Source organism: Dioscorea cayenensis, chromosome 2 (genome assembly GCF_009730915.1).
Source record: "Dioscorea cayenensis subsp. rotundata cultivar TDr96_F1 chromosome 2, TDr96_F1_v2_PseudoChromosome.rev07_lg8_w22 25.fasta, whole genome shotgun sequence".
Classification (NCBI taxonomy): domain Eukaryota; kingdom Viridiplantae; phylum Streptophyta; class Magnoliopsida; order Dioscoreales; family Dioscoreaceae; genus Dioscorea; species Dioscorea cayenensis.
Genome location: NC_052472.1, coordinates 71,174 through 131,445, shown reverse-complemented (window position 1 = coordinate 131,445; position 60,272 = coordinate 71,174). Strand labels below are relative to the sequence as shown.

At 32.7% G+C, this 60,272-nt stretch overlaps 8 protein-coding genes across 8 annotated transcripts; 6 read left to right on the top strand and 2 right to left on the bottom strand.

Moving 5' to 3' along the window:
- The first annotated feature begins 3,762 nt into the window (after positions 1-3,762).
- LOC120278992 (UDP-glucose flavonoid 3-O-glucosyltransferase 7-like) lies at positions 3,763-4,131 on the top strand. The gene has a single exon (XM_039285806.1). It carries the CDS (start codon positions 3,763-3,765, stop codon positions 4,129-4,131), a length of 369 nt encoding a protein of 122 aa, XP_039141740.1.
- Positions 4,132-4,181: 50 nt separating this feature from the next.
- On the top strand, positions 4,182-5,250 carry LOC120275808 (UDP-glucose flavonoid 3-O-glucosyltransferase 7-like). Its single transcript, XM_039282517.1, has one exon. The coding sequence runs from the start codon at positions 4,349-4,351 to the stop codon at positions 5,171-5,173; it is 825 nt and encodes a 274-aa protein (XP_039138451.1). The 5' UTR covers positions 4,182-4,348; the 3' UTR covers positions 5,174-5,250.
- A 10,346-nt stretch (positions 5,251-15,596) lies between these two features.
- On the top strand, positions 15,597-29,321 carry LOC120275798 (UDP-glucose flavonoid 3-O-glucosyltransferase 7-like). The gene is made up of 2 exons (XM_039282507.1): positions 15,597-17,094; positions 29,241-29,321. The coding sequence occupies exon 1, from the start codon at positions 15,687-15,689 to the stop codon at positions 17,082-17,084; it is 1,398 nt and encodes a 465-aa protein (XP_039138441.1). The 5' UTR covers positions 15,597-15,686; the 3' UTR covers positions 17,085-17,094; positions 29,241-29,321.
- Positions 23,278-26,107, bottom strand: LOC120278983 (cytochrome P450 90B2-like). The gene is made up of 6 exons (XM_039285795.1): positions 26,033-26,107; positions 25,357-25,608; positions 25,139-25,231; positions 24,965-25,043; positions 24,755-24,861; positions 23,278-23,686 (listed from the first exon to the last, which is right to left on the bottom strand). The coding sequence occupies exons 1-6, from the start codon at positions 26,105-26,107 to the stop codon at positions 23,450-23,452; spliced, it is 843 nt and encodes a 280-aa protein (XP_039141729.1). The 3' UTR covers positions 23,278-23,449.
- Positions 27,824-29,230, top strand: LOC120278978 (UDP-glucose flavonoid 3-O-glucosyltransferase 7-like). The gene has a single exon (XM_039285781.1). The coding sequence runs from the start codon at positions 27,824-27,826 to the stop codon at positions 29,228-29,230; it is 1,407 nt and encodes a 468-aa protein (XP_039141715.1).
- Positions 29,322-32,173: 2,852 nt separating the features above from the next.
- LOC120275791 (UDP-glucose flavonoid 3-O-glucosyltransferase 7-like) lies at positions 32,174-33,736 on the top strand. The gene has a single exon (XM_039282497.1). It carries the CDS (start codon positions 32,261-32,263, stop codon positions 33,656-33,658), a length of 1,398 nt encoding a protein of 465 aa, XP_039138431.1. The 5' UTR covers positions 32,174-32,260; the 3' UTR covers positions 33,659-33,736.
- A 4,543-nt stretch (positions 33,737-38,279) lies between these two features.
- LOC120275784 (cytochrome P450 90B2-like) lies at positions 38,280-44,154 on the bottom strand. The gene is made up of 8 exons (XM_039282485.1): positions 43,893-44,154; positions 43,435-43,759; positions 41,524-41,676; positions 40,357-40,608; positions 40,141-40,233; positions 39,981-40,059; positions 39,771-39,877; positions 38,280-38,733 (listed from the first exon to the last, which is right to left on the bottom strand). The coding sequence occupies exons 1-8, from the start codon at positions 44,099-44,101 to the stop codon at positions 38,497-38,499; spliced, it is 1,455 nt and encodes a 484-aa protein (XP_039138419.1). The 5' UTR covers positions 44,102-44,154; the 3' UTR covers positions 38,280-38,496.
- Positions 44,155-53,561: 9,407 nt separating this feature from the next.
- Positions 53,562-55,234, top strand: LOC120269301 (cytochrome P450-like). Its single transcript, XM_039276636.1, has 2 exons — positions 53,562-54,155; positions 54,255-55,234. The coding sequence occupies exon 2, from the start codon at positions 54,378-54,380 to the stop codon at positions 55,227-55,229; it is 852 nt and encodes a 283-aa protein (XP_039132570.1). The 5' UTR covers positions 53,562-54,155; positions 54,255-54,377; the 3' UTR covers positions 55,230-55,234.
- The last annotated feature ends 5,038 nt before the right edge of the window (positions 55,235-60,272 follow it).

Here is a 60,272-nt window from a genome sequence, read left to right as displayed (position 1 = left end):
CTCGAAGGGATCACAATGAAGACAAGCTCAATCTTAAGGGCTTGCTTGGGAGGGGGTAAATAAAAGTTTTGTAAGAGAAGGTTATGAACCAACCCTTGTTTGGATCCAAAGTTGTATGCAAGGTAAGGTATTTGGGGGTTAAATGGAGGGTTGAAAAACCTCCATGACCCTTTTTTCAACCCTCCAAATCGAAGGGCTTTGGAGGCTTGAATATTGTCCATGACGGAAACACCGCTCCTAAAATTAGATAATTATATGCATGCCCCATAAAAAAATTATATATTGGAATTAAATAGTAAACTATTGTAAATTATCAAATAAGAACATTTAATTTGCAAAAATAATATTGTATGTGTAAAATAAACATAAAATACAATTTATAGCTTTAAAGGTATTTTAATAATTCTCATATAAAACCTTACCTTCTATTACACTCAATCCAAACACTACAAGGTTTGATAACCTCTATTTACCTTATCTTCAATCCAAACAAACTTTACCTTGTTTTACCCTACTCTAACTTACTTTACAAAACCTTCTTTCACCTCATCCAAAAGCCCTAAAACCAGATCTTTTGTTGGTTTGATCTTCTCTTTTATTTTTTTCTATTTATTCTTTCCTCCTTCATCTTCTTAATCTCCCTCTTCTTCTTCTTCTTCTTCTTCTTCTTCTCTACGATGCAATGTTGGCCGGAACTGGAGAACAAGGTAGAGAGATTCACCAGCCTCGGAAGGATTGCAATGACGACAAGCTCATGGTTGCTTTGATATTTTTTCTTTTTTATTTTTCTATTTGATCTTAAACCTAAAAATTGAATTTTTTTTCTTCTTTTATTTTCCTATTTTCCTTGAACAATAATGTTTTTTTTTAGGAGGGTTTTGTCACAACATTTCTATTAATAAAGAAAAAGATCTCATGTTTCTCTTGCCAGCAATGGACCATGGTTGTCTGAGAATGGATAGTGTGCTGCTGAGGAGGTTCTGGTCTTCAATGAGTCCTCTACTACTCCCAAGGCGTGGTTTTTCTTTTCTTGAAGCTCCACGCTTTCCTTCTTCCTGTGTCTTGCCAAGAAGAGTGATTCTCCCTATGGCCAATCAGTTCTCAAACAAAGCATTGTGGACGATGTGGATGGATCTGAAGATTTGGATGATGGTAAGATCTCTAATTTTACTAATTTTACTATTGTTTCACTACTAATGCTAAATAAACAACCTCACATCCAAAAAGGAACTAAAAATCCATAGCAACCTCATAATCTCAGTAAACAAAAAGTCCAACTAATTACACATAACAACCTCAACATTAAACAACTTTACATTGGATAACTTATTACTCCAAATACTAGAACAAGTAAAATTGTCTCCATTAACTCAGTTAAAAAAAACCACATGATGGCTGCATTATATACACATGAAAAAGTTCCAAAACATTCAACCATGAGTAAAAAAAAGACCAACCAATTACACAAAACAACCTCATAATTAAACAACTTCAAAATTGATAACTTATTATTTCAACTGCTAGAATAAGTGAAAGTGCCTCCATTAACTCAAGTAATAAAAAACCACATGATAACCTCATTATATACGCATAGAAAAAATCCAAAATAGTCAACAATGACAGAGGGTTATTAATTTCACCACTAACACAAAATAAACAACCTCACGTCCATGAAAGTAACTAAAAAATTTCATAACAACCTCACAATCTCATAACTAAACAAAAGGAACAAACCAATTTCAGAGAAAAAGAACCCCATCATTAAATTAATCTTCCACCACTCATGCGAAGGGGGCTAGAAGAGGGCACTTTTACTTAGGGGCTTCATTCCACTCATGTCGTATCTCCCAGTTTACGGCCATCTACACTAATATCAGCTTCCTCTACTTTTTCGGCAGCAACGACATTTTAGACTAGGTGGAGAAGAAGCATGTCTCTTGTCTCCTTCTACCTTTCTAGACGTAGGGACCTCGATAACACGTGTCCGTGGCTTTTTTTCCGTAACACGCTACCTCCGACTAACGAGGAATGTTGAGTTGTCTCCATTGGCTGACTCGAATGACACCTTTAATGTAGTTTGTCCAACGTGGCATAAAGCACAAGTTTTGAATGCTGACTGTGTAAATATGGCTGCCACATCAGCTTAGGTTCGTCGAATTAGCTAGGGTGGCCTGTCGGAGTAACACAAACCAAACCTGAGCATCCTCACTGATGCAAATTAAAACTGGGTTACGCGAAAGAAACAAGGGCAAACCTGGGTAACCCCAAAAAATATTTACTCCAAACAGATCATTTATTTATTTATTTATATTTTCTCCTTTTTTTTACTCCTATGAATTTAATATTACCTACTGCTTATATTCATTTAAACCCTTGACAAGCATATATTAATTAGACATGTGATCTTCCACCATTTAGAAATCTTATCATATTCTATAATTTAATACTCCTTCCCTTTCTTTTTACTTATCACCTCCTTTCGTTCTTTTTTATTTATCATGATTTAGAGATCTTCTTTGTTTTTTTAACGTGTTACATTAGAAATTTTGTGCAGTTTTTCAAATTTACCCTTTAATTCAATGTACTTATATAATTTTCAATAAATCACAATCAACTAAGTATTGAATTATATACTCTACTAGTAGAGTTTTAAATAGAGGTAATTTTGAAAAATAATAAAAATTTTTATAAAATATAGGTGGTCAACTCATTTTAATCAATTTTTTTTAATTGGTACGAATTAAATAAATGTGACAAGTAAAAACGGAATGAGTAATAAATAAAAAACACAATGTTATTTAAAATTTTAATTATATATATATATTAATTTTTAAAATATCTTAAGTATAAATTTAATATGTAAAATTTTAGTTTTATATGATTTTAAAAAATATAAAATATTAAAAAAAAAAATCCTAATGATAATCCTCTCACACTAGGTTGGGACTCACCAAAAAATTACAAAAAATAAATCACTTCCATGGGGATTCACAAAAAAGTGAATTCTCTCTTACTTCTCTCCCTCATTTCTTATCTTCCTTCTTCCCCGCTGTTTTTTCTCACCGCTGTACCGAATACCCGTTAGATTTGCCAAATCAATCAGTAGATTTTGAGTAAATCAGCAAGATCACTCAGCTTTTTAATCAGATTATTTTAAAGTCGAGTCAAAAAGTGATCAGTAATTAAACCGTCATCCTGGTTTCTGATTTTTTTTTTTTTAAAAAAAACTAATCAGATTAATCCGAGTTATTTCAAATTTAACAATATTGACAGAAATCCTAAAGATTAATCTTATGGTCGTTGGACAAAGACGTGTCTAGTTGATGTATGCTACCACAAATAAAAATTAAAAAAAAAATCTGCCTCACAAAAAATTACTACCGAGCAATTAAAAAATACTAATTTTTTTAACAAAAGATCTGATGAATCTGGTGTAGAAGAATCCAACCTTCCACCTCCTCTCACCAATATGCCACGGTGCTAGTTTGTATCTAGCTTTTTTGGAAAACAAACAAAATAAAATTAATTATGTTCAAATTAAAAAAAAAAAATTCAAGTCCCAATAAAGATGAGGGCAGCACGTGACAGAAAACCTAATAATAAAATAAACACTAATAAAAACTTTTTTATTTCATTGTTAGATTTCATTTCTTCCAAGTAGAATACTAATATTTTTGTAAAACCCAAAACTTTTCCTTTCACCATTAGATTTCTTTTTCTTCTACTCTCAAGTTGTCACACAGCTGCGAGCTCAAGCCCACCATGGATTCCGGCGAACCACTGCACGTCCTCTTCTTCCCCTTCTTAACACGTAGCCACATGATCCCAATGCTTGAAACCGCCCGTCTCTTCTCCGAAAACGGCATCAAGACCTCCATTGTCACCACCCCGGCCAACGCCGACCCTCATCAAACCTCTACTTCACCACCATCCCTCCATCTCCCTCCATCTCATCCCCCTTTCCTTCGACCACCTTCAACCTCCCTTCCGGCTGCGAAAAATCTCACCGCCGTCCCTGTCCACCTCACCACCGACTTCTTCTCCGCCGCCTTCAACCTCCGTGACCCTTTCTCCCACCTTCTCTCCTCTCTCCGCCCTGACGCCATCATCTCCGACGCTATCTACACTTGACAACTGAACTCGCCGGCGAGTTCCACATCCCTCGGGTTATTTTTCCAGGTCACCGGTCTTTTTCCCTCTCTCCGCCACCAATGATCTCGACCTCCACCTCCACCACCCGTCGTACAAGTCCATCTCCGACGACTCTGAGCTTTTCTCGATCCCCGGCTTTCCCCACACCGTCCACTTGACCCGTTCTCAACTCCCGGAAGTCTTCGCCTTCCCTCCCATGCTCGGCTGGCAACGAGAAGCCGAGCTTTCCAGCCATGCAGTCATCGTCAACTCCTTCTCCGCTCTTGAGCCTGACTACGGCGTTCACTACTCCAACGTCGCTCCACGTGAAGTCTTCCTCCTCGGCCCCGTCGCCATCGCCGGCCAGCCGGAGAAGAACGAGAAGAAAGCAGAGCCATGCTTGGAATGGTTAGACGAGAAGGATGATGGTTCAGTGGTGTACGTTGGGTTCGGGACGTTGAGCCGGTTCACGGCGGAGCAGATAAAGGAACTGGCTTTCGGGTTGGAGAACTCCGGCGAGGGGTTTGTTTGGGCGGTCGGGTCCGGCGAGGCGGTGGAGTGGATTCCGGATGGGTTTGAGAAGAGAGTTCAGGGACGAGGGTTGGTGGTGAAAGGGTGGGCACCGCAAACGGAGATCTTGAACCACCGTGCTGTCGGTGGGTTTATTTGTCACTGTGGATGGAACTCGGTCATGGAGGCGGTGGTCGCCGGCTTGCCGGTGATCACTTGGCCGTTGTATTATGAGCAGTTTTTGGTTGAGAAGTGGATTTGTGAAGTGGTGAAGATGGGGATTCCGGCGTGGGAAGGGTTTAAGAGTGTGAAGGATGAGGAGAAGGTGGTGTTTCCGGCGACGGCGGTGGCTACGGCGGTCAAGAGGTTGATGGGTTCCGGCGAGGAGGTGGCGGAGATGAGGAAGCGGGTGGCGGAGCTGGCGAAGCTTGCAAGGATGGCAGTGGCGGAGGGAGGCACGTCGAATGAGGATCTCAGCCGTTTGATTGATGGGCTTGTTGCATGGCGTGATAACCGCCGTTCGATCAAATAGAGATGTTTATTTGTGTAAGGGACGTTGGCCTCCTATTTATCGAATTAAATAAAATCCATTGAGGATTATTTCTTTTATGTTAATAAGTGTGGGCTCCTTTCTTTCCTGACCTTAGACTAGTTAAAAAGCATGGATCACAAATTAAATTTAATTTTTTATAATTTTAAGGGATTATGGGTCCATGACTTCCATTAGGGCAAGCCTTTTAATGTTAATTACCCTAAAACTTGTGTCTTGGACATTTTGCATTTTTGGATTTGTTTCGTATGACTTCTCCTTGTTAATTAACCATAGATTTGATTTTGACTTTTCAAAAGCTTTGGCTTTTATGCTTATGAAGCTCCCTATGTAATACCCTGAACCTGTGATTAACTGTTGGAAAATATATTCAGGAGATACTATAGTCTAGATAAGATTTTTTTCTACGTAGTAATATTGTTGAAACCCCAGTGGATGAGCAAGCGACTTAAGTGTAGAAAAGTTTTATAAAAGATTTTTGGGTTAAAGAAAGAGTAATAGAAAAAGGATTGATATAAAAATATTTATGAAACCAAGGACTGAAAGGTAAGTTGAAGGGATCATATGGAAATATTGTGTTATACTTCAAGGACCATTGGATAATTTGAAAGGATCTTTTGAGAATACTATTTTATAATTCAGGGACCATTTGTGAGTTTTTCAGAGACTGTTTTGTAAGGAATTATGTTTTGAGGGACTAAAATGTAAATTTCGGCTGAAAGTTAAATTTGGAGAAAAAAATCTGAGAGCTTGAGTGTTGTTCATCTTCTTTCCCACCATTTTCACTACAGAACTCGAGGGTTAAATGAAGAAATGGGAAGAAATTTGAGGTTTTAAGGAGAGGGACTTGGAGATCGTCGGAGTGAAATTTCATGGGAGGGATGACTTAGCTTTTGGTAAGAAGCTTCCTCGTATTGTTTTTTGGCATGTGTATGTATGCATGTATATATATGTATTTATAGTTGGATTTGATGAAAATGTTGATGAATTTGAAGAAATATTAATGAGATCGATGAGGGTGTTGTTTTCGAGATGAAATTTGTGTCGAAAAACCTCAGTATTTGTGATGAAATTGCTTGGATTGGTGGAGTTGCTTCACGGATTCTCAGTAGCGTTACATGTAGCATCGAGATTAAAAATTTGGTTTAGTTAATTAAATTGATGATTATGATGATTAAGGTGTTAATGATGATTGTTGGATTGAAATGGGTTGAGTTAGTCCAATTGATTTGATTAGATTAAACCAAGTTGGAATTGATTTGGTTGAGTTGGAGCTTGATCAAATCAAGTTGAGATGGACTTAGGGTTTGAATGAGAAATTGGTGTGGTTGGGTTTAATTGAATTAATTTGGTCTAGGTTTGATCAAATCAAATTGAGTGTGGTTGGAATTGAATTGTTTGGTTAATTTGAGTTGGTTGAGATTGATTTGGAGCTTGGTTTTGGATGTTGGGCTAAGGATTTTGGCTGAACCAATTCAAGAAAATTTGGGTTCAGTTGAACCAAGTTGGTCCAGGAAATTTTGTATAAGAATTGGGTTGGTTCAATCTGGTTCAGTGAAATTGAGTTTGGTTCAGTGCAATTAAACTTGGTTCAGTGGAATTGATCTTGGTTCAAATTGGTTCAGCAGTGTTTAGCCTAAATTAAGTTAATTTAAGTGCAATTGGAGACCGATTTAACTATTCAAGGCCGAGTTTTAACCGATTGGAATAAGTGGGCCCCAATTAGAGTCAATTCTTGGTTTTTGTATTTTCTTTTGGGTTTTCAATGTGATATTTATTTTTATTATATTATTACAGTAGGTGTTGTTCGAGCAGGAGGGAGTCCAGTGCAGGAATTGAACCCAAGGACACCGAGTGAGTTGGTAGTGGCTATTATTTTTAAATAATTGATTAATTATTATTATTTTGAAATAATTGTTTAATGGCTAGTATTTTGGAAATAATTGTTTAATTATTTCATTTTATAATGTTTAATTTGCATATAATATTGAAATATCATGATATTTACTTGCCGTTGATGTTCCCGACAATCGTATTGATACATCGGTTTTTGTATAATTATACGATTTGTGAATAGTGGAAATACATGTATATGTGATTTAATTATTCAATTCATGTATTTATTTTTGATGGTTATATATGCTTTGATTTGGAATGATTTGTGAAAATCATGTGTGCGTATTAAAATGTTTTACCAACAATATTTGTGGAATTGGTTTTCATTCCCGGCGATAGGAATGGTATTTTGTATTTGGATTTTCTACTGATATTATGCATCGTATCGATCGCTGGAATGTCACGGATAAGGACCATGTGATATGATTTATCGAGTTTATTATTGTTCGCATCTACATGTTGGTTTTGGATGGTGACGGGCTAAGGCCCGACTCACTCGCATGAGTGGGTTCCCAGCGGGCCCCCTTTCTAGAGTGGCGTGAGTGGACCGATTGCTGATTGGTCGAGATCAGGGTGGGAGCGTAGAGCCTCGATTGGATGATACATCGGGATCCCGGGTCACTTTCACACGGGACCGATGGGCCAACGCTCGAGAATGCGAAGACCTTAGCGGCTCCCAAACCTAGTCGCGACGGCGGCTAAGTCGGGGAGAGTTTTTCGAGCTATGGATTTGAGAATGGTTTTATATTATCAATTATTTTGACATTGATTTATGATGAATTTATGTTTCAAAAGTTCTTTAAAAATGTATTTTGCTAGAATTCTAGTATTTTTGGAAAAGTTGGAAAAATTATTTAAGCGAGTTTGGTATTTATATACTTTATATACTGATCGTATTTTAGTATTTGAAATTATTAAGCCACTCTGACCAGACTGAATGTCTTTGTAGGCTGCAGGGAGCATGACCCTAGATCACTGATCGAGTATAGAGCTAGTCGGGGGTTGAGTCCGAGGACTCGAGTGGAGTCCCTCATTTCTTTCTTTCTTCTTATTGGTGTCATGATCTCTGTAGCGAGTTGTACTCACAAATTAAAGTAATTATATTTATCGTATTTATGTATTTGAACCCTGCACTTGGTGAAAAAAATTGTAAATCGTGATTTGTAGAGTCTCGCTTTTGTTTAAAAGCAGGGTGTCGGTTCTCGAGTAAAAAGGGAATTTTAGCGATGGGTCGCCACATTTACCTCGGTAGAAGGGGTGGGTGTGACATCTTTTTAGTATCGTGATCAGTAGGGTTGAGATATCCCCGGTTGGTAGAGATTACGGGTTGTGATCTGAGCCTAAGTTTAGAAGTCATGTCTAGACTTAGAGGTTTAGTAGTGATTAGACAGAAAGTTAAGGGCCCAGTAGAAGTATTAAGACTCTCCAATCAGGTTAAAACCTAAGTTGCATATTTGGAATGAGAGCTGATAGTAGGTTTTGACATTTGAGGCGTAGAGTCTGGCAAACAGGCCGTGATTAGGGTCACGGGTTGAGATAATTATTGGAATTGGTTTTTATCTAAAATAAGTTTACTTAAAAGTTGCGAAAGAAGGGTATTTGGCATTCTCTTTGATCGTAGCACACGGTGATTTGCGATTGTGATTTGAAAGATACTTTGGACATACCTGTGTTTAAGATATGAGGGATTTAGCCCGTGAGTAACCAGTCTTCTTTATCACCTTTTACATTGATTCTTAAAAGGTGTGTCACGACGTGACATTGATTCGAGCTTGATTTATGCAATTTGGATGAATTATAGCGCTCCTCACGAGTGTGGTTTAATTGTGTTTAAATAGAGAGAAGATCATACTTGCGTTTTCATCGATTGGGATTTTTGAGTGTCTTAAGGATTTTTTTGAGTAATGGAACCAAGGCGTTTGAGGCGAGGCGGGGCGAGGACCTCCTCCAAGGTATAATAGAGAAGAGTAGAGATATTTCTCGGAAGAGCAGCAGAGAGAGGAAGAAGAACATAGAAGAGAGTGGAGGAGAGAGAAGGAGGAGAGGAGGAGCGAAAGAGGGAAGAAGAGATGGAAACCAATAATCTTTGCTCAAGTACCCTCTAGCTCTACTCTTGCTGCCTCGGCATCTTCTAGTTACTGTTACTACACGGTAATCAAGAGCAAGCGATGAGCGATGTTTATGTCCCATGAAGCTCGTTATGTGGTAACTATGAATACGGAGATTTTAGCTCTATAGTTGCTTCGGTGAGGAATATCTACATGGAACGTTTTCACCTAGACGAGAGTCATATGCCAGAATTGAGAAGGAGGTATGGAGTTTCGAGGAGTTTCGCACCAGTATGATGATGCCCATGCGGTCCTTAACTATGGTGCGTGCAGTTGAGCGATGGGCACGGGAAAGGTTGAACCGCGAGAAACCGCTGAGACAAGGATGAGGTTCGATGAGTTATATGAGACTTGTGAATAGTGGAATAACTTTCGTTTGTACTACCACTTGTGTGCTTGAGATGTTTGTATTCCACTTGTGTATCTCCCAGTATGATGTATTCCTACTTGTAAATAAGAAGTTGCTTTTCTTCTAGATTGTGGAAAATACAAGATTATTTTATTGTATGAGTTTTGGAAGTGAGGAAGCCGAGTAACACATCGGAAAGAGTGTTGTATACCATGTATAACACGTGTATAGAAGGAATCGGGTGTTCACTTTGATCATCGTGCAGATACTTGGACATCCTTTTCACGATTGTTATTTACTATTGAGCATATTTGGAACAAGAGAAACAGATTCGAACAAGTAAGTGAAATTCAGTGATATCAGATTGATGTATGTTAAGGAAATTTCGAGGACGAAATTTTCTTAAGGGGGAAGGATTGTAATACCGAACCCCGTGATTAAGCTGTTGGAAAAATATATTCGAGGGTATTACTATAGTTGCAGTGAAGATTTTTTTCTACGAGTAATATTGTTGAGAAACCCCAAGTGGATGAACAAGGACTTAAGTGTAAAAGTTTATAAAAGATTTTTGGGTTAAAAGAGTAATAGAAAAAGGATTGATATAAAATATTTATGGAAACCAAGGACTGAAAGGTAAGTTGAAGGGATCATATGGAAATATTGTGTTATACTTCAAGGACCATTGGATAATTTGAAAGGATCTTTTTGAGAATACTATTTTTATAATTCAGGGACCATTTGTGAGTTTTTTTCAGAGACTGTTTTGTAAGGAATTATGTTTTGAGGGACTAAATGTAAATTTCGGCTGAAAGTTAAATTTGGAGAAAAAAATCTAGAGCTTGAGTGTTGTTCATCTTCTTCTCCACCATTTTGCTACAGAGAACCCTGAGGGTTAAAATGAAGAAATGGGAAGAAATTTGAGGGTTTTAAGGAGAGGGACTTGGAGATCGTCGGAGTGAGTCCTGGGAGGGATGACTTGGCTTGGTAAGAAGCTTTCCTTGTATTGTTTTTGCATGTGTATGTATGCATGTATATATATGTATTTATGGTTGGATTTGATGAAAATGTTGATGAATTTGAAGAAATATTAATGAGGATCGATGAGGGTGTTGTTTTGAGATGAAATTTGTGTCGAAAAACCTCAGTATTTGTGATGAAATTGCTTGGATTAGGTGGAGTTCTGTCACGGATTCTAGTAAGCGTTCTATGTAGCACCCGAGATTAAAATTTGGTTTAGTTAATTAAATTGATGATTATGATGATTAAGGTGTTAATGATGATTGTTGGATTGAAATGGGTTGAGTTAGTCCAATTGATTTGATTAGATTAAACCAAGTTGGAATTGATTTGGTTGAGTTGGGCTTGATCAAATCAAGTTGAGATGGACTTGGGTTTGAATGAGAATTGGTGTGGTTGGGTTTAATTGAATTAATTTGGTCTAGGTTTGATCAAATCAAATTGAGTGTGGTTGGAATTGAATTGTTTGGTTAATTTGAGTTGGTTGAGATTGATTTGGGCTTGGTTTGGATGTTGGGCTAAGGATTTTGGCTGAACCAATTCAAGAAAATTTGGGTTCGGTTGAACCAAGTTGGTCCAGGAAATTTTGTATAAGAATTGGGTTGGTTCAATCTGGTTCAGTGAAATTGAGTTTGGTTCAGTGCAATTAAACTTGGTTCAGTGGAATTGATCTTGGTTCAAATTGGTTCAGCAGTGTTTAGCCTAAATTAAGTTAATTTAAGTGCAATTGGAGACCGATTTAACTATTCAAGGCCGAGTTTTAACCGATTGGAATAAGTGGGCCCAATTAGAGAGTCAATTACTGGTTTTTGTATTTTTCTTTTTGGGTTTCAATGTGATATTTATTTTTTTATTATATTATTACATTAGGGTGTTGTTCGAGGGCTTAGGGAGGGAGTTCCAGTGTCGGGAATTAACCCAAGGACACCGGGTGAGTTGGTAGTGGCTATTATTTTTAAATAATTGATTAATTATTATTATTTTGAAATAATTGTTTAATGGCTAGTATTTTTTGGAAATAATTGTTTAATTATTTCATTTTTATAATGTTTAATTTGCATATAATATTGAAAATATACGTATATTTACTTGCCGTTGATGTTCACGACAATCGTATTGATACATCGCTTTTGTATAATTATACGTGATTTGTGAATAGTGGAAATACATGTATATGTGATTTAATTATTCAATTCATGTATTTATTTTTTTGATGGTTATATATGCTTTTGATTTGGAATGATTTGTGAAATCATGTGAGCATTTTAAAATGTTTTACCAACAATATTTGTGGAATTGGTTTTCATTCCTGGCATAGGAATGGTATTTTGTATTTGGATTTTACTGATATTATGCATGTATCGTACTGTGAATGTCCTGGATAAGGACCATGTGATATGATTTATACAGTTTGTATTGTTGCTGCATCTACATGTTGGTTTGGATGGTGACGGTGCTAGGCCCGACTATCTGCGATAGTGGGTTCCCACGGGCCGACCTTTAGAGGTGGCGTGGTGGACCGATTGTTGATTGGTCCGAGATCGGTGGGAGGCGTAGAGCCCCGATTGGATGATACATCGGGATCCCGGGAGTCACCACACGGACCGATGGGGCCAACGTCAAGGGTGCGAAGACCTTGCGGCTCCCAACCCTAGTCCTGACGGCAGCTAAGTCGGGGAGAGTTTTTGCGCTATGGATTTGAGAATGGTTTTATATTATCGATTATTTTGACATTGATTTATGATGAATTTATGTTTCAAAAAGTTCTTTAAAAAAATGTATTTTTGCTAGAATTCTAGTATTTTTGGAAAAAGTTGGAAAAATTATTTAAGCGGTTGGTATTTATATACTTTATATACAATCTGTATTTTTAGTATTTGAAATTATTAAGCCACTACCGAGCCAACTCGAATGTCTCTGTAGCTGCAGGAGCATGACCCTAGATTGCCTGATCGAGTATAGAGCTAGTCGGGGGTTGAGTCCGGGAGCTGCAGTGGGTCCCTCATTTCTTTCTTTCTTCTTATTGGTGTCGTGATCTTGTAGCGGTTGTACCCGCATAATTAGATAATTATATTTATTGTATTTATGTATTTGAACCCCGTACTTGGTGAAAAAAATTGTAAATTATGATTTGTAGAGTCCGCTTTTTGTTTTAAAAGCAGGGGTGTCGGGTTTCGATTAAAAGGGAATTTTTAGCGATGGGTGCCACATTCTACCTCGGTAGAAGGGGTGGGTGTGACACCCTACTTGACTTGTGAAACTTTTTCGGTCTTTAACTTTCGATGTCTTAAGTCTTGAAACCTCTGAGTACAATTGTCTATTTTTTTATATAGATTTTCAAATATTGACTTGTGAAACTCTTTGTGTTTTTGACTTCTGGTGTTTTAAGATCGCTGAGCTCAATTGTCGATTTATATGGATTTTTAAGTCTTGACTTTTCATAATTTGTCGCTGCACGTGCGTCATCATCACGTTGCATGTCTGATTACTGTCTTGAAATATCTCACGACAACCTTAAAATTTATATATTTTTATAATTAATTTTTTTTCGTTGTCTCGAGATGAATAAGTTACCATTGTCTGTGTCTTATCACCGTGTTGCATACTTTGCTACCATTTTAATGTATATATATATATATATATTTTTTTTTTTTATTGCTGCCTTGAAACAAATTTAGTCACCATCTCAAGATAAAGACCCTTGTTGATAAAGACCCTTGTTGCTGCTTCGAGATTAGCAGTTATTATTTTATTTATTTATTTATTTATTTTTGGTTGCCCCAGGATAAGTTTTCTCCATGCATACAGTGCATGTTTCCTCTGCTATCCATTTGCTGGCATATCATTTTCAGATTTTTTTATTTATTTATTTTATTCCACACTTATCATAGTGGGTTCTATTTATTTATTTATTTTTAGAGGGCATATGAGTATATAGCATGCACACTTCTAATTTTCCATTTCATTCATAATATTTATTTTTATTTTTAATTTTATTTTATTTTTATTTTTATTTTTATATTTTTATCATACCCGTATGCATGCTTTCTCAACTTTATCTTGCATGTATATAATGAATTTCTATTTTTTTTTTTTTTAATATCATGCCCATATACATGCATGACATGCTCCTCATTTTTTTATTATGTTTCTCATTTTTTTTATTATCATCATTTTTTTATTCATGCATATAATAATAATTTTTTGATCTTCCCATATATATTTCTTCATAGTGGGCCCTACTCTTTTAAAATCAAATGATACAGGATATGTTCTTTTGATTTTATATATATATATAAATATATATTTTCTGTCAAGCTATGTGTGCATGCTTTTTTTTATTATTTTTTTATTTTTTGTATGTCATGAATGCTCTAATTTTTTTCTATTATTTTTTTTAAATCATTTGGTGATTGGCATACGTGTCTCTTTCATGGTGTGGGACCCCCTTTTATTATTATTATTATTTTTTAAATTTTAAACATGCACGTGAATATGTATGCCTCTCATTTTTTTTCTTTTATATCATGCACATATACATGCATGCATGCATGACTTTAAAGAAAAAGAGAATGAAAAAGGAGTACATCTTTGAAATTCAGCAGCGTTTAGATTGGAAGATTCTGCAGTTGGTGATGTTCCTTTTTGAGTATGCAACAAATATAATCCTTTGTATTCCTTACCAAGTACTAGTGGCCTCTTCATTGAAGGGGCATGTAAAATGCAATATTCAGATGAAAAAGAAATTCTACAGCTTAACTGTTGAATTAATTTTCGAATGGACAACAAATTATATTGGAATTTTGGCACAAAAAGAACTTCAGTTATTATAAGGTTATCTGCTAACAAGACAGTACCAATATGAGACACAGTAACCTCAAAACCAGTGGGCAAACTGATTTGAAAGGGTGTTGGCAATAAATGAATGGTTTTGAAAAAATGTTTTGTTATGGCACGTATGGTCAGAAACTCAAGAATCAATAATCCAGATATTAAAAACAGGTTTTTGCTTGCAATTACTACTAAAAATATAAGAACCTTTAGGATCATAGAAGAAATTATTACCTGCCATAGCAACTGAAGCAGAATTAAAACTTGCAAGTGTTGCTTCATTTAGAATTCCTGAATTCTGTTGTGTAATAGAAACATTAGAACTTAGAAGTACTCTGATTCAGAAAATCCATGAGTTTACTGTATTGAGCAGTTGTCAGTTCAGGTATATGCCCAACTTCTGTGGAGAAAGAGTCAATAGTAGTTCCTGCGGCAATTCTCTTCCCTTTATTATTTTTGTTTGGAAATCCATGTAGCTCAAAGCATCTTTCCTTTGTGCGACCTGTTCTTTTGCAAAAATCACATAACAATTTCTTATAGTCAACCTTGTTCTTAAAGGATCCTTGAGATTGAATCCTATTGAATTGACTGATTGAAGAGTTTGGATCCCCTACATTCATGGAGGATGCTTCTGGAACATATGATATACCTGAACCAATCTCCCTTTCTTTTTCCTCTTGAACTAGCAAAGCATATGCCTCTCTAACTGTGGGCAATGACCTCATCATAAGAATGTGCCCTCTTACAGCAATATAACATTCATTCAAACCCATCAGTAACTGCATTAGCTTATGACTTTCATCAAACCAATTATTAATTTTTATTGCTCAAATATTCTATGAATTATATAAAAAAAAAATTGTATTATTTCTCTGAATTATGTATATTATAATAATTATTATGGATGAATTGTGTAGTATATTAATTATTTTTATCATTAGAATAGTTTTAGAACACTTGATTACCTCATTTAAAGAGTAAAGTATTGAAAGAGCTTAAATTAAAATAGTAAAATTAAAAGAATAAAATAAAATAATTATATGGATTAACATGAATATCCTATTTTTTTAACAGTAAAATGAAAAAAAAAATCAGTAATTTATTAAAAAAAAAAAGCAGTGAACAAGACAGAGTATTGATGTGATGGCTGAAACCTTGACAAGGTGTTGATGTTGTGATGGGCCTGATGGCACAAGTTGTTTTTACTACAATAATATTTTTGTAAAACCCAAAACTTTTTTCCTTTCACCATTAGGTTTCTCTTTTCTTCTACTCTCAAGTTGTCACACCCACCATGGATTCCGGCGAACCACTGCACGTCCTCTTCTTCCCCTTCTTAGCACGCAGCCACATGATCCCAATGCTTGAAACTGCCCGTCTCTTCTCCGACAACGGCATCAAGACCTCCATCGTCACCACCCCGGCCAACGCCGACCTCATCAAACCTCTACTTCACCACCATCCCTCCATCTCCCTCCATCTCATCCCCTTCCCTTCCACCACCTTCAACCTCCCTTCCGGCTGCGAAAACCTCACCGTCCTCCCTCTCCACCTCGCCAACAACTTCTTCTCCGCCGTCTTCTCCCTCCGTGACCCTCTCTCCCACCTTCTCTCCTCTCTCCACCCAGACGCCATCATCTCCGACGCTCTCTACACTTGGACAACTGAACTCGCCGGCGAGTTTCACATCCCTCGGGTTATTTTCCAGGTCACCGGTCTTTTCCCTCTCTCCGCCGCCAATGATCTCGACCTCCACCGCCCGTACAACTCCATCTCCAACGACTCTGAGCTTTTCTCGATCCCCGGCTTTCCCCACACCGTCCACTTGACCCGTTCTCAACTCCCGGAAGTCTTCAGCTTCCCTCCCATGCTCGGCTGGCTCCGAGAAGCCGAGCTTTCCAGCCATGCAGTCATCGTCAACTCTTTCTCCGCTCTTGAGCCTGACTACGCCGTTCACTACTCCAACGTCGCTCCACGTGAAGTCTTCCTCCTTGGCCCCGTCGCCATCGCCGGCCAGCCGGAGAAGAAGGAGAAGAAAGCAGAGCCATGCTTGGAATGGTTAGACGAGAAGGATGATGGTTCAGTGGTGTACGTTGGATTCGGGACGTTGAGCCGGTTCACGGCGGAGCAGATAAAGGAACTTGCTTTCGGGTTGGAGAACTCCGGCGAAGGGTTTGTTTGGGCGGTCGGGTCCGGCGAGGTGGTGGAATGGATTCCGGAGGGGTTTGAGAAGAGAGTTCAGGGACGAGGATTGGTGCTGAAAGGGTGGGTACCGCAAACGGAGATCTTGAATCACCGTGCTATCGGTGGGTTTGTTTGTCACTGTGGATGGAACTCGGTCATGGAGGCGGTGGTCGCCGGCGTGCCGGTGATCACTTGGCCGTTGCATTCTGAGCAGTTTGTGATTGAGAAGTGGATTTGTGAAGTGGTGAAGATGGGGATTCCGGCGTGGGAAGGGTTTAAGAGTGTGAAGGATGAGGAGAAGGTGGTGTTTCCGGCGACGGCGGTGGCGGCGGCGGTCAAGAAGTTGATGGGTTCCGGCGAGGAGGTGGTGGAGATAAGGAAGAGGGTGGCGGAGCTTGCGAAGCTTGCAAGCATTGCAGTGGCAGAGGGGGGCACGTCGAAGGAGGATCTCAGCCGTTTGATTGATGGGCTTGTTGCATGGCGTGATAACCGCCGTCCGATCAAATAGAGATGTTTATTTGTGTTAGGGACGTTCGTCTCCTATTTATCGAATTAAATAAAATCCATTGAATATTATTTTCTTTTATGTTAATAAATATTTTAAAAAATTAAATATTTTAAGTAAAAATAAACTTTAAATAAAAGAAACATGGGTAATAATAGATAAGGAAATTGATAAATAAAATTCACAATACATGGATTTTTATTAGTGCACTTCAGCCATGCATTGGATTGGAAGGAGTGTGCATGTGAATCAAATGTTTTAACCACAGTTGAGATAATTAATGAAATTTGTTGATTTAAAAGTCATTTAGTACCATGAAATAATAGTTTTTTTTTTTTTAAAAAAAAAATCCCCTCATTACCCAAATAACACTAAATATAATATAAGAATCCCTTCGGTTTCTTATCTATAGATATAAATTAAACTTAGATGATTAAAATAATAAAAATGACTATAGTATACTAGTACTGATCCAAAAAAATTACCCTAAAATCATATAGCTGTCCAACAAAGAAAAATTAGAAAGATAAATAGTGAATAATGAGACTAAGAAAAAAATATATAATGTAGTTCTAACAAAAATTAATCAAAAAAATTGATAATTTAGATATTATTACTTTCGTCCCATGTTCATCTTAACTATTTCACAAAGAGTAAGAAAAATAATTAAAATTAAAAAAGTTTAGAATATTTACCTTATCTTTCTATTTCATTAATTTTTTGCTAACTTATAAATTGAATGATAAAGTTAAATTTAAAAATTATCATAGAAACTAATTAAGTGAATAGATAATTAACAAAAAAAATTAACTTGATATTTCACCTTTTACCTCATTACAAGTGTTCACCTTAACTAATGTACAAAAGATAAGAAGGATAGTTAGAATTAAAAACTTTATAAATATTTAACTAAAATTATGCATTTAATGGTAAAGTTAAACCTAAAAATTAACACAAAAATTAGTTATATAAATATTAATTTTCTTTTTTACTTAATTAAAAATAAATTTCTTCCCAAAAAAAATATGAAATTCACTGCTAATCCTTCCAGTGGACATGACTATTTATTTTGATTAAAAAAAAAAGAAATAACAAAATAATCTATGATAATATGGTTTTATTATGACATTTAATATAAAGCTTTGTATATTATTTTTAAAAATATATAATATTTTTTTTTAAAAATTAACATTATTATTTACGTGAAAATTATTATTTTTTGACCGACGGTGGTTTGGTTCAGATAAAAAATTTACGCAAAACGAGAATAAATATTATTGAGTTTGTAAGTGCATTTTATATATGTTTAAATAGGAGTGCATATCAAAAAGTATTAAAAAAATTATTATTTTTTTGGATACGCTGTAATGCGGTAAAGCTAACCGTATCGTGATCCGTAATGAAAAAAAATATTTAATAGATCTATCCACTAGTATTAATTTTATAATTTTTTCCTTGGTTTTTATTTATTATTTAATATTTAAATATTTAAATATCATTTTTATTTTTTAATTATAATTCTCGAAGTTTGTAGCCAATGTCATTTTCTGTGCGTTGTAAGTTTTAAAGTCGATGGATCTGAATCCAGACATTGTGCATGTGAATGTCTTAATGAAGAACTAATTAAATATTTTGCATTTGCACCCTTGCCAGATTTCAAATTTACAACATCAATTATTTTAAATCCATAACAAAAAGGCAAGTATTAACAATTCTGATCACATATGGCAAACCTTGCCAAAAAAAAAAACTCACTCTGGTTTTTTTTAATACTTGTTAAATTTTGGAACTCTTCTATATATATTTTTAATTTATTACATTAGAAATTTTATGCGGTATTAAATAATTTTTTTTTTCAAATTTACCCTTTAATTTAATTTACTTATACAATTTTTAATAAATCACAATCAACTAAACATTAAATCATATACTCCACTTTGTGTGGTTTTAAATAAGAGTAGTTTTGAAAACTAATAAATTTTTTTATAAAATATAGGTAATCAACTAATTTTTCTTAATCGGTGTAAATTAAGTATATGTGACAAGTAAAAATGAATGGAGGGAGCAATATAATATTTTGAGTTATCGCTTAATTGTTTGAATTTTTGTTTATTATTTGGCTTCTCCGTCTGAAGTACTAATTACAAAGCATACAACACCCCATTCAACAATTCATTTCAGCTAACAAATGAAAAGAACAGATATTGATGGTAAGATAAACCTTCAAGAATTGCCTCATAAATTACACCCCAAATTCTAATTCTGCCATATTGTTCTTGATTCCAATCTATATTAATAGACAAATATGATGGATTTAATGGGTATAAACCCTAGTTCAAACCCTGGATCTTCTTGTTTGGAGATTGCTTAGGAACAAAAAAAGTGGCGGAAGCGTACCTGATCACACGCAAAGAAGGGAGATGGGAATCTTAATTCAGAAAACCTAATTCTGAATCTCAATTGTTGCATGCTCTGTCAGGGACCACACCCTATTTATAAGAAATCTTTATGGGGCTAATTACAAATCTGCCCATCATAGATTTGACAATTTTGCCCCCAGAAATTCTACACAACATATGATTAATATGTATATCCACATATTTAAAATTAGATAATTATGACCAAATTCAAACTTGAATCAAATCACAATTTGGGTACATTCAAAATTTGAATATAATAAGATATACACAATTATAAACATTAGTTGTGTACGTTTACATATGTACATAAATCTTTATATCCCTATATATTGTGTGGTTCACAACTCAACAAAATAATAACTATAACATGAGGATAACATAAATTAAATATAGCATCATAACAAATAAAAAATATAGCATCATAACAAGTCATATCAAATAAAAAATATTTCAATTATATGTGATTTTGTGCACAAATGTGGTAATGAACAAAAAAAAAAAGACAATGCTACAAGGACACTTTGCAAAAGAGGGGTCACAAATATGGTAATGAACAAAAAAGACAAGATAATAATTATGCTACAAGGACACTTTGGAAGAGAGGGGTCATAAATATGGTAATGAACAAAAAAGACAAGATAATAATTATGCTACAAGGACACTTTGGAAGAGAGGGGCCACAAATATGGTAATGAACAAAAAGACAAGACACTTTGGAAAGAGGAGGGGGTCCCTTGGCCTTTGCCCCATCTTATATATATATACTTATACACACATATATCACATATATATATATATACATATATATATATATTATATTTATATTTCTAATTAATATAAATGTATTTATATATTTATATTTAATATAATCTTGGATCATGTAGATTTATTTTTTATATTCTATCGTAACAAGTTGATTCACTCTATTGAAAATTTACTCTAATGATTTTTCTATATAATAAGTTTAAAAAAAAAACAACTTTATAATAAATTTTGATTTTGTTGAATGTCATAATTTTGTGAGTCTTACTATTGAACTAATTAAAACTAGAATGTATTTTGTCGAATGATTCAACTTTTATTTAGTAGTGATAGTTGTTAGCCGTATATATATTTTATATTTTTTAAAATATTAATTATTATTTAGTTTGAATTAATATAAAAAATTTCATATTTAAATTGAAGCTAGATTGGATTTGACCGAATAATTCAACTCTTATCTTATAGTGATATAATCGTGGTATATTTTTTGAAATATTAATTATTATAATTTTAAATTTGAAGTAATATAATTTTTAAAAAATTAAAATTAGCACCCCTTGATTTTGGCTCTAGTTCCGCCATTGTTCAGACAAAAATATTAAATGTTTTGTTATGGATTAATTTTAACTCATGTTTGGTCCAATTTAAAAATTAATGGAGTTGCCAATGACCACTTGGTCTATTGGCATCGGGTCTCTTGCGTATGGTGTTCACCTCGAGTGTCGAGCGTGGCTCCCCGAGTTCGATCCTCATCTCGCGTAAGATGAGGGGCACGGTTCGGTGGTGAGCGCTGCTCCCCCACGTGTTCGTCCCTGGGTTCCAGCGCTTGATGCCTTTCTCAAAAAAAAAAAAATCAAAACATTATGAAAATTAAGAACATAGCTGTTAAGTCTGATGACGTGGATTGACATTATATGACAAGCCAAATGGTGAAATGGCATGAGAATGATGATGTGACTAGAAATGACTCATAAAAAAAAGGTGACTAGGATGATGATGTGGCAAAACATGAGTTCATGACATGTGATGAAGATCTAGGTGGAGATTTTATGAAAATCAAGGTTGAATATAAACTATATTTGGTAAGTGTATCAAACTATATTTGGTTGAAGATAAACAAGAGTTCATGACATGAGTTCTCAATACAATCATGTGATGATAAACTATCTTTGGTAAGTGTATCAAACTATAGGATCTCTTCAAGAAAGGTAAGTTTTATTTTAGGTATGATTATCTATCCTTGGTAAGATCCGGGATAATTATTCATATCTTTGATAGAGCTCTTTTTTTAAAAAAATCTATTTGAAGAGAGAGAGGAATATTCTATTATTGGGAAGAGTTCAAGATCATGAAGATTATATGAAGCTATTAGAAGACACAAGTTAAACTTGGCATGAAGAAGACACAAGGTTTAGTTTGGTGTAAAGCTATTTGAAGACACAAACTAAATAAGGTAAAGACATGCCAAAGAGATCATCATGACCATATTTAGCATCATTAATTGAAGAAAGATCTAAGATCTATCTAAGGGCGGAACTATTCATGGAGACTAGTCATGTATGGAGATTGATTGAAGATTGCATAAGATATGATTAGAGATTTGGAGATCTAAGCATGGATGATTAAAGATCATGCTTGAAGATATTAAAGACTACACTTGGATGAAGATGAGATCAAGTTTAGTAACAATATTTCATGTGCAAAAGAAGATCATTTGGGAAGACCAAACTTGGGCCAAGTTTGAAAAGAAGATCGGGAGATCTTCGGTGGCTATCTTTGGTGAGATGGTCATGTGTGCCTTGGTGGGCACGTCCCTCGGGAGAGGGAGACCTTCTGAAGTGACTTGAGGAAGGAAGCAGCTACAAGCTGGAGGAGCTCGGGTCGAGTCAACTGCTACGAGGCAGACTTAAGGAATCGGGAGGTTGAAGGTCGCAAATTCGGGTGCATCTAGCTATAACTCAGTCATGTTCAGTAAGGTGAGCCATGTTGCAACTGGGTGTTGCAACATCTAACTTTGAAAGGTGTCCAAGTTAAGAAGCCGCGGAGAATTCTAAAAGAGGTAACTTTATTAGACGTCGGTGCGTCTATATAAGAGATCCTGCTTGAAGATTTAAGATGAGCCAAACAGTGAGAGACTCTTCGGTGAGAGTTGAGAGTGTGGCCATCGGGCAATCTTGAAAGGATATTCTTTATATTGAGAGAGTGAGTAAGTGTTGTACTCCTTATTCCTATACCTCTTTTAGTAGATTGTTTCTCCGGGCCTGACCCCCAGATGTAGGTAAAGTTGTGCCGAACTGGGTTACCAATTTGCTTGTCTCTTTTATATTGTTTTGATTGTGTGTGAGTGTTTGATCTTTGAGTAAGTTTTTGAGTAAACTTAGCACATCACACCCCCCACCGGAACCATCAATAACAATCTCAAATTTTCAATTACAGTAAGAACATAGCTTTTTCATTACATCACAATGGTGAATTGGCGTAGAGACAAAATCATGACATTATAAAAGTTAAAACATAAAGAAAAAAAAAATGAAAATCAAAGATTTTATTGTTAGTTTTATAAAATTTATAAATTGGAACTTTTACTAATGTTATATTCCCTATTTAACTAAATAGAAACCATTATTTTACTGTTAAGATAAACGTTATAATCTAAGAGAAACACATTATGCATTCATGGCGGGGTCTATATGAAAATTAATTACTTAATTAAAAAACCATGAATCTCGTGAAAACAAAAAGACTATCAATTATTAGCTCCAGGTTACCTGATAGAAGATTTATTTACTCGTTTTGATCCTTGAAATATCTTCTGGCGTGCATATATATAATAAGACTCTAATCGTCTCATGTGACATCTGACAGAATTAATAAATCACAGTTGTTAAATTATCTTACATGTCTATGACACCTTTTTATGAGGGAGCACTTATCATCTTTGTCCAAAAAATAAAAGCGTAGAAAAAACAAAGCCGTGAAGCATCATCAAAATTCATTATAAATAAAGCAGTCGGTTGAACAAAGCTTCACTCAATGATAAATATAGATAAATTGATACATAGATAGCACAAGGAAAATATTAAGCATGCATGCACCCATGGACGTGGTTTCTCCAATACAACAACATAAAGATAACATAATAATATATATAATCCCAAGTTAAGTGATCATATATTATCTCTAGCTTCATGCTTCATGGTTGTGATCAATTGCATGGACTTTGATTGGCAAGTGTTTAGGGAACCCTAGAAATGGGAAGGATACAGGGTAGTCATGCTCAGCCAATTCCCAGGTGAACTTCTGAACAAGGTGATGCAAGAACACAGCCATCTCCATCTTAGCAAGCTCGGCACCCGGGCATAGACGAGGACCGCCGCTGAATGACATTATACTATTGTTCTTCGATGTCGCCGTTGAAATTGTCTGTAACCAAGAAAAATGCACATAGTTAAACGGATTCAGTGCGACCCAAAAAATTAAGGTTTATTTTTGTAAGTCAATTACCCATCTGAGTTCGTAGTAAATTAACACAAGCTCATAATCATTGAGTTGTTTAAAGGTCAATCTGGGTTCAACTGTTCAAATAAGAAATGGTTTTAGTATAGGTACATACTATAAGTTTCAGTAAGATTTTGTTAATTTGAGTTTTGGTAGAACCTAAATTATGTGGTTTACAAAGCACCATTTTATGTTAAGGTAGTGTTTGTTTGGGGGAATTTAAAGTTACATTTAATTTTAAAAATCCAGTTTTTATTCAACATGATTTTAAAAACCCATGTAACTCAAACTACATCCAATAAGAGATTTGGTTTTACACCCAAATTGGGCGTAAGTCGAAATCCCGAGAGTTGAAAATCCTTATATGATATATATATATATATGTGTGTGTGTGTGTGTGTATATATATGTATATATATTAATATATGCATATGCATATACACATATACATACACTTATACACATGTGTTTTCTAATTCCAAATTTACAAATCTTTCCAAATAAAAAAAAAAGTTTATAATATAGTAATTTCAGTTACACCCAACCAAACACAAGATTTGACTAAACTGTGTTTTGAAAATTAAGTATTTCCAGCTACATTGTAATTAAAAATCCACTGCATTTAGAATTACATCCAACTAAACTCTCACTAAGAGTATGTTGTGGTGTGTTTACTAATCCATTGGAGTGGAGAAATTTTGTCCAACTTAAATGATTATTTCTTTATTAGTATATTAGTGCAAGTTACTATAATTATTCGTTTTATAACCAATCTTGTTCTTCTAACTAAATAAAATATAACCCTAAAATGACTACACTCTCATACAAATTTTTAGATTGTTAAAAATGCACTAAAACGGTATATTACTATATAAAGTAAAGATATATTGTCAAAAATATCTATTCCATAAATTAATTTTTTTTATTCTTAAGAGACAAAGTACCAATCCAAAAAAAAAACAAAGGCCACATGACAATAAAGACAGAACAAACCTCCCATCTCCAGGGATTGTAGGACTGTGGATCATCGTAAATGGAAGGGTCCAAATGAGCTGAGGAGATTATTGGTACAACTTCCCATCCACATGGAATTTCATAACCTTCATCATTCACAAAAGAAGTGATTACCAAATCTTCTAGAAGAATACCTCTTTGCTAAAAATGAAAAAACAAAACTAAGAAAAATATCTTAATTAGTATCACCTTTGTATTGGACATCCTTAATGGCCTTTCTGTGCAAGAACTTCACAATGTTGTCTAGCCTCAGAGTTTCATTGATCACCTTCATGTATTACAAGTGCAATTTTTCTCATTAATCAAAATGATTAATTATTTTAAAAAAAAAAAAAAGAAAGCTGCATGTTAAGAAGTAATTACACAGTGAGTGAACTCCATCTGCTTGTAATCATCCCAAGTTAGCCCACTCTCTCCTTTCTCCTTCTTCATCTTGGCTATATTCATGTGCTCCTCCTAAAACCATACAATAAATACAAAAGCATTAACCAACTAATCTCCAACAAAGCATGAACCATATATATATATATAGAAAGATATGCATGAAAAGGTTTATAGTGTGTATATATAAATATATATACTCGGAGTTGTTGAAGAGCTTTGGGAGAAGACTCAAGGAAAAAGATGGCAAGAGAAATGGCAGCGGAGGAGGTTTCATGGCCGGCAAAGAGCATGCTGAGAATGAGATCAAGAATTTGGTCTCTTGTGATGTTCGATTGAGCAGCAACAGATGCAAGAAGGTCATCTTCTTCAAGACCTTCACATCCTTTCTTCACCTTCTCCACCCTTTCATCCAGCTTTTGTCCCATTATTTTCAGGATTATGGACCTTGACTGCAAAAAGATGCAAAATAATTTTATGAATCTCAATACAATAACAAGGAAAGTAAGAGCTAGCAGTAAAATATATATTATTTCCTTTTTCTTTATTTTGCTATTTTGTTCTTTTTTAAAATTAAAAAAAAAAAAAGCTTTTAATAATGCAGTACTGATGATGAGTAATATTTGATTAAGAAATTCTCAAGTGGTTGTAATCTTTTATTGGATAAAAATATATAGACATTCTAAAAAAGGCCATCTACACTAATATCAGCTTCCTCTACTTTTTCGGCAGCAACGACATTCACTTCTGTCACCCTCGAGGAGATGTTTGGCCGTCACCACTAAAACCCTCAAAACCCTTTTTTGGCTTCCTTTTAGACTAGGTGGAGAAGAAGCATGTCTCTTGTCTCCTTCTACCTTTCTCTAGACGAGGGACCCTGATAACACGTGTCCGTGGCTTTTTCCAGAACACGCTACCTCCGACTAACGAGGAATGTTGAGTTGTCTCCATTGGCTGACTCGAATGACACCTTTAATGTAGTTTGTCCAACGTGGCATAAAGCACAAGTTTTGAATGCTGACTGTGTAAATATGGCTGCCACATCAGCTTAGGTTCGTCGAATTAGCTAGGGTGGCCTGTCGGAGTAACACAAACCAAACCTGAGCATCCTCACTGATGCAAATTAAAACTGGGTTACGCGAAAGAAACAAGGGCAAACCTGGGTAACCCCAAAAAATATTTACTCCAAACAGATCATTTATTTATTTTATTTATTTATTTTTCTCCTATGAATTTAATGTTACCTACTACTTATGTTCATTTAAATCCTTGACAGGCATATATTAATTAGACATGTGATCTTCCACCATTTAGAAATCTTATCATATTCTATAATTTAATACTCCTTCCGTTTCTTTTTACTTATCACCTCGTTTCTTTTTACTTATCACCTCCTTTCGTTCTTTTTTACTTATCATGATTTAGAGATCTTTTTTGTTTTTTTAATGTGTTACATTAGAAATTTTGTGCAGTTTTTCAAATTTACCCTTTAATTAAATGTACTTATATAATTTTCAATAAATCACAATCAACTAAGTATTGAATTATATACTTTACTAGTAGAGTTTTAAATAGAGGTAATTTTGAAAACTAATAGAAATTTTTATAAAATATAGGTGGTCAACTCATTTTAATCAAATTTTTTTAATTGGTACGAATTAAATAAATGTGACAAGTAAAAACGGAATGAGTAATAAATAAAAAACACAATGATATTTAAAATTTTAATTATATATATATATTAATTTTTAAAATATCTTAAGTATAAATTTAATATGTAAAATTTTAGTTTTATATGATTTTAAAAAATATAAAATATTTAAAAAAAATCCTAATGATAATCCTCTCACACTAGGTTGGGACTCACCAAAAAATTACAAAAAATAAATCACTTCCATGGGGATTCACAAAAAAGTGAATTCTCTCTTACTTCTCCCTCATTTCTTATCTTCCTTCTTCCCCGCTGTTTTTTCTCACCGCTGTACCGAATACCCGTTAGATTTGCCAAATCAATCAGTAGATTTTGAGTAAATCAGCAAGATCACTCAGCTTTTTAATCAGATTATTTTAAAGTCGAGTCAAAAAGTGATCAGTAATTAGACCGTCATCCTGGTTTCTGATAAAAAAACTAATCAGATTAATCCGAGTTATTTCAAATTTAACAATATTGACAGAAATCCTAAAGATTAATCTTATGGTCGTTGGACAAAGACGTGTCTAGTTGATGTATGCTACCACAAATAAAAATTAAAAAAAAAATCTGCCTCACAAAAAATTACTACCGAGCAATTAAAAAATACTAATTTTTTTAACAAAAGATCTGATGAATCTGGTGTAGAAGAATCCAACCTTCCACCTCCTCTCACCAATATGCCACGGTGCTAGTTTGTATCTAGCTTTTTTGGAAAACAAACAAAATAAAATTAATTATGTTCAAATTAAAAAAAAAAAAAAATCCAAGTCCCAATAAAGATGAGGGCAGCACGTGACAGAAAACCTAATAATAAAATAAACACCAATAAAAACTTTTTTATTTCATTGTTAGATTTCATTTCTTCTAAGTAGAATACTAATATTTTTGTAAAACCCAAAACTTTTCCTTTCACCATTAGATTTCTTTTTTCTTCTACTCTCAAGTTGTCACACAGCTGCGAGCTCAAGCCCACCATGGATTCCGGCGAACCACTGCACGTCCTCTTCTTCCCCTTCTTAACACGTAGCCACATGATCCCAATGCTTGAAACCGCCCGTCTCTTCTCCGAAAACGGCATCAAGACCTCCATTGTCACCACCCCGGCCAACGCCGACCTCATCAAACCTCTACTTCACCACCATCCCTCCATCTCCCTCCATCTCATCCCCTTTCCTTCGACCACCTTCAACCTCCCTTCCGGCTGCGAAAATCTCACCGCCGTCCCTGTCCACCTCACCACCGACTTCTTCTCCGCCGCCTTCAACCTCCGTGACCCTTTCTCCCACCTTCTCTCCTCTCTCCGCCCTGACGCCATCATCTCCGACGCTATCTACACTTGGACAACTGAACTCGCCGGCGAGTTTCACATCCCTCGGGTTATTTTCCAGGTCACCGGTCTTTTCCCTCTCTCCGCCACCAATGATCTCGACCTCCACCTCCACCACCCGTCGTACAAGTCCATCTCCGACGACTCTGAGCTTTTCTCGATCCCCGGCTTTCCCCACACCGTCCATTTCACCCGTTCTCAACTCCCGGAAGTCTTCGCCTTCCCTCCCATGCTCGGCTGGCAACGAGAAGCCGAGCTTTCCAGCCATGCAGTCATCGTCAACTCCTTCTCCGCTCTTGAGCCTGACTACGCCGTTCACTACTCCAACGTCGCTCCACGTGAAGTCTTCCTCCTTGGCCCCGTCGCCATCGCCGGCCAGCCGGAGAAGAAGGAGAAGAAAGCAGAGCCATGCTTGGAATGGTTAGACGAGAAGGATGATGGTTCAGTCGTGTACGTTGGGTTCGGGACGTTGAGCCGGTTCACGGCGGAGCAGATAAAGGAACTGGCTTTCGGGTTGGAGAACTCCGGCGAGGGGTTTGTTTGGGCGGTCGGCTCCGGCGAGGTGGTGGAGTGGATTCCGGAGGGGTTTGAGAAGAGAGTTCAGGGACGAGGGTTGGTGGTGAAAGGGTGGGCACCGCAAACGGAGATCTTGAACCACCGTGCTGTCGGTGGGTCTGTTTGTCACTGTGGATGGAACTCGGTCATGGAGGCGGTGGTCGCCGGCTTGCCGGTGATCACTTGGCCGTTGTATTATGAGCAGTTTTTGGTTGAGAAGTGGATTTGTGAGGTGGTGAAGATGGGGATTCCGGCGTGGGAAGGGTTTAAGAGTGTGAAGGATGAGGAGAAGGTGGTGTTTCCGGCGACGGCGGTGGCGACGGCGGTCAAGAGGTTGATGGGTTCCGGCGAGGAGGTGGTGGAGATGAGGAAGAGGGTGGCGGAGCTGGCGAAGCTTGCAAGGATGGCAGTGGCAGAGGGGGGCACGTCGAATCAGGATCTCAGCCGTTTGATTGATGGGCTTGTTGCATGGCGTGATAACCGCCGTCCGATCAAATAGAGATGTTTATTTGTGTTAGGGACGTTGGCCACTTGGCCTCCTATTTATCGAATTAAATAAAATCCATTGAGGATTATTTCTTTTATGGTAACAGTTGTGGGCTGCTTTTTTTTCACCTGGCATTTTATTGGGATTAGACCAGTTAAAAAAATGTATCACAAATCAAATTTAATTTTTTATGACTTCAAAGAATTATGGGTCCATAACTTCTATTAGGGGCAAGTTCTTAATATTAATTAGACATTGTCTTAGGAATCTCCAATTAAGAAATAAGTGTGAATAAAGAATCAATCTTCATTCATTTAGAATCACCTTGACAATTATCTTGACTTTATGGACTATGACTCCCGAACTCGTGTCCTCGACATTTTGCATTTTTGGATTTGATTCGCGATCTCGAGTTTGATTTGAATTTCAAATTACGACTTCTCGCTGATTAATCATAAAACTCATTTTCGACTTTTCATAATCTTCTGACCCTATGCTGTAAGCTCCCTTCTTCACTTGTGAAACTCTTTGGGGGGCTTTGACTTTCGATGTCTTGAATCTTGAAACCGATGAGTTCAATTGTCCTACTTTTTTTTATAGATTTTCAAATATCGACTCATGAAATCTTTTCGTGTCTTTCGACTTTTGATGCCTCTGACTCGAAATTTCAATTGTCGATTTGTATGGATTTTTAAGTCTTGACTTTTTTCATATTTTAAGTCTTAACTTGGTTGCTTTGGTTTTGATTATATATATATATATATATATATATGTATTTCATAATTTGTCGCTACACGTGCGTCATCATCGCGTTGCATGTCTGATTACTGTCTTGAAATATCTCACGACAGCCTTAAAATTCTTCAAGTGGACATGATTATTTATTTTGATACCGTAAAAAAAAAAAAGAAATAACAAAATAATCTGTGACACTATGATTTTATTATGGCATTCAATATAGAGCTTTGTATATTATTAAAAATAATATACAAAGCTCTATATTTAAATATATTTTAAAATTTTTAATTTTTATATATATTTTTTTAAATTTTTTTAAAAATATTTTTAAGTATAAATTTAATATTTAAAAATTTTTAGTTTTTATACGATTTTTAAAAAAAGTATAAAATATTAAAAAAATCCTAACAATGATCCTCTCACCCTAGGTTGGAACTCACAAAAAAATTACAAAAAATAAATCACTTCGATCGGGATTCAAAAAAAAGTGGATTCTCTTTTACTTCTCCCTCATTTCTTATCTTCCTTCTTTCTCGTTTCTTTCTCACCGCCGCTATTCCGAATACCCGTTAGATTTGATCAGATAAATTATTTTTTTGAGTAAATCTGCAAGATCACTCAGGTTTTTAATCAGATTATTTTTTTAAAGTCAAGTCAAAATGTGTAATTCAATAATTAGACCGGCATTATGGTTGGTTCCTGATTTGTTTGATCAAACTAATCAGATTAATCCAGGTTAGTCCAAATTTAACAATATTGACAGAAATCCAAAAGATTAATTTTTTGGTCGTTGGATAAAGATGTGTCTAGTTGATGTATGCTACCATAAATAAAAAAATTAAAAAAAAAAAAATCTTCCTCACAAAAAATTACTGTCGGAGCAATTAAAACATACTTATTTTTTTAACAAAAGATCTGATGAATCTGGTAGTAGATAAATCCAACCTTCCACCTCCTCTTGCCAATATGCCACAGTGCTAGTTTGTGTCTAGCTTTTTTGAAAACTAATAAAATAAAATTAATTATGTTCAAATTAAAAAAAAATTCCAATCCCAATAATGATGAGGGAAGCACGTGACAGAAAACCTAATAATAAAATAAACAGCTATAAAAACTATTCTTTTTACTAATAATGTTTCATTTCTTCTATGCAAGGTTGTCAGACACGGCCCGGATAATGACCCGACTAAATCTAAGGGTCAGCGGTCAATGGGTTCAACCGGGTCGAACCGGGATTGAACCGGGTTCAGTAATTAAATATAAAAAAATATTATAATAATTAATAAAGAGCAAATATAATATTAAACCCATAATTATATTCTAAAAACCTACTCAAATTTGATATTTAAATTGATAAATGACCTTATATACAGTAGAGTTTTCTAATTATGTCATTTATTTTTATATTTTTTAAATATTTAGAAATTTAATATATTAATATATAATTATCGAACTTCTCGGTGTTGTTTATTTATTTGTTTATTGGTTGATTTTGTTAAAATGAATAAGAAATTAATTCACTAATTCTTACGTCTCAATTGAGTTTTAATTTTGTTTTTAATTTTCATATATTTTTTATTTAATTATAATACTTTAATTTTATATTTTCATAATAAAATTACACTTATTTATTGTTTTATTTTCTTAATAAATTAAATTTTTTAGAAAATATTTACATAACACATTAATATATTTTATTGTTAAATGTTAATTTTTGTTGGTATTATTATGATATATATATATTGTAATTCTATTTATTGATTATAAATTATACATTAATATTAATAAATATAGATGATTTTGTAGTTTCTAATGAGAAAATAATAATAAATTATTATTTATTATTATAATGGCCGATTCCCGGTTTTTTCTGTTGAACCGGTCAGACCAATCCGGATCTAACAACCTTGCTTCTATGTAATAATTTGAGTTATTTTAATCCATCTACACTTTGAATGAGTATAATTAAATCTCTCAAATACACTATGATTACACTCATTTAAATAGTCAAAGATAGAAAAAACTTAAATTAAAATAGTAAAATTAAAAAAATAAAATAAAATAATTATATGGACTAACATGATATCCTATTTTTTAAACAGTAAAATGTAAAAAAAGAAGCAGTCAACAAGACAGAGAATTGAAGTGAATCATGTGATGGCTGAAACCTTGACAGGGAGTTGATGTTGTGATGGCAGGCACAAGTTGTTTTTACTACAATAATATTTTTGTAAAACCCAAAACTTTTTTTCCTTTCACCATTAGGTTTCTTTTTTCTTCTACTCTCAAGTTGTCACATCAACCATGGATTCCGGCGAACCAGTGCACGTCCTCTTCTTCCCCTTCTTAGCACGCAGCCACATGATCCCAATGCTTGAAACCGCCCGTCTCTTCTCCGAAAACGGCGTCAAGACCTCCATTGTCACCACCCCGGCCAACGCCAACCTCATCAACCCTCTACTTCACCACCATCCCTCCATCTCCCTCCATCTCATCCCCTTCCCTTCCACCACCTTCAACCTCCCTTCCGGCTGCGAAAACCTCACCGTCCTCCCTCTCCACCTCGCCAACAACTTCTTCTCCGCCGTCTTCTCCCTCCGTGACCCTCTCTCCCACCTTCTCTCCTCTCTCCACCCAGACGCCATCATCTCCGACGCTCTCTACACTTGGACAACTGAACTCGCCGGCGAGTTTCACATCCCTCGGGTTATTTTCCAGGTCACCGGTCTTTTCCCTCTCTCCGTCGCCAATGATCTCGACCTCCACCGCCCGTACAACTCCATCTCCGACGACTCTGAGCTTTTCTCGATCCCCGGCTTTCCCCACACCGTCCACTTGACCCGTTCTCAACTCCCGGAAGTCTTCAGCTTCCCTCCCATGCTCGGCTGGCTCCGAGAAGCCGAGCTTTCCAGCCATGCAGTCATCGTCAACTCTTTCTCCGCTCTTGAGCCTGACTACGCCGTTCACTACTCCAACGTCGCTCCACGTGAAGTCTTCCTCCTTGGCCCCGTCGCCATCGCCGGCCAGCCGGAGAAGAAGGAGAAGAAAGCAGAGCCATGCTTGGAATGGTTAGACGAGAAGGATGATGGTTCAGTGGTGTACGTTGGATTCGGGACGTTGAGCCGGTTCACGGCGGAGCAGATGAAGGAACTGGCTTTCGGGTTGGAGAACTCCGGCGAGGGGTTTGTTTGGGCGGTCGGGTCCGGCGAGGCAGTGGAGTGGATTCCGGATGGGTTTGAGAAGAGAGTTCAGGGACGAGGGTTGGTGCTGAAAGGGTGGGTACCGCAAACGGAGATCTTGAACCACCGTGCTGTCGGTGGGTTTGTTTGTCACTGTGGATGGAACTCGGTCATGGAGGCGGTGGTCGCCGGCGTGCCGGTGATCACTTGGCCGTTGCATTCTGAGCAGTTTGTGATTGAGAAGTGGATTTGTGAGGTGGTGAAGATGGGGATTCCGGCGTGGGAAGGGTTTAAGAGTGTGAAGGATGAGGAGAAGGTGGTGTTTCCGGCGACGGCGGTGGCGGCGGCAGTAAAAAAGTTGATGGGTTCCGGCGAGGAGGTGGTGGAGATGAGGAAGAGGGTGGCGGAGCTGGCGAAGCTTGCAAGGATGGCAGTGGCAGAGGGAGGCACGTCAAATCAGGATCTCAGCCGTTTGATTGATGGGCTTGTTGCATGGCGTGATAACCACCGTCCGATCAAATAGAGATGTTTATTTGTGTTAGGGACGTTTGTCTCCTATTTATCGAATTAAATAAAATCCATTGAATATTATTTTCTTTTATGTTAATAAATATTTTAAAAAATTAAATATTTTAAGTAAAAAGAAACTTTAAATAAAAGAAACATGGGTAATAATAGATAAGGAAATTGATAAATAAAATTCACAATACATGGATTTTTATTAGTGCCCTTCAGCCATGCATTGGATTGGAAGGAGTGTGCATGTAACCACAGTTGAGATAATTAATGAAATTTGTTGATTTTAAAAAATAAAAAAAAGTCATTTAGTACCCTGAAATAATAGTTTTTTTTTTAAAAAAAATCTACTCATTACCCAAATAACACTGCATATAACATAAGAATCCCTTCGGTTTCTTATCTATGGATATAAATTAAACTTAGATGATTAAAATAATAAAAAATTAAATTTGATATATAAAATAAAAAATGACTAGTATATTTGTACTGATCCAAAAAAATTATCCTAAAATCATATAGCTGTCCAACAAAGAAAAATTAAAAAGATAAATAGTGAATAATGAGACTAAGAAAAAACATATATAATGTAGTTCTAACAAAAATTAATAAAAAAATTGATAATTTAGATATTATTACTTCCGTCCCATGTTCATCTTAACTATTTCACAAAGAGTAAGGAAAATAATTAAAATTAAAAAAGTTTAGAATATTTACCTTATCTTTCTATTTCATTCATTTTTTGCTAACTTATAAATTGAATGATAAAGTTAAATTTATAAATTAACATAGAAACTAATTATGTGAATAGATAATTAACAAAAAAAAAAAAAACTTGATATTTCACCTTTTACCTCATTACAAGTGTTCACCTTAACTATTGTGCAAAAGATAAGAAAGATAGTTAGAATTAAAAACTTTATAAATATTTAACTAAAATTATGCATTTAATGGTAAAGTTAAACCTAAAAATTAACACAAAAATTAGTTATATAAATATTAATTTTTTTTACTTAATTAAAAATAAATATCTTCTAAAAAAATTGTGAAATTCACTGCTAATCCTTCCAATGGACATGATTATTTATTTTGATACCAAAAAAAAGAGAAATAACAAAATAATCTATGATAATATGGTTTTATTATGACATTCAATATAAAGCTTTGTATATTTTTTTTTAAAATATATAATATTTTTAAAAAAAATTAACATTATTTACGTGAAAATTATTATTTTTTGATCGACGGTTGTTTGGTTGAGATAAAAAATTTATGCAAAACGATAGTAAATATTATTGAGTTTGTAAGTGCATTTTATATAATCACTAAAATAGTCCCTGTATTTTTCTCTCTCTTTCTTTTTGGTCCTTCGAAATACTCCCGACTAGTCTCTCTACTTTTGAAAATGTGCCCACTTAGAGAAAAAAGCTCCCAACCAGTCCCTCTATTTTTAAAAATGTGCCCACTTAGAGGGACTAAGTGGGCACATTTCTAAAAGCAGAGAGACTAGTTGGGAGCATTTTTAACTAAGTGGACACATTTCAAAAGTAGAGGGAATAGTCGGGAGCATTTCTGAGTAGAGGGACCAAAAAAAAAGAGAGAGAAAAATAGAGGGACCAACTAGGGTATTATACAGCATTTTATATATGTTTAAATAGGAGTGCATATCAAAAAGTATTAAAAAAATTATTATTTTTTTTATCCACTGTAATGCGGTAAAGCTAACCGTATCGTGATCCGTAATGAAAAAAAAAATTTAATAGATCTCTCCACTAGTATTAATTTTATAATTTTTTCCTTGGTTTTTATTTATTATTTAATATTTAAATATTTAAATATTATTTTTATTTTTTTATTATAATTCTCGAAGTTTGTAGCCAATGTCATTTTCCGTGCGCTGTAACTTTTAAAGTCGATGGATCTGAATCCAGACATTGTGCATGTGAACGTCTTAATGAAGAACTAATTAAATATTTTGCATTTGCACCCTTGCCAGATTTCAAATTTACAACATCAATTATTTTAAATCCATAACAAAAAGGCAAGTATTAACAATTCTGATCACATATGGCAAACCTTGCCATACTCACTCTGTAATTGTTAAATTTTGGAACTGTTCTATATATATTTTTTTTTTTACTTATTACATTAGAAATTTTATGCGAAATTAAATAAATTTTTTTTAAAAAATTTACTCTTTAATTTAATTTACTAATACAATTTTTAATAAATCACAATCAACTAAACATTAAATCATATACTCCACTTTGTGGGGTTTTAAATAAAAGTAGTTTTGAAAAGTAATACATTTTTTTATAAAATATAGATAATCAACTAATTTTTTTTAATCGGTGTAAATTAAGTATATGTGACAAGTAAAAATAAATGGATGGAGCAATATAATATTTTGAGTTAGCGCTTAGTTGTTTAAATTTTTGTTTATTATTTGGCTTCTCCGTCTGAAGTATTAATTACAAAACATACAACACCCCATTCAACACTTCATTTCAACTAACAAATGAAAAGAACAGATATTGATGGTAAGATAAACCATCAAGAATTGCCTCACAAATTACACCCCAAATTCTAATTCTGCCATATTGTTCTTGATTTCAATCTATATTAATAGACAAATATAATGGATTTAATGGGTATAAATCCTAGTTCAAACCCTAGATTTTCTTGTTTGGAGATTGCTTAGGAACAAAGAAAGTGGCGGAAGCGTACATGCACTTGAATCCATTGATTATGACGAAAATGATTGGGTCTTGTAGTTCTTCTCACTGATCACACGCAAAGAGAGGAGATGGGAACCCTAATTCAGAAAACCTAATTCTGAATCTCAATTGTTGCATGCTTAGTCAGGTACCACACCCTATTTATAAGAAATCTTTATGGGGCTAATTAGAAATCCGCTCATCATAGATTTGACAATTTTGCCCAAGGAATTTTACACAACATATTAATATGTATATCCACACATTTAAAATTAGATAATTAGGACTAAATTCAAACTTGAATCAGATCACAATTTGGGTCCATTCAAAACTTGAATATAATAAGATATACACAATTATAAACATTAGTTCTGTACGTCTACATAATTTATGCACATAAATCCATATATCCCTATATATTGTATGGTCCACAACCAAACAAAATAATAACTATAACACGAGGATAACATAAATTAAATATACCATCATAACAAGTCATAATAAATAAAAAATATTTCAATTATATGTGATTTTGTGCACAAATATAGTAATGAACAAACAGACAAGATAATAATCATGCTACAATGACACTTTGGAATATAGCATCATAACAAGTCATATCAAATATGTGATTTTGTGCACATGGTAATGTGCACAAACATGTTAATGAACAAACAGACAAGATATACATGCACAAACATGTTAAGGACAGGAAGAAGGGGGAATCTTCCCCATATGAATGTATTTATATGTTTATATTTAAAATAATCTTGGATCATGTAGATTTATTTTTTATATTCTATCGTAACAAGTTGTTTCACTCTATTGAAAATTTACTCTAATGATTTTTCTATGTAATAAGTTTTAAAAAAACAATTTTATAATAAATTTTGATTTTGTTGAATGTCTTAATTTTGTGAGTCTTACTATTGAACTAATTAAAACTAGAATGTATTTTGTCAAATGATTCAACTTTTACTTAGTAGTGATAGTTGTTAGCTGTATATATATATATATTATATTTTTTAAAATATTAATTATTATTTAGTTTGAATTAATATAAAAAAATTTCATATTTAAATTGAAGCTAGATTGGATTTGACCTAATAATTCACTCGATATAATCGTGGTATATTTTTTGAAATATTAATTATTATAATTTTAAATTTGAAGTAATATAATTTTTAAAAAATTAAAATTAGCATCCTTTGATTTTGGCTCTAATTCCGCCACTGTTCAGACAAAAATATTAAATGTTTTGTTATGGATTAATTTTAACTCATGTTTGGTCCAATCTAAAAATTAATGGAGTTTCAAAAAAAAAATCAAGACATTATGAAAATTAAGAACATAGCAATCTCAAATTTTCAATCACAGTAAGAACATAGCTTTTCCACTACATCACAATGGTGAATTGGCGTAGAGACAAAATCATGACATTATGAAAATTTAAACATAAAGAAAAAAAATGAAAATCAAAGATTTTATTGTTAGTTTTATAAAATTTATAAATTGGAACTTTTACTAATGTTATATTCTTTATTTAACTAAATAGAAACCATTATTTTACTGTTAAGATAAACTCTATAATCTACGAGAAACACATTATGCATTCATGGCGGGGTCAATATGAAAATTAATTACTTAATTAAAAAAACTCATGAATTTCATGAAAACAAAAAGACTATCAACTATTAGCTCCAGGTTACCTGACAAAAGATTTATTAACTCGTTTTGATTCTTGAAATATCTTCTGAACATGCATATATATAATAAGACTCTAATCGTCTCTCATATGACAGAATTAATAAATCATAATTGTTAAATTATCTTACATGTCTATGACATCCTTTTATGAGAGAGCACTTTTCTTATCATCTTTGTCCAAAAAATAAAAGCATAGAAAAAACAAAGCCGTGAAGCATCATCAAAATTCATTATAAATAAAGCAGTCAGGAGAACAAAGCTTCACTCAATGATAAATATAGATAAATTGATACATAGATAGCACAAGGAAAATATTAAGCATGCATGCACCCATGGACGTGGTTTCTCCAATACAACAACATAAAGATAACATAATAATATATATAATCCCAAGTTAAGTGATCATATATTATCTCTAGCTTCATGCTTCATGGTTGTGATCAATTGCATGGACTTTGATTGGCAAGTGTTTAGGGAACCCTAGAAATGGGAAGGATACAGGGTAGTCATGCTCAGCCAATTCCCAGGTGAACTTCTGAACAAGGTGATGCAAGAACACAGCCATCTCCATCTTAGCAAGCTCGGCACCCGGGCATAGACGAGGACCGCCGCTGAATGACATTATACTATTGTTCTTCGATGTCGCCGTTGAAATTGTCTGTAACCAAGAAAAATGCACATAGTTAAACGGATTCAGTGCGACCCAAAAAATTAAGGTTTAATGTTCTCTTGAAACGGTCTTTGTATGTACATGTATATATAGGTTCGTTTATTGTTCACCTAGACAGTTTTTAGTACTTCTGACTATAAGACATAGAAATTTTAACTTGTTGAAAGAAAACATGACTGTTTACTTAAGAAATTATTCAAATAGTATTGTTAAAAAAAAAATGTAAGTGTTTATTTTTGTAAGTCAATTACCCATCTGAGTTTGTAGTAAATTAACACAAGCTCATAATCATTGAGTTGTTTAAAGGTCAATCTGGGTTCAACTGTTGAAATAAGAAATGGTTTTAGTATAGGTACATACTATAAGTTTCAGTAAGATTTTGTTAATTTGAGTTTTCGTAGAACTTAAATTATGTGGTTTACAAAGCACCATTTTATGCTAAGGTAGTGTTTGTTTGGGAGAATTTGGAGTTATATTTGGTTTTAAAAATCCATTGTTTGTTCAACAGAATTTTAAAAACCCATGTAACTCAAACTACATCCAATAAAAGATTTGGTTCTACACCCAAATTAGGCGTAAGTCGAAATCCCGGGAGTTGAAAATCCTTATATGATGTATATAAGTGTATATATACATATACATATATATATTAATATATATATATGCATATGTATACATATATATACACGTACACATGCATATACACACATTTACATACACTTAGGGAGAAATTTTGTCCAACTTAAATGATTATTTCTTTATTAATATATTAGTGCAAGTTACTATAGTTATTCGTTTTATTCCCAATCTTGTTCTTCTAACTAAATCAAATTTAACCCTAAAATGACTACACTCTCTCATACAAATTTTTAGATTGTTAAAAATGCACTAAAACGGTATATTACTATATAAAGTAAAGATATATTGTCAAAAATATCTATTCCATTTTTTTTTATTCTTAAGAGACAAAGTACCAATCCAAAAAAAAAAAAAAGGCCACACATGACAATGAAGACAGAACAAACCTCCCATCTCCAGGGATTGTAGGACTGTGGATCATCATAAATGGAAGGGTCCAAATGAGCTGAGGAGATTATTGGTACAACTTCCCATCCACATGGAATTTCATAACCTTCATCATTCACAAAAGAAGTGATTACCAAATCTTCTAGAAGAATACCTCTTTGCTAAAAATGAAAAAACAAAACTAAGAAAAATATCTTAATTAGTATCACCTTTGTATTGGACATCCTTAATGGCCTTTCTGTGCAAGAACTTCACAATGTTGCCTAGCCTCAGAGTTTCATTGATCACCTTCATGTATTACAAGTGCAATTTTTCTCATTAATCAAAATGATTAATTATTTAGAAAGCTGCATGTTAAGAAGTAATTACACAGTGAGTGAACTCCATCTGCTTGTAATCATCCCAAGTTAGCCCACTCTCTCCTTTCTCCTTCTTCATCTTGGCTATATTCATGTGCTCCTCCTAAAACCATACAATAAATACAAAAGCATTAACCAACTAATCTCCAACAAAGCATGAACCATATATATATATAGAAAGATATGCATGAAAAGGTTTATAGTGTGTATATATAAATAAATATACTCGGAGTTGTTGAAGAGCTTTGGGAGAAGACTCAAGGAAAAAGATGGCAAGAGAAATGGCAGCGGAGGAGGTTTCATGGCCGGCAAAGAGCATGCTGAGAATGAGATCAAGAATTTGGTCTCTTGTGATGTTTGATTGAGCAGCAACAGATGCAAGAAGGTCATCTTCTTCAAGACCTTCACATCCTTTCTTCACCTTCTCCACCCTTTCATCCAGCTTTTGTCCCATTATTTTCAGTATTATGGACCTTGACTGCAAAAAGATGCAAAATAATTTTATGAATCTCAATACAATAACAAGGAAAGTAAGAGCTAGCAGTAAAATATATATTATTTCCTTTTTCTTTATTTTGCTATTTTGTTCTTTTTTAAAATAAAAAAAAAAAACCTTTTAATGATGCAGTACTGATGATGAGTAATATTTGATTAAGAAATTCTCAAGTGGTTGTAATCTTTTATTGGATAAAAATATATAGACATGCTAAAAAACTTGCATCTTTATAAATTTGTCTGTGGATATATATATTAAAAAAAAAATGTGATAAAGGCATCAAAGTGATAAACAGATATAGAGATGCACCAGCTATAGTGACTTAACAACTCTCTAGTGATAAATCTCCTCTACCATATCACCCTTAAAAGTAAAAAATACTATTCCTCTCGTAGGAGCTACACTAGGGTTAGCAAACATTACCACTACTTACATTCTCAGAAATGTGCTCTCACTCATTATTCAAATTCACACCACTTGTGAAAAGTTTAATAAAGACTCAGTTACGAATAGACCATTTAATCATTAGTAGTGATAAATAATATTTAGTCATTGTATATAATGCACCAACAATACTGACAAACACTACTATGGACTAAAATTTTGAACTCTCATCCAGTTGCGCTCTTTGTGGTGTTTTACAATTAACCTACCAGTGGTTTTACTAATTCATAAAATTTAACAAAATATATCTTAATTAATATAAGACAAACCATCATACAAGAGTTGCTTAAAAAAACCGAGGCAAAAAATCAAAAACTATTTATTTAAGTAAATCTTATTAACTTTTTGAGCACAAGTCCATCTATAAACAAAATATACTTATTAACTCAAATTATCATCATTATAACCCAGATTATCACTAAAACCAAAAATAAATTAATTAAATAGATATACCTGCAAGGCTTTCCTGTAAGCAGTTCCAGGGAAGTTTAAAGGGATGGAGGCCATGCCCTTCATGAAGGTGATGTACTCCTTCCTCAGTTGCTCAGTCTCAGCCATTCCAGGATCCATGCTCATCAAATGCTTCACCATTAGATTAAAAGCAAACTGCAACCAATATTTACCAAACTTTCCATTTTTCAGAAAAAAGCCCTTACGTTTCTTCATTTGACATTAATGGAAACATCAAACGACTACGTGTTATCTTAATATTACCTAATGTGGAAATGTAATTCCACAGATATAGAATGAAGATGGTACATCATGGGGATGATTTTTTTTTTCTCACTAGTAAAATTTTAAAAAATCACCGAATTGGTTTTCCTTTCTTTTAGCACAATATATATTTCTATTTATTTAATCATTCATCCGCTTTCGAAAAAAAACTTTTTTCTGGCAAACGAGAATTGTCTTTATTAGGGATGGGTATGGGACGGAGTGGAGACGGGGAGTATCTCCCAACTCACTCCCCCATCTTGGGCGAGGATTCCCCGTCTCCGCCTTAGTTGGGGAATCGGAGAGAGGAAGCCCCCACTCCCCGCCCCACGGGAATCTGCCCCACGGCCTCCAAACACAATTTTTAAAAAAAAAAAACAATCTACTAATCTAATGTTTAAATTCATTAACTTAGAATCTTATGTACCAAATTAAGACTCATCTTTATTAATAACATGATATTATATTATATATTTTTTAATTTTTATTTTAACACATTCGTTAAAAAAATCCAATAATCTAAGGAAAATTATCTATCAAGTTAAATATTAATTGAGACTAATCATTACTAATAACAAACATTGAATTATATTATTTATTTTTTTATTTCAACAAATATATTGTTATATACATATATATATATATATAACATTTCGGGGCGGAGACTCCGCAGGAAGGGGAGATCACTCCCCACCCTATTCTACTACAATGATCGAGGAATTTTATTCCCCCACCACTGCCCCCACTGGGGTGGAAACCGGTGATTTCTCGCCCCAAATAGGACGAATCCCTGTGGGGAATGGGGATTTCGCGACCCATGCCCATCCCTAGTCTTTATAGAAAAATGATTCACAATGAAAATGCTGTAAGAGTTTTTTCTTCAAAACATGAACAAGCAATAGTTTTAAACCCATTTCATTTTACTAGAAAATAAAAAAAATGCAATTTATTATTATTACTATTATTGTTGTTATTATAATTATTATTCACTGCTGGATTCTTATCAATAAATAAATAAACATTCTACGTACAATCATATAGTTACTGCATCAATACAGTAACCACAATCATAGACTTAGTATATCAATATTCACGTACATGAATCCACAAAACTTTACGCCAGTGCCAATAAACCACTGAGAGATTTATTTTCTCTATTTTTTTAAATAAAAAATCCCATTTATTTACCGGTTGATCTTTTTTATTTTACTGATTCCCACCCACACAATAATAAAAACTAAATAAATTTTATTCTCTTTCCCCAAATCTCCTCTTCCTTCTTCATAAACCCAAAAAATTATTCCATGTCCTCCTTAGTCCATCTTATTTTCTTTTTTTTTTAAATAGTGGATAAATCACTAAATATTTTTTTCATAATTTTTGCTCTCAAATATAATAATAATAATAATAATTCCATACTCTTTTTTAGTTTTTTTTTCACTCCTTTTATTTTTATTTTAGTTATTTTTTCTTTTCACACAAAACTTTAATTTATTTTCTCTCAAACCCAAAATAAAAATAAAAATAAATAAAACAAAAAAAAATAAATAAAAAAAAAAGACAAAAAGAAGAAGAAGAAGCCATGAGAGTGAATGAGTGAGAACTCCGACGAGAAGAGAAAAAGAGAGAAAGATCGAAAGAGAAGCAAACCTTCTTGCCCTCCTCTTGAGCAGAGAAGGTGGATCCATGGCGCCATCCACTCAAGATCTGCTTCGCTTGCTGCTCCACATCAGGCAAAAAGTAAGTCCTCAGCTTAACATTGCTCATGAAGTTCACCGCAATGGATCTCATCTCCCGGTGCACATCTCCGGCCAACGCCAGCATCGACCACCGTCCCATGATCTCCGCGATGCTCGTCGGACAACTGTTCTCAAACATCCTCCCCTCGCTTTGCAGTATATACCTATTGAAATCCGCATCCGTCGACACGATCGTTGCCTTGCCCAACAAGTTCATCCTGAAAACCCTCCCATACCTGCAAATCCATCCCCAATTTACAAACCCTAGATTACAAATCACAATCCATCCCCAATTTACAACTTTAAATGAGAAATCACAAATCAAAGAAATCTATAAACACGATCGTGAATCAATCGGAGGATTAGTACTTGGCGATGTTTTTCTCAACGAAAAGGCCGAGAGAGGCGGAGGAATGGGGTTGCATGAAGGGGATCGTGTGGCCGATCAGTGGCCAGCCCATCGTCCCCGGCGGGAGCTTCGCCGCCTTGTCTCCGCCCTTGTTGCTGCCTCTGAAGCTGAAGAAGATGATTAGAGCTAGCACTAGCGGAGATACAATGAGGAGAAGCTCCATCGCCATTGGAGCTTGAGCTCAAGCTTTCGGAGTCTTTGCAGAGATGGAGATGGGAGTGTAGCTTTTGTATGGAGAGACGAAGATGATGGTGAACATTTTCATAAAGGTCCTCTTTAAAAGTTTATTCAAAAATTATGGCTTTTGTTTTTTTTGTTTTTTCAACAATAACCCTGTAAAACTTTTAATTTCTTTGTGAGAATTTTATATTTATAGCTTATAAAAAAAATTATTTTATGGTGAACGTTTTCATAAAGGTCCGCTATAAAAGTTTATTTTGTAAATGTATGGCTTTCGTGTTTTTTTCAAAATAACCCTGTCAAATGTTTAATTTCTATTGGAGAATTTTATATTTTATAGGTTGCAACTTATAAGATAATAATATATGGAGTAGTTTTTTTAAGATATTTACACTAACACATGAGTTATTACGTATATACCCTTAATAAAATTAAATTTACGTGCCTATCCTTCAAATAATTCACATGTGCATTCTCCGGTCCCCAGAAGTTGACTATTTTATTATGAATAAATTAAAATAATAGGTATAATAAAACATAGGGAAAATTATTATTTACCCTATAAAGAATTTCAAAACTTCTCAAACAGCTCCTGTGAGTTTTGCATACCTCAGACAGTCCTTCCTTTATTGTTTCACTTCCTTTTTACCCATGCATTATAAAATTTCATCATTGCCCTTAAACCTTTTTGCATACATTTTTTCATTTTTTTTTACATTTTTTTTTTGCATATACTCATTTTTTAAACAGAGAGCTCATTTTTTAAACAGATATCTCATTTTTTAAACAGAGAACTCATTTCTGAAACAGAGAGTTCATTTCTTTAAACAGATAGTTTATTTCTTTAACAGAGAGTTCATTTCTTTAAACAGAAACCTCATTTCTTAAACAAGAAAACTCATTTCTTAAACAGAAAACTCATTTCTTAGAGCTTATTTTTTAAACAGAAACCTCACCCTCATTTTCACCTGAGGGCATTATAGTTAAACCCTGTCACACTTGCCACAACTTCCCACGTAAGGGACAATTTCGTCCAAAAAATTCTAAATTAACTCTATCAATCACTGTTAGATGCTTTGGGGGTTTAAAAAAGCATTGTATTCAAAAGGAAGGGGTTTTTATGGATAGTCAAATTTAGGGGGAGAATCTGTGCATATTGCAAATTTTGAAGGTGATTTTAGCAATTTCCTCTAAAACATATAGCATAATTTTATTATGTAAAAAGTTGAACTGATTATTATATAAATTATGACATATTTCATTCTCATAAAATAAGTATTTTATTAACAAAATAAAAAAATTATTAAATTGGTCCGCCGATTACCGAAAACTGATCGGCCGGTGATCGGGCCATCAGTGGATCGTGATCAATGGTGATCAGTCAACAGAGGCCGGCAGGATCACTAGTGGACCGCCGGTGGTCAGTAATAGAAGGGCGGTCGGGTGACCATCGGTGGATTACCGGTAGGTCATCGGAGGACAACCAGACCGTCACGCTCTTTACAACCAAACCGTCGGAGTAATATTTTTTTTATTCCATAACACCCATATTATGCCATAACTTTACAGTCTAAATTAAATACCCAAATAGCTCATATAGCATAATTCTCATAAAATATTAAATTATGATATATTGTACAGATTATGTCTTGATTTTAAGGTACTGAACCAAACACTAGATGACATTTACTATTTAAGGATAGTTTGGTTACATGTTAGTATCTGTAACTAGATTTAATGTAACTGATTTTATATGTAATGAGTTGATATGTAAAATGTTTTATTGTTTAGGAAACTTTTGCTCAATTTTACCTTATAACAAAATTTGCTGTAAATTGAAATATAGTAATGTAACTGATATTCCCCCTACCATTATATTCATCTCATATTTAATTATAAAAATATTTAATAAAATGATTGTCTTTAAATTTAATTATAAAAATATTTTTATATAATAAAATTAAAAATTATTAAATATATTTATAAAATAATATTTATACAATTAATATTTTAATGACAAAAAATGTTTTTTTAATTGAAAATATTATATTTCTTTTAAAAATTAATTATACTTTTTGTAAATAATAAAATCAAATAAATATTATATTTTATAGTGTAATATTTATTTAATTAAATAATTTTATAATTAAAAATATTATAAAACATAATTAATAGAGTAATTGTTTTTAAAATTTAATATAATTTTTTTTTCAAGTAATAAAACTAAAGGACTATGAAATATTTAATAAATGAATAAATAAATTATTAAATTAATTATTTTTACTTAAATTAAATTTTAGGAATAGTATTAAATAATTTATAATAATAATAATAGATAATTTGGGTGATCTCACCATCCTATTTACATGTTAATTATAGATTTAAACTTACATTAACCTAAACAAATAAAAAATAAATCCAATATTTTTAATTACAACAAAACAAACAACAATTTTGTAACTTGAAATATACCATTTTAACTTACACTATAATTTCAATTAAAATATAATTTTATTTACGAACTACCAAACATCCTCATAACATCATTCTTCACCATATGATAAAAAATTATACTTTATATATATATATATATATATATATACATTAAAAGTCAACATCAATTATATTCTTCTGATTAGAGTCACTATTTTCTAAAAATGTTTAATAATAACCATCAAATTATTATCAAGTAGTTATTACTTATATAAGGGCGAGCTATTACTTATATAGAAACGGTAAAAATATACTGTTAATTACTATATATAATTATTATTTACTACTGTATATAATATTGTGCATAAAATAATAATACATATGATGGTTACATATGCACGCGATATCTCCTCGCGTGTATATATATTTTAAATTAATAGTTATTGAAACTTAAAAAAGAGTATATATAAGAAAATTAATTAATTATTTAAACTTTAATAATATATATATATATTTGTACTGTGTAAAGCAGGGAGTTGATATATTATAAACAAGGTCAAAATATCAAAATAGTTCTTCTATTTTGCGTTTTCCATCCTTTTAGTCTCTCTAATATAAAATCCGTATTTTTAGTCCACGTATTTTTCACATTTTTATCTTTTTGGTATTTCTAATTGACGGATCTGTACTTTTGGTCTTTCAGTTGATGAATTAGAGTGACCAAAATAGATGAAAATGTGTAAATACGAGAACTAAAAAAGCGGATTTTACAACTAAAGGACGAAAATATGCAAATACAAAGACCAAAAGAGCATATTTTATATTAGAGGGACTAAAAAGACGTAAAATGAAAAATAGAGGGATTATTTTGATATTTAAACTTATAAACAACTAGCGAGGGTCTGACTGCCTCATCATGTGAAACCAATGTGCCCACGAGCAAAGAATATATATTAATATTTGGATTTATTGAAAAATAAAGGTTAAATATTACGTCTATATATATATATATATATTTATGTTTAATTTGTCTTTTGATTTAAGATTATAAAAATTATTAATAAAATAAGAAAAAAATAATACGGACGTCCCATGAGGGGTTAAAAAATATATATTGACAATCATAGCTGATAAGACAGTAATATTTGCTTGTATACTTCTATAATTAATTATTAAAAAACTAAAATATTTTTTCTAGTATATACTTCAAAAACAAAAAAAAATAAGGATTAAGCTGCTCTTTGTTAAGAGTGTCAAAGGAGAGATAAAAAATATTGAGATACACTAATTTATAATTATTTAATAATCTCATAAAATTTTTACGATGATAAATTTTAACTTTAGAGTGCGTTGGATGACGGAATATAAATCGAGATAGAAACGAAGTAATGGAAGAGGAATGTGAATGAGGGTGAATGCTGAGGAGATAGAAACGAAAACCCATGTTTGGTTAAAAACGATTATCCATCGAATGTAAAAAGTAAGTGGAAAATATGTGAGACAATTACCTTTTATACCCTTTTTAAAAAACAATTATATATATTAATTTAATTAATTAAGATGATTAAGAATTAATTATATTAATTAATTATTTTATTAATACAAATAATTATTTTATTAATTTAATTAATTAAATTAATCAATTATTTTATTAAATTAATTAATTATTTAATTAATCAAATTAACACAATTAATTATTTTATTAACTTAACTTAATTTAGTTAATTAATTAAATTAATTAAAATTAATTAATTATCATATTAATTAAGTTAATCAATTATTTTATTAACTGAATTAATTAAGTTAACATAATTAATTATTTTACTAACTTAATTAATTAAGTTAACTACATTAATTAATTATTTTATTAATTAATTTAAACAATTATTTTATTAACTGAATTAATTAAGTTAATTAATTATTTTATTAATTAAGTTGATCAATTATTTTATTAACTAAATTAATTAAGTTAATTAATTATTTAATTAGTTAAGTTAACACAATTAATTATTTTATTAACTTAATTATTTTATTAATTAAGTTAATTAATTATTTTACTAATTAAGTTAATCAATTATTTTATTAACTTAATTAATTAAGTTAATTAATTGTTTTATTAATTAAGTTAATTAAGCTAATTTGGGCAAAGATGTAAATTCAACTATTGGTAATGAGTATTCATCCCAATGTGGGGGGAATGACTTATTCTTTTGGTGGAGGTAATGAATTCTACCAACCCTCAATGATTACCTGCATAAACTAACATCCAAACAAGGGGAAGGAAATATGTAATCAATGATTCCTTTCCCCAGGGTAATGATTGCGTGCATCCAAACTTACCCTTAGAGGAATGGAGTATACAATTTCTCTCAAACAAAACCCATATTAAGACATAATGAATAGTAAATACTATACCACAGGTATAGGGTTTCTAGTGTGCGTTAGGTGTAAGAGAGGGTTGCTGGGTAGCCTGGGTTGCTGCGTTGTAAGAGATTGTTTTCATTGTTTTAGTATATTATTCTTTTACAACTATAGTGTTTTTTTTTTGTGCTTGTTTGTGGTTGTTTGGTGGATTTATAAATATACCTATAATTTTATAGCATGCAAGTTGCTCGAGGGATGCCCTGTGGAGTAAAAACTCACTCGGAAAAACTCTTTTCACGAAGAGGGTGATGGTTGGGCTAGCTCACGATGTTGGCCAAGTTCACGAGGTTACCCTAGTATGAAAGAAAAGGAGATGGGAGAAGAACCTAAGGGTTGTATAAGGGAGAAGATATAAGGGAGAAGAAGAGATCCCAGAGCGATGGTTTCAGAGATGAAACGATGGGAAAAGAACTGGCGGCGGTAGCCCCTCGTGTTTGGGGGATTCAATGTTTAGGGTTAGGATTTTGTTCACTAAGATGGTGTGGCACTTGTAACCTTAGGTGGACAAACACGCTAATGTGGACACTTTAGAACCTGGTGATGTGTCATAATCAGGCTGACTATGTTTTTTTTTCAGCAGACGTGGGTAACTTCCCAAAAAAAATGAAATAAAATTTTAATAACTGATTTGATACAAATTGAAAGTTGGTAACATTAAAAAAAAACAAGTGCAAACTATAGTCACCTATCAACAATTTAATCCTAGAATTTATAAAATATTTTAAAACATTTGGGAGGTGTCATCGTGAGAAGCAAGCAAAGCAACCACTTGTTTGCAGACCCATGTGCTACTACTTCCGAGATATATAAAAGTACGCATGTTTTTTTAATATTTAAAATTCAAACATGTACTTAATGTTATAAATGTGAAGATTTGGAAGGGCAAAAGTGTAAAAGGTCTAATTATTTTATTTAATAAGATGTTGTACATGTACGTGGCTATGAATGATTCAGATGGGTCATGATTTCAATATGCAGCAAATGACATGTGCTTGCGAGCTAGGATTATAATAAAAAAAAAGTATTTTTTTAATATTAAAAATAATTAACAAAAGAAACTAAACAAAAAGTACATTTATTGCTTATTTTATTCTTTTAATAAAAAATATTTTGTTAATTCTTTTTCTAATCAGCATCATGAATATTTGCGTGACAAGGTACTTAATTTTTAAAATATAGATATAATTACTAAAATACCCATGAATACACTAATTATAATTATTTGGTGATTTTCACATTTTGACTAATATTATATATATATATATAGGCCAAACATCATCTACGGATGTTCATAGAACGTCCGCAGATGATGTACAGTAACTTTAATAGGGTTGAACGACTGTGATTGATTCAGTTACTGTGTTGAGATTGATTGGATGGTTCAGATTAAAATACTGTGCATCTCACTTTTTACTGTATTTATAAATAGTGTACAGTGTTTCTGTTTATAAAATGGTATGCAGTCGTTGGATTGAAATCCAACGGCCCATATTAATGTTCACAGATTACGAATCTGTGAACGTTGGCAGACGATACATCCTCATATATATATATATATATATATATATATATTTCATATAATGTTTGTAATATTAATAATTTATTAAGATATCAAAGATATTGAGACTTGGAAAGATAGCAAAAGTTTCTTAGATCTTAGAAATATGGTAATTTAATTATATATAAATTAGTTATTATTAAAAAATTATCCATAATTTGTATTTTTACAATTCTCGCTCATATTTAACTCCAGAGGCGGAACCAGGGGGGCTAGCAGGGGCTGAATCCTCCCTCGGCGCTGGAGAAAATACTTTTAAAACAATATAAGATTTGGTGGTTTCGATTTTTCTATACTTAATTTTATGTAAATATAATATTTGGACACATAAAAGTCAAATCCCACTTGCTGCATTTTTTCACATTTTATTTTTAAATTTAAAAATTACTATTATTTCAAAATCTTATATACAAATTTTAGTAACTTAAAAAAAAGTTTGAATTGATCATGAGGCCTAACATATATACATGTATGTTATAATGTACCATATATGCTAGAGTGAAACAACAAACGTTTTTTTTATAAACATTAGTTTGGTTGTTTGTAGTGAGGATGATCAATTTTACCATATTTTAAAAAAAATACAAACTTCAGATGTATTCTTATTCGTTGAATTATTGAAAATCTCATATATTTCCTATCGGTAATAACAAAATTTTAAATTATACTTTATATTTTTTTTAATATGTGTATTCAAATTTGGGTTATATTAGCACATTATTCTTCATTTAAAATAATTATTTTGTTAGATTATTTTTTTACTTTTTATTTTTTTTTGTTTTGCTTTTAGGCTTCATCCCCCTCTACCATCAAGTCCTGGTTCCGTCCCTGTTTAACTCAAACAAGATAGTTGAATAAACTAGAGATAGTTTTTAAATAAATAAATAAATGTCTTTTAATGTTACAAAATGACAAATAAAAATAACATGAATTTGTGACAAAAAAAAAGGGATAAAATAGTTTTATCTATGTATCAATAAACTTCTCTATAAAAATTGTGCTTATATAGGCCTTCAATTAAAAAGTTGATAATTTAAGAGAATTCTATTAAATTTATATTAGGGTTTCTTTCAATTTAATCATAATTTTTTTATATTTATCACAAAAGTCTTAGAACCATCTTTTAAAAAAAAGTTATTTACTACCTCTGTTTCTTTTTATCTGTCATAATTAACTGAATCTCACATATCAAGATAATTAGTTATTTTATAAAATTTTATTAAAAAAAATTAATTTTCCAAAATTACCCATAATTTATATTTTTCTCATATTTAATTTTAGAAAAAAAATTGAATAGAGGGTTAAAGATAATTTTGAAAAAAAAAAATAAATAAATTTTGATATTAGAAAATAACAGATAAAAAACAATGAAAAGAGTGATATTTTATTAAAGTCAGCATAAATACAACTCAAAACTCATTATTCTTAATTAATTACTCTATGGCATAGAACGGAACCTATACCTCGAAAATGATATACGGAAAACCATATGTTCAAATTCCAATGGTTCGTTAATTTTGCTATTTATTCATTTTTAATTAATTCCTCTCTCTGTTTTAAAAAAAAAATATATTGTTTTTTGTAAATTCTTTTTAAATTACATATATATATTTATAATAAAAAAAATATTCATTACTATTTAAAATTAACCTTCACTCTCCACATTCATGCTAAACAGAAGATATTACGGACAATAAAAATGGGTAAGTTTCCTCCTTAAAATTGTATATCTAAGAAAAAAAACCTAAAAGTTTATCTCTCATTGTCATTTTCACTTTATCAATTATTTTTAAATTTTTTTATCTTCTTGACATAATACAACAACATTCTTGTGAGAGTGTTTAACTAATCAGAGAAATTAATTAAGTTGACAAACAACAAAATGGCGGACCTCAGTCAAACATTTAGATAAAAAAACAATGGAAATAACTACTTTTAAATTTAGTGAAGTGTTACTTGAATGATGAATTGATAGATCCAGAATCAAATTATTGGATTGATTATAGGATTATTATAATAATGTGCATCGAACACTATAATAATATTGTTTATTTAATATTTATTGGGTCTTCGTGGAAGTATATAATATTTTTTTTTTATGACACGAGGGATTTATTAACTTGATGTAATTTTTAAAAATCTTCTTGCAGAATTAAAAAAAGCCAGTCAGTGTTTTGAGGTCAAAGGATCAGCGAAAACTCCTCAATGCTAAAGTTAATGGGCAATCCACTATTCATGGAAGTTATCTTACTACTGTATTTTATTATTACCTTATACCAATATTGATCTGCAAGTCATGCTGTCCTACGGACTTGGTTGGATATTTTTACACAAAAAAAATGTTTTTTTTATAAATTGTAAACAAACTTTTTTTTTTTGGTATTATATTTAAAAATATTTAAACTCAAAATCTCTAAAATATAAATAAGATATGAAACTACTATACTATACCTTAGTAACTTATGAATATTTTTTCAATGATAAAATATTTTTAATTATAATTTCAAAAAATTCCATCAATATTTATCACAAAATAATAACCATTTTGTATATACAAACACTAATTCATCTTTAATATAAATATAAATATATTTATTAATATATGATAACTAAAAACAAAAACATAAAAAGGGTATTTATAGTATTTAAGGGAAAAAAAATATGTACCGAAAAATATTGATTATATACTTCTTGTTTTTCTTTTAAATATTTTCTTCTACATCTCAATTACAACACAAAAAAAAATATTTACAAATATTTTAAAAAGTGAATGGACAATCTATACATACTACTCCCTTCATTTCTTTTTATATATCATCTAGTTAAAATTAATTCGATTCAACAGTCCAAAAATATATTAATAAATATAATAACAATAATAATAATAATATGACCGCGATCACGGAAATACCACCAATTACAGAATTACTATAATAATATAATATGTTACAATGTAACCAATTACCACACTAGACATCCATTATTTATGTACAGTATTCATATATAACCATCTTATATAAATAAAAAAAAAAAATCAAGCAATCCTTTTCCACAAAAACCTCCAGTGTCCAAACAACCAAAGCACCAAAATGACAATCATCATTCTCACTCTCCTCCTCCTTCTTCCCTTATCCTTCTTTCTTCTCCGTCTCCGGCGGTCACCGGAAAACAAAACCCCCAAAACCCATCTCCACCTCCAACGCCGGATCCCTTTCCGAGCTTCTCAAAAACACTCACCGGATTCTTGACTGGACCACTGATCTCCTCGCCGGAAGCCCCACCTCCACCGTTACCACCTTCATGGCCACCATCACCTCCAACCCTTCCAACGTTGAACACATCCTCAAATCCAATTTCCCCAAACTACCCAAAAGGTTCCCACTCAACCACCGTCCTCTCCGACCTTCTCGGCGCCGGAATCTTCAACTCCGACGGTGAACTCTGGCGTCTCCAACGCAAAACTGCCAGCCTTGAGTTCACCACCAAAACCATTCGTTCCTTCATCTTCTCCAACGTCCATCTCGAGATCTCTCGCCTCCATAACGTCCTCCATTCCTTCTCCCTCTCCGGCGAGGTTTTCGATCTTCAAGAACTTCTCGACCGTCTTGCCTTCGACAACGTTTGCCAGGCATGCTTTTTTTCTTCTTAAATTTATTTATTTATTTATTAATATCACTTAATATTTTTTTGGAAACTTTCTTTTATAATTTATTTAATTAAAAAAAAGGTGACATTTGGTCATGATCCGGCGAGGCTGGACTCATCGTCGGACGACATCGACTCGGCGGCGTTCGCGCACGCGTTCGAGCGCGCCACGGCGCTCTCCGTGCGCCGCTTCGAGCACCCGTTCATGATCACCTGGAAACTCTTGCGCTTCTTCAACCTCAGCTACGAAAAAGAACTCAAAGACCAAGTCTCCAAAGTCCACGCTTTCGCCATGCAAGTAGTTCGCCGGAGAAAATCCTCCGGCGAACTCGGTGACGACTTGCTCTCCCGTTTCATCTCCGAGTCCTCGTCTTACTCCGACGAGTTCCTCCGTGACATCATCGTCAGCTTCGTTCTCGCCGGCCGTGACACCACTTCCGCTACTCTCACTTGGTTCTTTTACCTCATATCAATCCACCCGGAAGTGAAAACCAAGTTGCTCGACGAGCTGCGCGCAGTGCGCGCGCGTGGAGCGCGCGAAGGAGAGCTCACGGTCGAGCAAGTTAAAGGATTGAACTACATGCACGCGGCGTTATCGGAGACGTTGAGGCTTTACCCGCCGGTGCCGCTGCAAACGAGGGCGTGTGCGGAGAGTGATGTGTGGCCGGATGGGACGAAGGTGAAGAAGGGAAGGACGGTGATGTATAGTGCGTATGCGATGGGGAAGTCGGAGAGGATTTGGGGGAGTGATTGGGAGGAGTTTAGGCCGGAGAGGTGGATGGATGAAGGGGAGTTTAGAGCAGTGAATGCGTTTAGGTTTCCGGTGTTTCATGCAGGGCCGAGGATGTGTTTGGGTAAGGAGATGGCGTATGTGCAGATGAAGACGGTGGTGGCGGCGGTGATGGAGAGGTTTGAGATTGAGGTGGTGGATGAGGAGAAGAAGAAGAGGGAGGTGGAGTTTACTATGATTCTGAGGATGAAGGGTGGGTTGCCGGTTAGGGTTCGGAGGAAGATGATGATGATGATGATGGATGATGATGGAAATGTTGAGATTTGAAAGTTTTTCTTGGTAGTGTTGGAATAAAATTTTAATGAGTGGATTTTAGTTTTGCATGGAATTTGTTATATTTATTTATATATATATATATATCTTTAATTTCTGTAAATTATAAAAAACTACATCTAATAAAGAACCTAAATTTTAAATTTTTTAAATGTAAACTGTTGGATTTCAACTTGTTTTGTTTATAAAAAATTAAATAAGAATTTTTTTAAAATATTTTTTTTAAAATTATTATATTTTAAATAATAGATATTATTTGTAAAAAATTTATTTTTTTGACATAACGAGAAAACCCTCTAGAGGGAGAATTTTTTTTTTTTAGAAAGAGAACCCAAAGATGAATACGTTGTGTGGGGGGGGTGTGCGTTCATTATCGAACTGTGTCTTCACTTTACGTGAGATAGAGATTAAACTCGGGAAATGAAATTATGTTTGATATTCGAGGTCAATAATTTACACAAAAGATCTAATGCTAATAGATGGTTGTTGGGAGAGGAAGAAATATTTTAAAAATTAAAAATAAAAACCTAAAGCGAGAAAGGAGAGAGAGAGAGAGAGAGAGAGAGAGAGAGAGAGAGAGGGAAATATAATAATAAAAATTGTAATCAAGTATATGATTTCAACTTAATAATTATTTACAAATTTAAAATTTACACTAATCAATTCTTCTACGTGGTGAAAGTGTGTGAGTAATTAATTACTTTCATTAAGACTCACCGTTTTCAAATTCAATTCTTCTACGTGGTGAAAGTGGTAATTAATATTCCCCCGACCTGCTATGTAGTAACTTATAAATATCCATTTTCACTCATCTACTGATAGTAAGAAAAATTGTCCATATTTTTCATATTTTTCAGTGTACAAAAGAGTGGAGTTCTTGACTTCTAGTAATGAGGAACAGATGGCTCCTTTAGTACGACCTTGTCCCCCGGGGCAAGTTTTTGCTTCAACTTTGAGCTAGTGTTTTTGTTTATGCTCTCCACTTTCATTTTAATGAACTTTGTTTGTTCACTTTTTCAAATTTTTTTTTTTTTTTTACTCCCACTTTTCAAAATTTTTGGCTCCGCACATGCAATGGGTGAGTATATATAAATAAAATCAAACCATACACATGCATTAGGTCGCATCACTATTAATTAAACTATTTTAATTAATTTATGTAAATGGGACTCATAATCAACCCAGCAAACACCAACTCATTAAACTATTATTTATACTCGTTCTATTTCTTTTTATCCGTCGTGGTTAACAAATTTTACATATAAAAAAATTTAGTTATTTCATAAATATTAATAAAAAATTAGTTTTCTTTTTAAAATAACCCCTAATTTATATTTTCATATTTTTTCTCATATTTAATTTTAAAAGGAGAATGGAATAAAACGTTAAAGATAATTTTGGGAAAAAAAATAATAAATGCTTTTTAATGTTAGAAAATGACAGATAAAAAAAATATAAATTAATTATAGATAAAAAGGAACGGAGATAGTAATATTTATACTAAAAATGAGAAAATTTAGTGGAAAAACTAAAAAGAATATGAAAAATTTTGAATATTACTTAAAAATTTTGGAGCTCGAGAAGATGGAGGTGCATTTTTCTCTATAGTATGCAAAAAATTTGAAGATGAGAAAACGGAGAACTTGTTTAAGAAAGTATATATATATATATATATATATATAGGTAAAAAGTTTATAAAAAAACTAGCTGTTGGGTCATACAACGGTTAAATAAAAACTAATTTTAAAAAAATATTATTAAAATGAGTAAGTCCCAAAACTTTTAAATTTAAAAGATAAAAAAAAAATTAAAAAAATAAGACCCACCCATTAACCTATTGGTGACCACTAGAGTTTAATGGCCACCGACTATCTTTAATGTGTCATTTTCATTGAGAACTCAATAAAAATGACCATAAGAGAAGCTCGTATAGGTTTTTACCCTTTTTCACATTTAGGCCCCATGCATTCTCATATTATCAAAAACTCCCTTCCCTTGTCATTATCCTTCACATTTTAATGAATCAATTCCTTTCGTTTCTTTTAAATTTTTTTTGGCCTTTTTTTTCCACAACCCTAAATATTATAAAAATATTAAAAAAAAAAATCTTTTTCTATCATTTTTCATTTTAAAATAAAAATACAGTAAAAAAAAATGCACAAATTATACTAGACTCAAAATATATTTAAAAAACTAAAACAAAAATTAATAAATTACTCTAAATAATACTGTACTCAACTGCTAATGTTCTTAACATGTCCACAAATTACATTTTTTCATATATATATATATATATATATATATATATAATGTTTAAACCCACACCTACCCAATTGCTACTTATGTGAGAAACTACACGGTTGGACAATGGTTCTTGCCCATGTAAAATTTAAAATTGTTTATAAACATTATCAAAAACAACCCATTTGTTTGAGATGCTTTTCAAAAAGCTGACCAGATTTGGACGAACATCAATAATTATTCTCAGAAATTTAAAAACATACACTATACAGCTCATCTCGCAAGAATGATTGCAGATCTTATCTGTTTGATTCACTATCAATCTTGTCGGTTTGATTCGCCATCAAGTAATATTTCTTAAATAAGAGGTCCGCACCGATTTAATTAGGTATAATATTTAAATTATTCTTTTTGTTTACCCATTTATTTTGGCCCTTTATTGAGAAATACTCTCACTTAATCTTTTTATTTTTATAAATAACCCAACTCTTAATCCTTTACTCTTAAAAAATAAAACCAATAATTAATTTATTTTAGAATAAAAAGAACTAAGTAGAATCATTTTCAAAACTAAAAAAACTATTTGGGAGTATTTTTTAGTAGAGGGACACAAAGAGAAGAGAAAAAAAATAAAGAGATTAATTCGGGTATTATACCATTTAATTACTCATAGAGCCCTCTTATTTTCAATTTTTTGGTTGAAAACAATTTTACTTATATATATAATTTTCATTTTAAAATAAATGAGAATTCAATTTAAAATGAATTTTTTTTTATTATTTATTTATTACATCTGTTTTTAAATATATGTCGTTTAAAGATATTGAACAAAAATTAGAAAAGCATTAAATTATCCCAATTTTAACATAAAAAATAACAAAATTACTAAACTACCCATTTTTTGAAACAATACATTTTTTTGGACTATAATTATTACTCTCTTTATTTATATAACTTAGAAAATTAAACATGGATAAAATAGAAAAATAAAATAAAATAAATATTGCCTTGTTATTGTAAAATAACACTATTTTAGAATATTTTTTTTAAAATGACATGTATTTTAAAATTGAGGGAGTAATTTTTAACATATAGATAAGGATGGACATACCAATGTTCTTTGGGTCAATTGGTATCGGGTCCGTACGTAAGGCGTTTGTTTCGGGAGAACCCGAAATTGAAACTCATGTCATACTTAAAATGAGGGTATGTGGGTCGGTATTGAACTTTATTATCTACACATACATGTTTTTGGGTTCTAATATTTGTCGCCTTTGTCATAAAAAATAAAATAAAATAAGGTTGGAGATTCAACTATATTAAAGAATCAAATTTAAGACCATATTAACTATGGGAGACCAACGGTTATGGTCCTTTACATTCGAAATAAATACTGAATTTAACTTTTCATGCATGTAAAATAAAAAATAATAATAAAGAAAAATTATTTTTATATCGCTACAGTCTGAACATTTTAATTTACTCTACCATCCCTCAATTTTCAGTTTACATATTTTATATAATATTAAGTGTTTATATGTCATTACACAAATTTTATTTAAAATTTAAAATTTTTATTTAATATTTATTTTTTATATTTAATATTCTAATTTGTTCTGTATTATTTTGAGTTTTTTTTTAAATTGGTGAGAAATATCTTTCGATAAAGTTACAGAAAAATAAGATATTAGACATTGTTAAAAAAAAGTACTTTTTTAAAAATAAAATAGTCAAAAGATTTTTATTTTTATTTTTTCAACTGACAAAATCGGGGATCATGCGAACAATTTCAATAAATTAAAAACTTGTAGCACGAGATAAGAAAAAAGCACTAAATAATTTGATACTTTCCAAGTGGTGTTAATTAAAAAATATATATATATATATATAAACTAGTAAAAAAAGTAAAAAACAATCAATGTAGCCTGACACGTGCATGGAAACACGCGAAGCACTTAATATTCATTCACGTGAACTTATACGTTTTCCTGTTAATTTTACTTTCTAGTACTTGAGGAATCAATCAGTCATTATTCTTTTGTTTTTTTATTTTTATTTTTCCTATCACGTTCTAAAATTGTTTTTATGCATTTATTAGTCCCGTTGTCCTTTTTACTTGTTATATTTTGAAGTTTTTTCTGTTTTCTTACTTGTTATTTGAGAAATTTTATACCGAATTAAATAAGTTTTTTTACATTGATCTGTATTTATATAATTTTTAATGAATTATAATCAATTAAATATTTAATTATATATTTCACTAATATTAGATTTTAAATAATGGTAGCTTTAAAAAATAATATTTTTTTATAAAATAAAGATAACTAATTATTTTTTATTAAAATAAATCCTCGTAATTCATGCTCACATGGACTATAGGAATCTCTGTGCTACTTTTTCTTGCCAATTGTTAATATTTCAGTCATAGATTAAATATATTTTTTTAAATATATAAATAAACAATTTTTTTTATAATAAAATTAGTGAACGTCAATATTGAAAAAATATAAAAAGAAATGCTTGGGTTGAAGACATGATTGTCACGTGATCATGGTACAACGTCTGGATCTGAGATTCTGAAGCCTAAAAATTGCTTGGGTTGAAGACATGATTGTCACGTGATCATGGTTTCTAGGGAAAAGCGCGGTGTTTTTTTTTTTAATTTCGCCCCTTTAAATAATTAGAATTGTTGAACAAATCGAAATTTTACAATAATGCCCTTGCTTTTATAATAATTCTTTGTTTTTTCAGTCAAGGCCTGTGTGCTGTAATTAACGAAAATTGTAAAACTATATT

Bases quoted from the DNA above. Each gene is read 5' to 3' on its own strand.
- LOC120278992 (XM_039285806.1), top strand. From the start codon at position 3,763: ATGGATTCCGGCGAACCACTGCACGTCCTCTTCTTCCCCTTCTTAACA.
- LOC120275791 (XM_039282497.1), top strand. From the start codon at position 32,261: ATGGATTCCGGCGAACCAGTGCACGTCCTCTTCTTCCCCTTCTTAGCA.
- LOC120275784 (XM_039282485.1), bottom strand. From the start codon at position 44,101: ATGGCGATGGAGCTTCTCCTCATTGTATCTCCGCTAGTGCTAGCTCTA. The intron at 40,234-40,356 runs GTATATTTATTT...GTATGGTTTTAG, and splicing joins AAGCTCTTCAACAACTCCGA to GAGGAGCACATGAATATAGC. The intron at 39,878-39,980 runs GTGATACTAATT...TGAATGATGAAG, and splicing joins TAAGGATGTCCAATACAAAG to GTTATGAAATTCCATGTGGA.
- LOC120275798 (XM_039282507.1), top strand. From the start codon at position 15,687: ATGGATTCCGGCGAACCACTGCACGTCCTCTTCTTCCCCTTCTTAGCA.
- LOC120278983 (XM_039285795.1), bottom strand. From the start codon at position 26,107: ATGGAGACAACTCAACATTCCTCGTTAGTCGGAGGTAGCGTGTTCTGG. The intron at 25,609-26,032 runs GTCCCTCGTCTA...ATCTTTTTGCAG, and splicing joins CACGGACACGTGTTATCAGG to TCAAGGTCCATAATCCTGAA. The intron at 24,862-24,964 runs GTGATACTAATT...TGAATGATGAAG, and splicing joins TAAGGATGTCCAATACAAAG to GTTATGAAATTCCATGTGGA.
- LOC120278978 (XM_039285781.1), top strand. From the start codon at position 27,824: ATGGATTCCGGCGAACCACTGCACGTCCTCTTCTTCCCCTTCTTAACA.
- LOC120269301 (XM_039276636.1), top strand. From the start codon at position 54,378: ATGATCACCTGGAAACTCTTGCGCTTCTTCAACCTCAGCTACGAAAAA.
- LOC120275808 (XM_039282517.1), top strand. From the start codon at position 4,349: ATGCTCGGCTGGCAACGAGAAGCCGAGCTTTCCAGCCATGCAGTCATC.